Here is a 72,089-nt window from a genome sequence, read left to right as displayed (position 1 = left end):
AAAAAATATAGGGACTTAATTAAAAATTTGGTAAAACTATAGGGACCAATAGAGTAATTAAACCAATTAAAATTTGTAATTGAAAATATCAAAAAGAGAAACAATGAAATTAAAAGATACATAGAATCATAGAGAGTTATACCTTTTGATGAAAAGAAGATGACCACTAAAAAAAGAATAGAAAAAGAAGGTTGAAACTAAGGACTTGTTTCGGTAAACTTCTAAGAAAAGACTTTTTTTCGAATTATTTTTTTAAAAGATCTTATAGAAAAATAAAAGTAATTTTATATTTGGATATATCATTCCAAAATATCTTCTTATCTATCAATTATGTTTGGATATAACAATATAAAAGTACTTTTTTGTTTATTTAATAAATGAAAAACATCTTTTTTAATAAAAAAGGATCTTTTAAAAAAAAGATGTAAATTCCAACTTCTCAAAAAAGTTGTTTTTTTATTTTTCTAGTATTTTTACTTTTACTACTAGAAATTTGTCAAACACACTAAAAAATAAAAAAGATCTTTTTTCATTGAAAAAATATATTTTTTTATCAAGATAATGACGCTCAGACAAGTACTAAAATGAGAATTTAAGAGAATAAAAAAGTGATAACGAATAGAATTTAAAATGGGAGAAGACTAAATTTAATTAAGTTAATTAATAGTTAAAATGATAGAAAGATAAAATAAATTTAGAATTTTAAATAATTGAACTAAATTTATTTGTAATGATATCATTTAAAATTTAAAAAATAAAAACATATTTTATATATATATTAAAAAAAAATAAAATAAGAGTGGGGCAAGTGCCCCCTTCATTATACTACGTGAATCCGTCCCTGGGTTCAACTCTACAACAAAAATTATTTGGAATAACTAATATATAATAACTATTATATATCTTATTTAACTAATATTTTTATCATAATTATATTTTTATTGTTATTATTATATATTGTAATAATAATTATATATTTTTTACAATCATTAAAATTATTTTTACTAGCAACTATAGAACTGTCGTTAAAATTTTTAATGACAAAACATAAAATAATTAATATCCAATTATTGATAAAAATATTATAAATTATCATTAAAAGTAATTTTTTTAGAAGTGCAAGCAGTTATATATGCTAGCCGTCAGTAGTATACTAGTACATATACTTCTCAAAGTTTGGCTGGCTTGCCTTATTAGTTAGTTATTTAATTAACTAACTAGCGTACATGTTATATGTAAAAAAATGCCAAGTAAAAGAAACAATCAATATCTAAATTAGGTATGATCTATTTAAAAATATTTACATATATTGTTTTCTCAATTTTTTACAATAAAGTAATTAATTATATTAGAATAATCAAATGTTATATAACAGCTAATCAAAATTATTTAGAGCAATATAATTAATCAAACTTTAAACAGTAACAAAAAAATTACCACTATATTTTAATATCTTTATATGTTTAATCATATTTTGATTATGAAGGAAAACTTTAATTTGACTATAATTATGAAGTTAGTTATAAATGTAAAATTGAGTTTGATTAATATATTGTTTGTAAAGTTTGATTATAAATGTTAAAAATAAAGATAGATTATAAAATGTTATATAGGAGTATATGACATTTATATATATTTTAAGATGCAAAGAATTAAAACAATAAAAGTATAGAATCCTATAATTAATATATATATCTGCTATATAAATATAAATGATACTAATTTATCTAAATTGATTCTAATTATTCTTTAACATTTCCCCTCAAACTAAAGTGGGAGCTAAGGATACCATCTTGAGTTTAGATAATAGAGTTCGGAAACAAGTTGGATGATGAGTTTTCGTGAAGAAATTAGCAGTCTGATCTAGTATTCCAACAGCGATGAGATGAATAGCCTCAATAAGGATACGTTGCCGAACAAAGTGACAATCAATCTCAATGTGTTTAGTCCTTTCATGAAACACATCATTATGGACAGTCTGAATAGCATTGCAGTTGTGACAAGAAACATCAGTTGGAGATGATTGAGGAGCACCCAAATCTTTGAGAAGCCAACGAATCAAGACAACCTCAGCAGTAGTGTCAACAAGAGCACGGTATTCAACTTCTGTGCTTGATCGAGCAGTGAATGTTTGCTTCTTAGCTTGTCAGGACATGAGAGAGTTGCTAAGAAACAAACAATAACCAGTAGTGAAATGACGATTAGTGGGATCACCAGCCCAATCAGCATCTGAGTACACCTGAAGGGATAAAGATGAATGGGCATAAAAATAAAGGCCATGAAATAGGGTGCCTTTGATGTAGCGAAGAATGCGAAGAACTGCGACATAGTGAGTAGTACGAGGAGTTGACAAGAACTAACTAATAACATGAACCGGATAGGCGATGTCTGATCGGCTGACAGTTAAGTAGACGAGTCCTTCAACTATCTGTCAATAAAGAGTAGGATTATCCAAAACAGTACCATCCATAGGAGTAAACCAAATATTAGGCTCAAGAGGAGTAGACTCAGTGCGACTATCTTTAATTTTGGCCCGAGCAAGAATATCCAAAGCATATTTAGCTTGAGAGAGATAGATGCCATTATCGGTAGATATGACTTCTAGACCAAAAAAAGAGTTGAGAGAACCAAGATCTTTTATCTCAAAAATACGGTGAAGGGACGCCTTGAGATCAGAGATACCATCAACATTATCTCCAGTAATGATCATGTCATCAACATACAAAAGTAGAAGAACAACTCAACGTTTACTTTTACGAATGAATAGAGCATTCTCATGAGGGCTTCAAGTGAAACCAAAATTGCACATGGTAGTGCTGAACTTGTCAAACCATTCACGAGGGGTTTGCTTAAGGCCATAAAGTGCCTTGCAAAGGAGATAGACTTTGCTAGGAGGACAAGGATACCCCGGAGGTGGTTTTATATAGACTTTCTTTTTCAAATCTCCATTAAGAAATGCATTTTTCACATTCATCTGACTGAGAGACTATTTTTTGACCGCAGCAATAGCAAGGAGAGCTCGAACAGATGTGAGACGAGCAACAGGAGCAAAAGTCTCTTCATAATCAATACAACACTCTTGTGTACAATCTTGAGCAACCAATCGTGCCTTGTAGCATTCAATAGAACCATCAGAGCGAGTCTTGATGATCTTGTATACCCATCTACTACCCATAACTTTTTTATCAGAAGGAGGATCAACCAAGTTCCAAGTGTGTGCTTTTTCAAGTGCTTGAATTTCTTCCTGTATTGCTTGCTACCAATTTGGATCTGTGGAGGCTTCTCTAAAGGACTTAGATTTATATTGATGAAGAATAGTAGAAAAACAATGATAATCAAGAAGATGAGGAGATGAATTTCTTGCCCTAGAAGAACGAGTAGAAGAGGGAGGCATGACAGCAGGAGTAGGATCATCGTCTGGCCTGGAATCATCAGGAGATGGAGAAGGTAGAAAAGTAGGTGGATATAGAGGTTAACTCTAGATAGAACCTGTAGTATCATCACTTCAACATTGGAGTCAGTGAAAACTGGTGACTAAGCAGGAGGAATGGACTCAAATAAGGAGAACTTAGAAAACATGTGATGCTCCCAGAATACAACATGAAGAGATATACAAATACGTTTAGAGAGAGGATCCTAACAATGATAACGTTTGTGTTCAATGCCATAACCAAGGAAACAACACATGCGAGCCCAAGGTTCACGTTTACTATGTTCATGAGGCTAAAGAAGAACAAAACAGACACAACCAAAAATTCAAAGAGAACTGTAATCTGGAGAGATATGATAAAGACGCTCAAAAGGAGTAATGTTACCAGGGACAAAAGAAGGAAGTCTATTGATAACATAAACAACAGTAAAAATAGCTTCACCCTGACAAACCCCAACTCGACGGTTTGTTGTGTATTGAATTTAGAGTATTTTGATAACCTTTTGTCACATTTAGCCTATGAATTAGCATGGTTTTGTTATCTCTCCCATATTTGTGCTTAAGTGTAAAAACATGCTTTTCAATCCTTATTTTGATAAATTCTAACTTCTCTTTGATTCCATAAGATGCCTTGATGTGTTTGCTAGTAATTACAGGATTGAAATAGGCTAGGCATGGATCAAAGGAAGCAAGGAAGGAAGCATGCAAGTGGGGAGAAGCACAAAAAGCCAAAGAGTTGATCTAGGCCAAGCACGCGTACGCGCACAAGGCGCTCGCGCGCACATTGCGAAACAGGCCAAGGACGCGCACGCGTACCGTGCGCGCACGCGCCGATGATGGCACATGACCTCACTAAAGCAACACGTGCCTGGCGATTTTGGAAGGTTTCAGCAACCAACTTTGGCGCCAAAATGCATATAAGAGCCAAGGATTGAAGGGGATTGATATCAATTGACACACACTCACTAGGATTAGTTTAGTTTTAGTTTCTAGAGAGAGAAATTCTCACTTCTCTCTAGAATTAGAATTAGGATTAGGTTTAGGTTAATCTCTCTTCTTAGACCTAGGTTTAATTCATACTTTGATTCAATTTTCCTTTATCAATTCTCAATCTTCTCATCTCCCTCTTTCTAGTTATGTGTTTTGATAATTGTAATTCTTCATTTTGTTTTGGATAGATTGTTGTTCCTTAGTTTTCTTCCAATAATGCAATTTGAGGTAATTCATGATAGTTGTGATTTCCTTGCTTGTTGTTGTTAATTCTTTGCAATAATTGTTGTTAGATTCTATTCTCGTTATCAATTTACTATGCTTTTCTTTCATGCCTTCCAAGTGTTTGATGAAATGCTTGGTAGGATTTTAGTGTAGCTTTTGTTCCTCTTGGCTTTGGTTGAGTAATTAGTGACTCTTGAGTTATCTAATCCTTTTGTTGATTGATAATTAGAAGTTGCTAATTGATTTGAATACCTCTAAAGCTAGTCTTTCCTTTAGGAGTTGATTAGGACTTGAGGAATCAAATTGATTCATCCACTTGACTTTCCTCCATAGTTAGAGGTTAACTAAGTGGGAGTAATGGATAATTTGTTATCACAATTGAGGAGGATAACTAGGATAGGACTTCTAGTTCTCATATCTTGCCAAGAGCTTTATTAGTTGTTAGGTTATTTCCCTTGCCATTTATAATTCTTGTCTATAATCTCAAAAACCCCAAAATAACTCACAACCAATAACAAGACACTTTATTGCAAATCCTAGGGAGAACGACCCGAGGTCCAATACTTCGGTTTATAAATTCTAGGGTTTTGTACTAGTGACAAACAACTTTTTGTATGAAAGGATTATTGTTTGGTTTAGAAACTATACTTTACAACGAGATTTCATTAGTGAAATTCTAAACCGTCAAAAATCCGTTCGTCAAAATGGCGCCGTTGCCGGGGAGTTGCAATGGTGTTGTGTTATTGGTTATTGTACATATGTGAATATTGTGAATAGGTTTATCTTTTGTATGTTTCTTAATTTTTGTTTGTTTTATTTTGTTTTTCCATAATGAGTTCTCACTTTGGCTATGGTTTGGTTCTAATTGTGTTGTAGGGAATGTGAACTTCAATGCTAACATGTACCAAGGATGGAACACTCCAAGATGGGAGGAGCCTCAAGGAATTGATCACTCCTATTGGCAACAACCTCCGGATACTTATGGGTATAATTTCCATCCTAATGCATGTCAATTTAACGGCTATGATGAATCTTTTTGTGACACTCAACAACCACCATCATATGCCTATGAATCTCATCCTCAACATGAACCTCAACCACTCTCACACGCCTTTCCATACCAAGCACCTTCCTATGATCCATATCCATCATATGACCAATCATCCACACCATATTCTTATGACCATTATGAGCGAGAACCCTTAAAACCACCACAACCCTATCAAGATTACTCCCAAGAACCACCTCAATACACACAACCTCCACAATTTTATCAAGAGGAACCACCTTCCTACCATGAATCCTCTCTCCAAAATAATGAACCTTCCTACTCACGCCAAGCCCCAATAGGTGATTCTCTTACCCTGCTACTTCAAGGACAAGTGGATATGCAAAGGAACACCTTAGAGTTTGTGACTAACTTGACCAAGGTAGTGCATACTTTAGCCTACAAATGTTTGAACACTCAAGGTGCTTCCATAGCCACATATGGAGAATCAAGTGAAGAGCAAGGCATGAAGGAGAGATTGAAAACTCCGGTGGGGGATGAGGGATGCTATTTTGTGCTAGAACAATTGGAGAAGCCTATGATCATTGAAGAAAAGGGAGAAGTGGTTGAAGATTTAGGAGATATTGAAAGTCCATGGGAATATAGCATCATGGAGAATTCTTTCATGAAGCTTAATATTGATGTTGAAGAGGGTGCGCAACCTCCAAGACATGTCATAGTTGAAGACTTGGAAGAGGCCTATCAAAAGATGGATTCCATCATGGATGAATTTCTATCTACAATCGAATCCTCTCCCATTGGACGTGAAGTTGAAGTTATAGAAGCACGTGTACAACCTCCCACGGATAACGAAGATGGCATAGTGTATATTGAAATTGAAGAATACGAAGAGGTTGATCAAGAGATGAATTCATTCATCAATGAATTCCTATCTAAAGTTGAATCACCTCCCATTAAACAATATGTCAACACCATGCCATGTAACAAAAGGGAAAAGGTTGAAATTGAAGAAGCTTGTGAAGAGGTGGAAACAATCAACAAAGAGCACAAGGAAGTGGATCTTGCATTGTCCAAGTGTGGGGAAGCCTTCTTTCCCAAGTTACCATCCAATACAACATTCAAGTGGGTAAAATCTCTATCCCTAAGCTTTAATTTCTCACTTGAGTATGGTTTGATTGAAAATGATGGTCAACTTAGAACTCTTTGTGGAATTAAAAGTAAGAATGAGTTGTGTAGTGGTTGGAAAGTAGGTGTTAAGCTCATTAAGGTCAAGGCCTCAAGGTATAGGGATGATGTTGGGACAAGGATTACCTTGTATGGATCTAGAAGGAAGTATTGGTGGAGTAAAGAGAATTCTGTGCGTCCACCACATTTATGTCAACCACCCATCCGACAAAATCATGGAACTCAACTAACGGATGGATGCGAAAATAAGATATGGGATCCCGGTTCGCTATGTGAAGACCAAATATGGGAACTCGTATTTTGGGTAGAACTTTGCCCAAGCTTAATGAAAATGGTTGGAAATTCTGTCAACCAATTGAGGAGCAAAGATCCTTGGAGATTCAAGGATGAGTACAAACATAAGCCACCATGACAACAAGCCTCTCGAAGGTCCAACTTAAGGACTTAAACTAAAAGTGCTAGGTGGGAGACACCCCACCATGGTAAACTCTTTCCAATCTTTTACATTTACTTAATAAGTGATTTGAGTTACCATTGTAGGTAGATGTTTCATACAAATTGTTTGTACAACTTAATTGTAGCTTAGTCACATGCATGTTGCGTTTAGTAGTAGATGAATAATGTCAAAAATTGTATTTTTGTGAATTGTATGATAGTTGAGTGAATAAGAGTTGTGAACACTAAAGGGAGCATCTAGCAATTTGTTTTCTGATAAAAAGAAAAAAAATAAATAAATAAGAAAAAAAAAGTTGCCTTGGACCCAACACAATCCACGCGGACGCGCACAATGTGCGTGCGCGCCGTTTTTAAGGAAACGACTACTCACGCGAACGCGCACTTGCCGCGTCTGCGCCGATTTGCTGCTGCAATTGATTGAGCCAAACCCCAGAGAGTTGAGCCAATTCTGGGCTAGCTTTGAGCCCCAGGCCCAACTCGATCTGCGCGAGCGCGCACATCGCGCCGACGCGCCATTTCATAACTTAGCAATGTACGCGGACGCGCACTTGCCGCGCGCGCGTCCCGTGCGTGCTGCTACCAATCTAGGCCACGGACCCGAGAGTTGGGCGTGCCCCAAGCCTATCCTAAGCCTCAGGCCCAATCCAATGTACGCGTGCGCGCACTATACGCGCACGCGCCCATACCTATTCTGCCACCCACGCTGGAGCGCACTGCACGCCCACGCGTGGATCTCCAATTTCTCTCACTGCGCGCGGACGCGTACATGCCGCGTGCGCGCCGATCTGATTGCGCGACTTCCAGGCCATTCTCCAGAGAGTTAGGCCTGGGTTGGGCCAACTCTAAGCCCCTAGCCCAACTCCATGCACGCGTGCGCGCACTGTACGCGCACGCGTCCCTTCCTATCTTGCTCATCCACGCTCAGGCGCGTTGTACGCGCACGCGTAGGTCCCAAATTTCCTCAAAGGACGCGGACGCGCAGGTGGCGCGCGCGCGTCGATTCAAAATAGGGATAACCCTAGCACGCGTTACACACTGCGCAGTCGCGCAATCCCTCCCCCAACCTCCATCTTCGTCTTCTCCCTCAACCCCTGTGACCGCCGCGGCAGCTGCAACAACCACCACCGCCGGCCACCCTCCTTTCTTCTTCTCTTTCTCTCTTTCATCACCACTCACTCTCACCCTTCTCTCCCTCCGCCTCTAACTCTCCTTCTCTTCCCTCTCACCGCGGCCATTACCGCCGCCGTTCCACCATTACCACCGGCGACTCTCAACCAACCCACTCACCATCCTCTATCTGTAAGCCACTCCCTCTCTCTGTCTCTCAACCCTGACAGCTGTCCGGCGCAACCACCGTAGCAACCCACACCGCCGCTCCTTTTCTGCCACTCCCCGCCACCGTCCACGGCGGCGCAGCCCCTGCTTCTGTTGCCCCACTTCCCATTTCCCTTCCACGTTCAGTTTCTCTACTCCCAGGTTCCACTCAATTTTTTCAGTTTTTTCTTTTAATCTTTAATTTCTGTTAGTTAGTCTAATTGTATGTTAGTTAGTTCAAATTCAAATTTTGTATGCTAGGTTAGATAGAAATAATTGCGGTTAGGTAGCTAGGACTGGATAGAGGATTCTAGGCCTGATAAGTGCTCCGTTCGTGCATAATATGTTGTCTGCTATTTGGATGTTGTATGCTGATGTTTGGACTGATTTTGTGCATTTCATGTTGCCTGAATGCCATACCACTGTCACTTTGCCTATTTGATGTTGTTTTCTATGCCAACTGTGGTAATTTGCTATCCGGGACTGTCTAATTTTAAGCCGGAATGCTGCCCGATTTTCAAAGAAATTAATTTCATTTTGGTCTTCATTTTAATTTTGGGCAAATTTCTGTTTCCCTTTTGACTTCCCGGATTTGCACAACCATTGTGAACATGAACCATATTTTTTCTTTTCATTACGCATAAATATCATCATATCACTAATCCACTTTTCTAACTCACTAATTTCTTTAACCATCTAACTTCCGCTTACCTTTAACCTCCTTTAACAATTCTTTCAAATTATGATGATATTCTTTGATTTTAATGAAACTTGCTTTCTTGGTTTATTGGTTCATTTTTGCATATTCATTGCAACATCATGATTATCCTTTGATAATTGTATCCTGAACATGCTTTCTTTGTTAAATGCTAAATGTTCTATATATTCTATCATAATTTTCAGGATGTCGGATAAAGGCAAAGCCATAGCCACTACCTCCAAGAAGAGAAAACACTCCACCCCCTCCATTCCTTCCATCTAGAAGAATTATGCCAAGAATCCATTAAATGATGTAGACAAGGAGAATCAGCAGTTACCTTCTACCAACCCTGACAAATTCCCCAATCTTTACTGTGAGCTCCGGTTTTCTAAATATCGAAATACAAAGCTGAACATTGAGAAAAGGTTGCTCCTCCCTACTGATGTGAGACGGTCTATCACCGGTCAGATCCTTGAGTTGGGTATTCACTTTGTTGACCGAGATTTGGGGGATATCAATGTATCTTGGGTGAAGGAATTTTACTGCAACTTCTTCCGTCCGACATTGGATTCGGTCCAGGTGAGGGGTAGGGAGATTATGATTACTGAGACTGCTATTGAGGAGGCGTTACAGTGCCGGCATGTCCCTGATGAGTTGTGTGCCCACCAGCAGGCTGAGTTGGCCATACACAGCATGACCTTCGATTATGAGGCACTCAGGACTGTCATTGGGTTACCAGATGCTACTTGGGTTATGGATGCGAACAATACCAAGCCGAAAGGGATGCTCTTTACTCATTTGACTAGGGAGGCCAGGACTTGGCAGATGATATTCGCATGCTATGTCTTACCTACCACCCACTTTTCTGAGATCCCTATGGAGATGCTTCTACTGATTGGGTGTGTTATGGAGGGGAAGGAGGTCTCTTTCCCTAGACTTATCCGACAGTGTATGTGGCGGGCGCATATTCGTGGCCTACTCCCATTTCCTACATTGGTCACGAGTATGGCGGCCCTAGCTGAGGTTCCATGGTTGGATGACGATGTGCGACCACCACCCCCTGATGCTGATGACAGGGAGGTTACTATTCCCTGGGGTGGTTGGGTGCATGAGCGACCACCTGCCAGACGCCGCTCTCGGGGCAGAGCTGTCATGGGGACACCTTCACCATCAGCCCCTACAGCTGCCCCATCATCCTCTACAGCCGCAGCCCCTTCATTATCTACTGATCCACCAGCAGCCCCTGAACCTACTTATCTCCTGGTCCAGCGTCTTTTCCGGTTCTTAGAGCGTGAGAGACGCCATGTCAGGCGCCGTTTGGACCGGATGGACCAGGCACTGATTTCCTTGGGTGCTGAGCTGCCTCCGCTTCCCGATTCTCCAGCCTCCGATGAGCAGGATCATCAGGAGGAGGAGGCGGAGGCACCGATTCAGCAGGATGCCCCTGACACTACAGAGCTACCACAGACTCATGAGGAGCCGGTCCCACAGCCCGAGCCAGAGCCTATCGTTGTACCTCCCACTGATCCTCCGGTTTAGCATCGAGGACGATGCTTGGTTTTAAGTGTGGGGAGGGCACCGGTAGCATTATTTGGGAACCGGTGAACTTTTCAGCCTAGTTATCCTATTTTGCACATTTTTGTATATATTTTGATGCATTTCTAGTTTGCTTTGGATACTTTTATTGCTTATTTTGGATTTTAGATATTTTGATGCTTTTGGATATTTTTAGATGCTTTTGATGATAGATTTCGTACTTTTAGTTGGATTTTTCCTTATACATTTTTGTTTATCTTTACTTTTAGTTGTGGTTGTGATTAGAAATCATATTTTGGATTGCAAATATTTAGTCACCCTCTTTGCATAAGACATTGGTTTAAAGTGAAAAAGGAAAGGGTGAACTAAGAAAAAATTTTGAATTTTTCAATCACAACAATGCCTAGTCAAACATTGAAAGTTTCCAAGAAGTTTAAATATAGGGCATTGACCCAATTGATTGAAGAAAATTTTGGCAAACTTGCTTGAATTTCATACTTTGTGAAGCATGCATTGAACTAAGAACACAAGCTTGTGAGACTTGAGCCTATTGATGTGGTTGCATTTTATAGCCACTTATTTTCATTCTTGTGTGAAATTGTTCTCTTTCTATGATTGTAATCCTTGATTTGCTTGATTCTATATGTCCATCTATTTCTTGTATTTATGCATTTATATGATTGAGGCCATTACTTCATTAGCCACTTACCCAAATAGCCAACCTTTTATTCTCCATTGTTAGCCAATTTTGAGCCTATGCTTAACCAACTTGTTCTCAATATAGCACATTACAAGCCCAAGGCGAAAAACCAGTAAAAGTCCTTGTTTGGATCTTTGATTAGCCTAGGCTAGTGAGAGTGTTTATTATTCAAAGTTGGTGAGGCTTGGGAACATTGGATGGGATAAAAGGGGTAGTATACTTCCATGTTTAGGAATTGGGTACATACTCATGTATTGATCAAATAAATAGACCTTATGCATTGATGTTCTTGTATATAGTTCGACAAAAGAAAAAAAAAGAAATGAAAAGAAATAAAAGTGAAAATGAGAAAAATAAAAGAAAAAAAAGAAAAAAAAAGAAAAGAAAAAAAATTGTTTATGAAAAAAAAAAGAAAAGAAGAAAACAATAAAAAGGGGACAAAATACCCCAAAATGAAGTCAATAAAAAAGGAGTCAATGCATAGGTGTTATGGATCAAATGAGGATGCATGAATATGTAAGAAAAAGTGAAGAATGGGTAGTTAGAATAGTTTGAACTTGTATAGGTCATTGTATAGTTAGGTGGGGAAGTCTGTGCTAATCAAAGATTCAAATCTTAGTCCACTTAACCATAAATGATCCTACCTTGACCCTAACCCCATTACAACCTAAGTGAAAGACCTCATGATGAATGTATGCATGCATTGAATAAGTGTTGATTGATTAGAAGAAAATCAAATTTTGGAAAGCTTGATTAGAGGAGAATTGAGTGAATTGATCCTTAAACACTTGAGTGAATAGAGCGGATACACATATCCGGTGAGGGTTCAAAAGTTCAATCACATGTGTTCACCCATATTATCTATACTCTTGCAAGTTTAAATTCTTTTTGATAATTCAATACAATTGTGGTTTGGAATTAATTCCTATTAACTAGCCTTGTGCTTACACATGCTCTATTGGCAAATTGATATGTTTGAATTAAGCATTTACATTTGCTTTAGGTAGTTGCATTTAGCTAGGATTCATATAGTTTAGTTGCATTCAATAAATGTCATATCCCTTAGTTCCTTCTTATTTTAGCATGAGGACATGCTAAGGCTTAAGTGTGGGGAGGTTGACAAACCCCAACTCGACGGTTTGTTGTGTATTGAATTTAGAGTATTTTGATAACCTTTTGTCACATTTAGCCTATGAATTAGCATGGTTTTGTTATCTCTCCCATATTTGTGCTTAAGTGTAAAAACATGCTTTTCAATCCTTATTTTGATAAATTCTAACTTCTCTTTGATTCCATAAGATGCCTTGATGTGTTTGCTAGTAATTACAGGATTGAAATAGGCTAGGCATGGATCAAAGAAAGCAAGGAAGGAAGCATGCAAGTGGGGAGAAGCACAAAAAGCTAAAGAGTTGATCTAGGCCAAGCACGCGTACGCGCACAAGGCGCTCGCGCGCACATTGCGAAACAGGCCAAGGACGCGCACGCGTACCGTGCGCGCACGCGCCGATGATGGCACATGACCTCACTAAAGCAACACGTGCCTGGCGATTTTGGAAGGTTTCAGCAACCAACTTTGGCGCCAAAATGCATATAAGAGCCAAGGATTGAAGGGGATTGATATCAATTGACACACACTCACTAGGATTAGTTTAGTTTTAGTTTCTAGAGAGAGAAATTCTCACTTCTCTCTAGAATTAGAATTACGATTAGGTTTAGGTTAATATCTCTTCTTAGATCTAGGTTTAATTCATACTTTGATTCAATTTTCCTTTATCAATTCTCAATCTTCTCATCTCCCTCTTTCTAGTTATGTGTTTTGATAATTGTAATTCTTCATTTTGTTTTGGATAGATTGTTGTTCCTTAGTTTTCTTCCAATAATGCAATTTGAGGTAATTCATGATAGTTGTGATTTCCTTGCTTGTTGTTGTTAATTCTTTGCAATAATTGTTGTTAGATTCTATTCTCGTTATCAATTTACTATGCTTTTCTTTCATGCCTTCCAAGTGTTTGATGAAATTCTTGGTAGGATTTTAGTGTAGCTTTTGTTCCTCTTGGCTTTGGTTGAGTAATTAGTGACTCTTGAGTTATCTAATCCTTTTGTTGATTGATAATTAGAAGTTGCTAATTGATTTGAATACCTCTAAAGCTAGTCTTTCCTTTAGGAGTTGATTAGGACTTGAGGAATCAAATTGATTCATCCACTTGACTTTCCTCCATAGTTAGAGGTTAACTAAGTGGGAGTAATGGATAATTTGTTATCACAATTGAGGAGGATAACTAGGATAGGACTTCTAGTTCTCATATCTTGCCAAGAGCTTTATTAGTTGTTAGGTTATTTCCCTTGCCATTTATAATTCTTGTCTATAATCTCAAAACCCCAAAATAACTCACAACCAATAACAAGACACTTTATTGCAAATCCTAGGGAGAACGACCCGAGGTCCAATACTTCGGTTTATAAATTCTAGGGGTTTGTACTAATGACAAACAACTTTTTGTATGAAAGGATTATTGTTTGGTTTAGAAACTATACTTTACAACGAGATTTCATTAGTGAAATTCTAAACCGTCAAAAATCCGTTCGTCACACCCTAAGTACACTCAGGACACGAAGAAGAAATAAGCATTGCACAAATAGAGTCAAGAATGTGATGGTGTTTATGTTCAGCTCGTCCATTCTGTTGAGACGTACCGGGGCAAAAAAATTCAGACAAAGTACCCTGTTCTGCAAGAAAGGTTAGAAGCTTGGAGTCACGGTATTCCATAGCATTATTGCATGGTAAAATTTTAATGACTTTGGAAAACTGAGTTTTAATCATTGTGACAAAGTTAACATAAAATTGAGGTAATTCATGACGATTAGTCATCAAATAAACCTAAGTAAAGCATGAATAATCATTGATAAAAATGACAAAGTATCGAGCCCCTCCTATAGAAGCATTGGGAGCGGCGCCCCAAATATCAGAGTGGATAAGATCAAAAGAAGAGCAAGCAAGAGAGGAATTATTGTGAAAAGATAAAGCAGGTTGTTTGGCTGTTTGACAAAAAAAGCAATCAAAAGACTCATTATTAAATTGACCCAAAACACTCTAAAACATAAGAGGATGCAATTTTCCTAAGGAGCTGTGGCCAAGATAGTGATGCCATAAGTAAAAGGTAGATGGAGAAGAAACGACATAGATATTTGACATAGGAGAAATATGAAGATTTTCGAGTTCAAACAACCTTCTGACCTTATGTCCAGTCCCGATGATTTGTCTCGTTTGACGATCCTGTATACGACATCTAGAAATAGAAAAGGTGACATTAAAATCGAGATCAACAAGTTGACCAACAGAAATAAGATTAAAGTTCAATTTGTGAATATAATAAGTATCAGAGAGATTAATAATTGACTGAAAAATAGAACCCTTGTGTGTCGCACACAAGAGGGAACCATTAGCAGTATTAACAGAAGGTGCATTTGTAGTAGGAGACAAAGATGAGAAAATAAGACGCAAAGGAGACAAGTGATGAAAGCAACCAGAATTAGAGTACTATTTAGAATTACCTGGAGGAGTCGACAAAGCAATAGGAGTATTATCAGAAAGGGAGAGAAGATGCTGAAGAAGAGACGCAATATCAGATAGAAAGACGGGAGACGGGGTGAGAGGAGTGGAGTTGGTAGATTAGCAGTAGTAGCAACAGCAGAAGCAGACACAATCTTGGAGAAGTTGGAATGAGAATGATACTTGAGTTGATCAGGACGTGGTGAGCGAGTAGGACAGGTAGTAATCAAATGTTCTGAGAGCTTGCAATAATGATGCATGGAAACTTGTCTCTCAACAAATTTCCCTTCGGCAAGTATACCGAATTGTCGTCAAGTAATAACTCACAAAAGAGTGAGGTCGAATCCCACAGAGATTAACGGATTAAGCAATCAATGGTTAATTGATTATCCTAGTTAGACAAATCATATTGGAGTGATAAGTAACAAGGAAATGTAAATGGCATAAAAGTAAAGAAAGCAATAAAGTGCAGAAAAGTAAAATGGCAAGAAAAGTAAATGTAAGAGCTAAAAATAAAATGAACATTAGGATCAAGAGATATTGCAATCCTCCGGATCAAGTTCATTCTCATCTCTTCCTCAATCAATGCATTCATTGATCTCCTTGGCAATCTTAAGTGATTGGATCCCAATTCCTTGGCAATCCAATCTCTCTAAGCTTGAACAATTTTCCAATTCCTTGATTTAATTGCTCATGAGAAGAGATGAAGTTTGGTCATTGATTATACCACACACATTCATAGATCAAAGTATTGGTAGGATTACATGTCACAATATCCATCCAACCCCCAACCTAATCCAATGTGAGAGAGCATTTCTAGCATGATTTCCTCATTCCTCTTCCAAAGTTCAGAGGAAATTCAAGTATGAGCAATTTCTCTTCCAAGACAATTACCCAATTGGATGAAGTTCGAAAGCTCTCTAGTAAAATCAAGAGAAAAGAAAGAAGAAGAAGAATAAGAACTACAATTGATCCATTGAATCACAATAGAGCTCTCTAACCCAATGAAAAGAGTTAGTTGATCATTCCTCTACCAAAATAGAAAAGGAAGAAAGTGCAGAAAAATAAAGATAAAGATTAAACTGAAATTGAAACTTCAAAATTCATAAATGGAAGATACAAAGAAAATAAACTACTCCTAAGGAAGAAAAGAAGAGAAAAGGAAGAAGAGTGGTTGAGGGGAGGGGTCCGAAGACCCACTCCCCTTGGAGTGTGCCAATTCACAGAAATTCGAATTGGTCTTCACTCTCTCCCCCTTCCTTCCTTTCTCCCGTATCTAGAATGACTTGAATGTAAAAAACTAAGGCCTTTATATAGGCTCTCCTAAATTACAAAATGAAATTAAAAGCAAATTACACTTAAATGAAAATTCCTATTCTAGATGCTTCTTGTGGCCTTGATTGGTTGACAATTTTGGGCTTGCTTGCTTGAGCTTTGAAGTGGACTTGAGAGAGAAGTGAGTTAAATTGAGGTCCAGGTGCTAAAGTTAGTGCTAAAGTTAGCCACACTAACGCTACAAGTGTGGCGTTAGTGCTAAAGTTATTGTGGCTAACGTTGCACTTGCTGCCCAGTTGGTGTTTTTGGGGCTTAAAAGATGCCTCTTGTTTGTGCTCCAATTTCATGCCCACTATAGAGTATTATATATCGTTGGAAAGCTCTGAATGTCAGCTTTCTAATGCAACTGGAATCACCTCAATTGGATCTCTGTGACTCAAGTTATGCTCCTTTGAAGTGGACATGGTCGCTGGCATAGTCGCTAGCGTTAATGGAAAACGTGAGTGCCGATAACGCTAGCGACCAGGGGCTTTAATATTTCCAAGTTCTGGAGCTCAAAATCAATGTCCAACCCATACTATTATATATTGTTGGAAAGCCCTGGATGTCTACTTTCCAATGCCTTTGGAATCGCATCATTTGGAGCTCTACAACTCGAGTTACACTTATTGGAAGGTGAAGAGGTCAGCTGGCCTTACTATAGGTTGATACCATGTTCATCATTTCATTTTCGGGGCAGGTTTTCTCCCTGAAATTTAGTGTCAACCATTTAGTGCCATATATGCTTGGAAAGCTCTGGAATCCTACTTTCCAATGCCACTGGAATCATCTCATTTGGAGCTTTGTGGCTCAAGTTATACGTGTTTGAAAAAGGCATGGTCAGGCTGCCAGGTGGGACTTTTGCCCACGTTAACTACCATGTTAACTAAGTTAACGTGGCTCATAGTGGCTTGTGTGGGCTCATTCCAACGTTAGTGACAATGTTGGGTGTCACTAACGTTGGCGATCACCTCCCTTCTTCACGTTAGCTTCCACGTTAACTAGGTTAACGTGGGAGTTAACGTGGCTTATTGGGGCTTGTGTGGGTTCCTTCCAACGTTAGTGAAAATGTTTGGTGTCAGTAACGTTGTCGACCACCTTGTTTCTTCACGTTAGCTTCCACGTTAACTAGGTTAACGTGGCTTATTGTGACTTGGCCAACGTTAGTGATAAAGTTGAATGTCACTAACGTTGGCTTCCCCTAGTAACTAGTTTAGTATAAATAGAACTTTTTACTATTGTACTAGGGGTCCTTTTTCCCTATTTTCAAATTCATATGCCATTTAGGGAGGCTGGCCATTCGGCCATGCCTAGACCTTATTCTTATGTATTTTCAACGGTGGAGTTTCTACACACCATAGATTAAGGGTGTGGAGCTCTGCTGATCCTCGAGTATTAATGCAATTACTACTGTTTCCTATTCAATTCATGCTTATTCTTATTCTAAGATATTCATTTGCACTTTAACCTGATGAATATGATGATCCGTGACACTCATCACCATTCTCAACCTATGAACGCGTGCCTAACAACCACCTCCGTTCTACATTAGATTCAATGAGTATCTCTTGGATTCCTTAATCAGAGTCTTCGTGGTATAAGCTAGAATCCATTGGCAGCATTCTTGAGATCCAGAAAGTCTAAACCTTGTCTGTGGTATTCCGAGTAGGATCTGGGATGGGATGACTGTGACGAGCTTCAAACTCGCAAGTGTTGGGCATATTGACAAACGCAAAAGGATCAATGGATCCTATTCCGACATGATCGAGAACCAACAGATGATTAGTCGTGCTGTGACAGCGCACCTGGACCATTTTCACTGAGAGGACGGGAGGTAGCCATTGACAATGGTGAAACCCAACATACAGCTTGCCATAGAAAGGAGTAAGAATGATTGGATGAAAGCAGTAGGAAAGCAGAGATTCAGAAGGAACACAGTATCTTCGTGCGCTTATCTGAAATTCTCACCAATGAATTACATAAGTATCTCTATCTTTATTTTATGCTTTATTTATCTTTATATTCGAAAACCATTATAACCATTCTACATACCATAGATTAAGGGTGTGGAGCTCTGCTGTTCCTCGAGTATTAATGCAAAGTACTATTGTTCTTCTATTCAATTCATGCTTATTCTTATTCTAAGATATCCATTCGCACACAAGAACATGATGAATGTGATGATTATGTGACACTCATCACCGTTCTCACTTGTGAACACGTTATTGACAACCACTTCCATTCTACATGAAGACAAGCTTGAATATATATCTCTTGGGTTTCTAATAAACAATTCACATCGACTCCCATCTAACAATGGGGCATCTGAATCCGAAATTAGGATCTTCGTGGTATAAGCTAGAATCCATTGGCAGCATTCTTGAGATTCGAAAAGTCTAAACCTTGTCTGTGGTATTCCGAGTAGGATCTGGGATGGGATGACTATGACGAGCTTTAAACTCGCGAATGTAGGGTGTAGTGACAAATGCAAAAGGATAGTAAATCCTATTCCTACACGATCGAGAACCAACAGCTGATTAGCCATGCGGGGAACTGTAGAGGACCATTTTCACTGATAGGACGGGAAGTAGCCATTGACAACGGTGACACCCAACATACAACTTGCCATAGAAAGGAGTATGAAGGATTGGATGAAGGCAGTAGGAAAGCAGAGATTCAGAAGGAACAACGCATCTCCATACGCTTATCTGAAATTCACACCAATGAATTAAATAAGTATCTCTACCTTTATTTTATGTTTATTTATCTTTTAATTATCAAAACTCTATAACCATTTGAATCCGCCTGACTGAGATTTACAAGATGACCATAGCTTGCTTCAAGCCAACAATCTCCATGGGATCGACCCTTACTCACGTAAGGTTTATTACTTAGACGACCCAATGTAGTTGCTGGTTAGTTGTGCGAAGTTGTGAAGAAGAGTGATATTACAATTGTGCGTACCAAGTTGTTGGCGCCATTGAGATCACAATTTCATGCACCAGAGAGCAAACTGCAAATTCGGAGTAGAAAATGTGAAAACAGAGGGCAGAATTAGAAAGTGCTCACCAAAAAACCTTAAGAAAGGTCTCACTATTTTCTATGTCAACCTCCATGTCAACAGTTGCGTTAGCACATGGAGGACACATGGCAACATCTGAATGGAGGAAGAAACCACGTCAGTGTTGACACAGACACGCGGGTCAACCAATAGGTCGATTCAGGTCCAAGCGCGGGTCTGACGGGTTAGATTGGATATAGTTGCAGGTTGACCGTGAACCTGTGCGGGTGCGACACATGGTAGCATCTGGGCCATTGATCGAGGATCCAATCTGACGACATGAGATCAATTTGAAAATGAGAAGAACACTGATGGTGGCAGGTGCTTGCAGTGGCGCGTGACGGTCTGTCTGGAGGTTTCCAACGAGACGAAGACGATGGTAAGGGTGGTAACGATCCGAAGCGTCGAGAAATAAATGAAAATCAAGGACAAAGAACACTGCTGGAATAAAAAAACAAAAGGGCTATGGACTAATTTCCATTGAAAAAAAACCTATGCTCTTGATATCATGTTAGAAACAAGAAAATAGTCTGAAAGAAGTGTTTTGTATATTATTCAGCTGTGTGAAAAAGTACAATGCACAAGGGGTATATATAGGTGCTAGAAGAATTAAATCAATAAAAATATAGAATCCTACACTTAATATACATATATGCTATATAAATATAAATGATACTAATTGATCTAAATTGATTCTAATTATTCTCTAACAATAAATGTGAATACATTTATTTTACAGTCATGCTACACATCCATGTAATTTTGTATCCAAGTCCATCCAAGCTGGCCCAACACCAAAAAACCCAATACCATTAAATGAGCATGTATAACACGCGCCCTAAACCCCCCAAAACGTTAACATTCCTTCGCGCTTCATTATGAAAAATTGTTCCTTCTTATTCAACACGCACGAAACTGCTACTTCTCTTCGAATCTATCTCAAAATCACTCAAACTTCACACACGTTCTCTGTGAAAACCACTACTAGAGAAGAATCGCAAGAAGATTTCGCAAGGAAGAAGAAAAAATGAACGAAAATAGCAACAGAGGCTGCGAAAGGTATGAGAAAAATTATTGTTCATTTAAAATCTTGCAATCTCTTGTTTCTCCTAGTTGTATTTTAGGTTTACTGGATTGAGTTGCTTCGTTTAGTAGATCGACGTATTTTGATTCCATTTTTACAACGTAACTGGGGCTTGGAATGAAATGTGTTCTTATTTTCATTCAGTTCAGTGGAGTTGCTAATTTTGATTCACTTGATTGTTAGTCTGTTCAATTGACTTCTTTTGCATGGAGAAATACTATTCTTGATGATTGAATGTTTATAACGATTTATTCAGCACATGAATGGTGTTCTGTTCAGTTAGCTTGGTGATTTTCATTCACTTGATAGTTAGTGTGTTCAGGAATTTAAGTCAGGAAAGGAAAGATATAGTTGAAGAAATGGAATTTGGTGTGCTGGCACATGTCCCGGAAATGAACGTCTCTCATGCCCTCTTGAGAGGATTGATTGATTGCTATGATGACTACCATGGATGCCTGAAAACTCTCCATGGTAAAATATACATAACACCTGGCAAGATAGCAAATGCGCTGGGCATAAACAACGGTGGTAATACACTTTCCAAATTCTGCTTATTTTCGGTTCATTGCTTCCTTTGATTTTGGTTCATTAAGGAACAGAAAATTAAACTAAGCCTTTTTGGCTGATTTATTGCTATTAAAATATTGTAGGGAATCATTTTTCTGAAAAAGTTGAGTAAGGCAAACTGTAAGAGGCAAACAAGGCAATATTTGACAGCCTCAAATGTGTTATGTTGGCATCTTTGACAAAGCATGTCCTGGATATGAGTGTTGAAGGGAAGGAGAACCGACAAAAATTCCAGAAGGCTTTTGTTTTCTTCGTACAAAAGTTCTTCTTGCTGCTGACAATGGTAAGTGAAGAATCGGATTTCCTCTCGTGCGGTCTAGAACTTTCACAAATAAATTCCCGTTGTAAGTATAGCTCCTAGACCGAAAAGAATTCCTTTCTTACAAAAGTTTTTGGTTGTCACAAGTAACAAACCCCTTTGAAATTGATAACCGAAGTATTTAAACCTCGGGTCGTCTTCTCAAGAAATTGCAGGGAGGTGTTCTTATTATTGGTTATGCAAAGGTATATTTTTGGGGTTTTGAAAAGGTTTGAACAAGTAATTTAAATAGAAAGAAAAATAAATTAATAATTAATAAAATTCTTGGCAAGATATGAGAATTAGAATTCCTATCCTAGTTGTCTTTATCAGATGTGACGAGAATTGTTTATTGCTCCCACTTAGTTAACCCTTACTGAATAAGGGAAGGTCAAATGGACCAATTAATTTGATCTTCAAGTCCTAGACTAGCTTGGAGATATCCAAATTAATCAGCAACTCCCAATTTCAACCACTGCTTTATTTTAATAACTCAAGCGTTACTAATTACTTAACCAAAGCCAAGAAGAGAAAATATAATTTAAAACAACAATTGAGAATAATTAATAAAAAAAGTAATAAGTCTGAAATACTTCAATTTGAATTAATAAAAATATCAAATGTAACATGGAAAAGTTCAAAAACAAATAAAAGATAAAATAAATAAAAAGAACATTGAACCTGTGATTGAAGAAGATGAAATCCTAATTCTAATAAAAGTCCTAATCCTACTCCTAAGAGAGAGGGGAGAACCTCTCTCCCTAAAACTACATCTAAATCTAAAATTATGAGTAATGAGATCTGATAATGAATGAATGGATGGACTCCCCCACTTTATAGCCTCTAATCTGTGTTTTCTGGGCCGAAAACTATGTCAAAAACAGCCCAGAATTCGCTGGTTATGAAATCTGCCATGCTGATTTTCGCATATGCAACGCGTCTGCGTGGAGCGCGCGTTTGCATCATCTATCTGTATGGCCGCTATGTCAAATTATATATCAAATTGAAGCCCCAGATGTTAGCTTTCCAATGCAACTAAAACCGCATCATTTGGACTTTCGTAGCTCAAATTATGACTATTTGAATGCGAAGAGGTCAGGCTGGACAGCTTAGCAACTTCTTCAACTTCTTGTATTCCTTCCGCTTTTGCATGCTTCCTTTCCATCCTCTAAGCCATTCCTGCCCTGATATCTAAAATCACTTAACACACATATCATGGCATCAAATGGTAATAAGAGTGGATTAAACATAGGAAATTTAAGAGCACGAAACATGTTTTCAATCATAGCACGAAATCAAGAAGGAAAATGTAAAACCATGCAAATTATATAAATAAGTGGGTAAAGAGTTGATAAAAACCACTCAATTGAGCACAAGATAAACCTTAAAATAGTGGTTTATCAACCTCCCCACACTTAAACATTAGCATGTCCTCATGCTAAGCTCAAGAGAAGCTATAAAGGAGTGAAGAGGAATGATAGAGAGTATGCAATGCAACCTATCTTATGTGAATGCAACTACATGCAAAATATTTCTACTTAAACAAGTTCTCCAAGATAAATACAAAACTAATTCCACTAATTCAAATTATACAGTAAAAACAAGTAAACTTGTAAGAAGATAGCTCATGAAAGCAGGGAATACAGAATCAAGCACTAAACCCTCACTGGTAGTGTATATGTACTCTAATCACTCAAGTGTATAGGGTAATTCACTCTACTCTTCTCTAATCATGCTTTCTAAACCACAACTAGAAAATGGATTAATACAGACAGATTTACAGACAGATTTAGCCTTTATTACAGATGGATTTTTGGTTACCGACGAAATTACCGACGGATTTTGTTCCTCTGTAAAAGCCTCGTCGAAAATTATTTACTGACGGATTTTTTTCGTTAGAAAATTACAGACGAATTTTTACCAGTTACCGACGGTTTTTCCCTCTGTAAATTCTCCATCCATTTCCTGAAGACGACGAACTTTTCGACAGATTTTTCGTCTGTAATTACAGACGGATTTTCAGACGAATTTTCCGACTGTAATTATAGACGGATTTTCTGACAGATTTTTCATCTGTAATTTGAACTTTGGAAAATCATCTCACACTCTTATTATAGACAGAAAATCCGTCTATAAATCCGTCAGTAAGGTAAAATAGAATTTTTTTTATTTTTCCAATTACAAAATAAACTTGTTTTCATACAAAATAAATATAAATTTAATACAAATTTTTATCTAATTTGTATTCAAATATTTATAATATTTCAAAAAATAAACAAATTCAACGTATTATCAAACTAAAAAAAATGTACTATAAACAAGCAAGTCAATATAATTAAAAATATAAACAAAGTGTATTGATACATCAACTATAATAATAAGTAACAAACATATATCAACAAAGTCTATTGAGTAAATTAAAAGTTGTTAATGAGTATCCAAAGGGCTCTAAATGATTTCCTCATACTAGTAAATTAAAAAACCTATATTGCAAGCAACTCCTATTCAATTTCCTAACTTATTTGAACAATTTTTGCTGCTCTAATAATTAATAGATGAAGTTGGTGAAGGAGATCTGTGTTAATTCCACTTATCTCATCTGCAAAATTCACTTCACTTGCTCTTTCTGCTACTGCTTCTTCTTCTTTATCACTGCTTTCCTCACAAGAAAACTTTTCTTTTTTGTTCCTCAATAAAAATGCCCAGAGTGAGAACATAGACCCTATCATTAATAAACTCAGATAAGTGATCAACGAAATGAAAATTGATATCTTTAAATTAATAATATGCAAAATAACAAACCATATCAAGATTAGCTAGCTGAGCAAATAGCAATTAGCAGCGAAGAAATGAAGCTCAACCAAGAGATGCACTATCTTATACCAAGGAAAAATACAACTACACCCTAATACAATGGAGGCTACATCATGCTACATTAAAATGTACTCATTCTGAGATCACATTCATGTGGTGTAGACTAAAGTAAACAAAAAGCCAAAATCTAAGAAATATCATATCCAAAACTGAATGCCAACCTTGGCAAGGCATTGATGCGTGATTCTTTCAAGTAGATAGCACTACGGCCCAAAGCAGGGAAGCTTTCTCCAATTCTGATTTTAATCCCTACGTAAGTCAGCTGGGTTAACAAATAGAGGAATCATTCATCATAAAGAAAAATTGCATAGAATCCACTACATTCTCACAACCAACAATGATAATTTATAAACTCATGATTTGAAGTTTTAAATGAGCAAGACCAAAAGTGGAAGACACTAGAAAACCGAAACTCCACTGCCTACAAAAACTAAGGGGCTACCACTGTGACAAGAAAAATGTACGATCAACCCGTTAGAGAGTGCACTGTAAACAACTTAGTACCTTATTGGACCCAAAGGAAGATACTTTGTTCTTGGAACATAGCAAAACAATGAAACAAGGTCCAGCAGCCTTTCGTGGGTTTCATATAGTTTCTTCAATTTTTCATCAGTCCATTCTTTCTTATCATTGTCATGATTGTGTATTTTGCTATTCAAAACCACAGTTCAAAAGCATTATTAATCAGCATCAGTAAAATTGAAGCAAGCACAAAATTAAGATATGGTTCTCACTTGATCAAATCATCTTGTGCTTTGTACATCTCATCCAAAACTTTTATCATTGGACTTAATAAAACTCCAAGGCCTGTACCGCTAGCTCCTTGATCTTCTCCATTGCTGATATGTATGTCTGAGAACTGTGACTGCAGACCACCTTGTGCCAAAGTGTGCAGAAACTCATAAATCTGTAACCTGAAAGGTTCACCATATCTGATTGCCATTGTTGTAAGAGCTTAAGCAGCAATAATTCGAATCTGCACATCTATTTAACAAGAATATTTAAGTTACACAACAAAATGAATAATCATTTACTGAAGATTCATAGAATTGAATCAGAGTATCAGACTAATAATTTGGGAAGGCCAACCAACACTAAGTTATAAAAATAAAATATATCATTCTTTTTCATGATGTTAGTACAAATGTACAATACCATTTAGAAAATAATGTCAAATCCAAGGGGTAATAAACAAGTAACAAAAGGGAAACCACAGGAGATATATACCTCCCACCTGCCATTAAATACACACCTCTATAGCCTAGTCAAAGCACTAGCTAGAGTAGGATTACGAGAACTAGCAGTAGCAACCAAAACATTTGCATGAAATTCTTACAACCAACAAGAATGCCAATGAAGGCAAGTGGCATACCAGTATCACTAACCTCCAAATGCAAGTGTCATATAATCTTTTCAGTTTTCATAGCTTCAATATAGAATTTCTGAAAACAAAGTATAGAAATAAATCAAATGGATGAAAAATGTAAAATAGAGTCATATGTGAATTGATTAGCCTGAACATAAGATGGAAAATATCATAATTTAATCTTTAATTTTGTGAAATCAATTTAAAAAGAAAAATAAACCATTGGCAACATGGTCAACCAAATGTATGAAAAAAATTGCTAATTGCAAGCAAGTTCTCACCCCCACAGTGTTGCCATCACTTCCATCACTAGAACCCCCAATATCCGCACTGTTCATATCATCAAAAACTTAGTTATCCACAAGCATCTAATAGAATAACTAACTCATGGACTAGTCTTCTAAATAGAGGGATAAAATTTAAGTTTAATCCCATTAAAGAGTATCTGATTTCCCCTCTATGACCCCACAACGTAAGAATTCAAAAAAAAAAAAAGAATTTGCAGAAATTTATATAGAAAGAAAACAAACTAACAAACCTCTGTGATAGCTTGTTTTCAGTTCTAAGCTTTGTACTATCAGTATGGCCATTCCCAATTGACATTGCAAGCCCCTCAAACCCTTTCAGTTTCTTCATCAAACTCCGATCAGAATTTACAGATTTTGGTGGCATTTCCATACTTAGAGGTGTCCCAGTCTTCAGCAATGCATTAATAGAAATGAAACAAAAATTAATATCATTCTATGCTTAAATTAGGAACTGATATCAGAAAACATCATAGCTTACAGCAGGTGAAGATGGAACTCCTTGTCCGTGTGGATATGGCCCCTATGTTTTAGAAATATATAATTCACAAGAACATAAGACATAATTACAACCAATAAAGCCTAAATAATTACAACACCAAAAAAAAGCATATAAATTAAGCACTGAAAAGCTTTTATGATAATAAAATAAATAAATATAAATATTTGAATTATCTAGGTACACAAACAGGATCAAAAGAAACACATTTGACATTTCAGTATATTAGTTTCTCTTATCCTATTGTGAACTATTGATTGATATCATTATAGTAGAAGCCAAACATTCGTGGGCAATGAGCAAGACAAGCTCCAATTTTTCATAAACCATGAAATAAATTGCATGAAAGTAGCTAGACTTACAATAGGAATGGTAGGATGAGTATAAATCCCTTCAGGTGAATAAAGTGCTGCATAAGGTAGCATCATAGGCTGAAAGAAATAGAAAAAGTTGGCAAGTTAGATCTGGCAAGTTGTCAGCGAAACACCAATAAAACCAAACATTGAGTTCAATTTGAAGAAGGAAACTTGTGAAAAACTAACACAATTTAAGATCCAAGAACCTAAGACAGTTATTTAACATTGTAAGTACAAAAGTAATTGAATGGATTAAAGCTTGCTGATCTTAAAAATATAGTTGAAGACTTAAGTAGTAATGAGGGAGGCCAGCCATGTTGGAGGTACTTCAAAAATATAATTTCCTGTATGCTTAACAAGAAGACTAATATTTTTTAATATGATTCAGGCAAATAGATTTGTATGAATACAGTACAGGATCAACTATCTTCACTCTCTCCGTTGGTGACATTATGGAATATAAACAAAGATGAAATAAAATTAGCAACATTAGTTTTTTACATTGAAAAATGAAAATCGTTACATATTGACAATCAATAACCTACTTATTGCAATTAATAACAAGCTAACAACACAACTAACAACTTACTTAGGGAACAAATATAATATTAAGTAGAACATGCAGCCAAGAAAAGAAGCACATGTTCCTAACTTGATCCACTCATCTTCAGATCCAATCATACACAATAATACTTTATTTCAATATAAACAAAGAATAAAATTAAAGAAAGAAAAAAATGAAAGGACACACATACATTCTTGAATCATGCATGTATATACACTGAAAAATCAAAACACATAACATAATTAAGGATAGAGAATTAAGGCCACAAACTAAAAAAAAGAAGAGCATTAGTGTAGTTAAGTGATCTGAAAAATAATAAGGTAAATAGTGAAATCCAATCACTTTAAATCTTCTCCAAAATTCTCTCTCTTCTCTCCTTAATTCAGCACCTTCTAGCACCACAGAGAGAGATAATAAATTAACAACAACAACAATAATAATAATATAATATTGTATTATAACCGTGTAAGCTTATAACCATAGAGTATGCTATATAAAAGAAGAAGAAGAAGGGCTTTAATTAAGTAAGTAATTGTACTTGTACTTGTACTTGTTCCTAACTTGGAGAAGAGCAAAGAGACAGTTGTTGAATCTGCCAAATCTGCTGCAAATGTTGCCAAAGAAGCTGTTCACAACACTGGAGAAAAAGACTCTGATGCATAACTTTGATTAAAATTTTGGAATTATTTCTGCATTTAATTTTGAATTTAATCAAAATTATTATAGTCTTCTGAAGGCTGAAGCATACTTAATCATGATGGGTGCACAAAACTTGAAGTATTGCCACAAGAATTGAGAAATTTATTTCAATTTTAATTTTATATTTTATAGAAAATCTGACTTTCAATTTATTAAAAATAGAAGAAGTAGTATTTTAAGCATTGTTTTGATTAGGTGAATTCTCCTTTGAGTGCAGAAGCACTGTTTGAATTGCTACCCTTTCTCTTTCACTTCCCTATGTTATTGAATCAGCAATCCCATGGAAGAAATCTAGCTTGCTTTCTTGGTCCCTTGGAGGCCCAAATACCTATAAGAAGCATTCATGGATTGGTGATTGGTGGACGAAATTGTGATTCAATTGTTATTCCATTTTGCAAAATTCATTGCTTTTCATTCCCTGGTAATGGCGCCAAAAACATGATGCCAATACCATAGTTCACAACTCCGTTCAACTTAACCAGCAAGTGTACTAGATCATCCAAGTAATACCTTACGTGAGTAAGGGTCGATCCCACAGAGATTGTTGGTATGAAGCAAGCTATGGTCATCTTGTAAATCCCAGTCAGGAGGATAAAATTATGGAATTTAGAAAATCAAATATGATTAATAAAAATAAACAGAAAATAAAATGGATAGAGATACTTATGTAAATCAATAGTGGAAATTTCAGATAGGCGTATGGAGATGTTGTGCTCCTCTTGAATCTCTACTTTCTTATTACATTCATCCTATCCTTCTTACTCCTTTCCATGGCAAGCTGTATGTAGGGCATCACTGTTGTCAATGGCTACATCCCATCCTCTCAGTGAAAACGTTCCTATGCTCTGTCACAGCACGGCTAATCATCTGTCGGTTCTCAATCAGGTTGGAATAGAATCCCTTGATTCTTTTGCGCTTGTCATCACGCCCAGCCTTCAGGAGTTTGAAGCTCGTCATAGTCATTCAATCCCAGAATCCTACTCGGAATACCACAGACAAGGTTTAGACTTTCCGGATCCTCATGAATGCCGCCATCTATCTAGCTTATACCACGAAGATTCTGTTGGGGAATCTAAGAGATATGCGCCCGGCCTAAGGTAGAACGGAAGTGGTTGTCAGTCACGCGCGTTCATAGGTGAGAATGATGATGAGTGTCACGGATCATCACATTCATCAAAGTTAAGTGTAGCGTATATCTTGGAATAAGAATAGAAGAGAATTGAATAGAAAGTAATAATAATTGTATTGAAACTTGAGGTATAGCAGAGCTCCACACCCTTAATCTATGGTGTGCAGAAACTCCACTGTTGAAAATACATAAGTAAAAGGTTCAGGCATGGCCGAATGGCCAGCCCCCTTGAGTGATCAAGAGACCGAATAATCAGAGGCTAAACAGTCAAGAGATTAAACTGTCAAAAGATGTCTAATACAATAGTAACTTATCCTATTTATAATAAACTAGCTCCTGGGGTTTACATGAGTAAGTATTTGATGCATAAATCCACTTCCGGGGCCCACTTGGTGTATGCTTGGGCTGAGCTTGATCTATCCACGAGCTGAGGCTTTTCTTGGAGTTGAACTCCAAGTTATGACGTGTTTTGGGCGTTCAACTCCGAATCATGACGTTTTTCTGGCGTTTAACTCCAGACAGCAGCATGTACTTGGCGTTCAACGCCAAGTTACGTCGTCAATTTTCGAATGAAGTATGGACTATTATATATTGCTGGAAAGCTCTGGATGTCTACTTTCCAACGCCATTGAGAGCGCGCCAATTGGAATTCTGTAGCTCCAGAAAATCCATTTCGAGTGCAGGGAGGTCAGATTCCAACAGCATCAGCAGTCCTTTTGTCAGCCTTTTTCAGAGTTTTGCTCAAGTCCCTCAATTTCAGCCAGAATTTACCTGAAATCACAGAAAAACACACAAACTCATAGTAAAGTCCAGAAATGTGAATTTAACATAAAAACTAATGAAAACATCCCTAAAAGTAGCTTGAACTTACTAAAAACTACCTAAAAACAATGCCAAAAAGCGTATAAATTATCCGCTCATCACAACACCAAACTTAAATTGTTGCTTGTCCCCAAGCAACTGAAAATCAATTAGGATAAAAAGAAGAGAATATACTATAGATTTCGAATCATCAATGAATATTAATTATAATTAGATGAGCGGGACTTGTAGCTTTTTGCCTCTGAACAGTTTTGGCATCTCACTTTTTCCTTTGAAGTTCAGAGTGATTGGCGTGTCTGGGAACTTAGAATTTTGGATAGTGTTATTGACTTTCCTAGTTAAGCATGTTGATTCTTGAACACAGCTACTTATGAGTCTTGGCCGTGGCCCTAAGCACTTTGTTTTCCAGTATTACCACCGGATACATAAATGCCACAGACACATAACTGGGTGAACCTTTTCAGATTGTGACTTAGCTTTGCTAAAGTCCCCAGTTAGAGGTGTCCAGGGCTCTTAAGCACACTCTTTTGCTTTGGATCACGACTTTAACCACTCAGTCTCAAGCTTTTCACTTGGACCTTCATGACACAAGCACATGGTTAGGGACAACTTGATTTAGCCGCTTAGACCTGGATTTAATTTCCTTAGGCCCTCCTATCCATTGATGCTCAAAGCCTTGGACCCTTTTTACCCTTGCCTTTTGGTTTTAAGGGCTATTGGCTTTTTCTGCTTGCTTTTTCTTTTTCTTTCTATTTTTTTCGCCACATTTTTTTTTCACAAGCTTTTGCTTTTTCACTGCTTTTTCTTGCTTCAAGAATCAATTTCATGATTTTTCAGATCATCAATAACATTTCTCTTTGTTCATCATTCTTTCAAGAGCCAACAATTTTAACACTCATAAACAACAATATCAAAAGACATATGCACTGTTCAATCATTCATTCAGATAACAAAAAGTATTGTCACCACATCAATATAATTAAATTAAATTCAAGGATAAATTCGAAATTCATGTACTTCTTGTTCTTTTGAATTAAAACATTTTTTTCATTTAAGAGAGGTGAAGGATTAATGGATTTTATTCATAGCTTTAAGGCATGGTTACATACTAATGATCATGAAGTAGAGACACAAAACATAAATAAACACAACATTAAAAACCGAAAAGCAGAAAGAAATAAGAACAAGGAATGAGTCCACCTGGGTGAGGGTGGCACCTTCTTGAAGGTCCAATGGTGCTCTTTGAGCTCCTCTATGTCTCTTCCTTGCTTCTGTTGAATGATTCCCAGTAATTTTGGTGTTTCTACCCTTAGTTGCTTCCAATATTTGTGTGGAGGACAATTTATCCCCTGAGGTATCTCAGGGATCTCTTGATTTGCAGCCACATGTTCTACCACTGAGCTATGATGGCTTTATATGAGTCTTTCCATCTCCCAAGACTCAGAGGTGGAAGCTTTTGTCTTCCCTTTTTTTTTTGGATGTCTCTGGCCTTAGGTGCCATTAATGGTTATGGAAAAGCAAAAAGCTATGCTTTTACCACACCAAACTTAGAAATTGCTCGCCCTCGAGCAAGAGAAGAAAGAAGAGATGAAGAAGAAGAAGAAGATATGGAGGAGATGGAGGCACGTGTGTAGGCGGCTATATGGGTGGGTTTGGGTGGGAAAGAGTTTTGAATTTTGAGGGTGGGAGGGGTTTATGGGGAAGAGTGGATAGAGGTGAGTGGTGAATGAAAAACAGAAGGGATGACCATGAATGGAGTGAGAGAGGGCTAGGTAGGTGGGGATCCTGTGAGGTCCACAGATCCTGAGGTGTCAAGGAATTCCATCCCAGCACGAAATAGGCATGTAAAATGCCTTGGCATACCATTCTGGCGTTTAAACGCCCATTGGTGCACATTCTGGGCGTTCAACGCCCATGTAAAGCATGTTTCTGGCGTTGAACGCCAGTTTCATGCTTGTTACTGGCGTTCAGCGCCAGTTTTTCCTCTCTGGGCACATTCCTGGCGTTCAGTGCCAGGATGTTGCTTGTTTCTGGCGTTCAGCGCCAGAATGGTGCTCTGTTCTGGCGTTGAACGCCGGCCAGATGCATCTTACTGGCGTTGAACGCCAGCCTGTGCGTCCTCCAGGGTGTGATTTTTTTCTTCTGATGTTTTTGATTCTGTTTTTAATTTTTATGATTTTTCGTGACTCCTCATGATCATATACCTAATAAAACACAAAATAACAATAAAATAAAAATTAGATAAATAAAATTGGGTTGCCTCCCAACAAGCGCTTCTTTAATGTCAATAGCTTGACAGTGGCTCTCATGGAGCCACAAGGTGATCAGGTCAATGTTGTATAGTTCCCACACCAAACTTAGAGTTTGGATATGGGATCTTAACACCAAACTTAGAGTTTGGTCGTGGCCTCCCAACACCAAACTTAGAGTTTGACTGTGGGGGCTCTTTTTGACTCTGAACTGAGAGAAGCTCTTCATGCTTACTCTCTTTTGTCACAGAGGGATGGCCATGTGCCTTAAACACAAGGTAGTCCCCATTCAATTGAAGGACTAATTCACCTCTGTTGACATCTATCACAGCTTCTGCTGTGGCTAGGAAAGGTCTTCCAAGGATGATGCATTCATCATCTTCCTTCCTAGTGTCTAAGATTATGAAATCAGCAGGGATGTAAAGGCCTTCAACCTTTACTAGCACGTCCTCTACTAACCCATAAGCTTGTCTCAGTGACTTGTCTGCCAATTGCAATGATAACAAGGCAGGTTGTACCTCAATGATCCCCAGCTTCTCCATTACAGAAAGTGGCCTAAGATTTATCCCTGACCCCAGATCACACAGAGCTTTTTCAAAGATCATGGTGCCTATGGTACAAGGTATTAAGAACTTGCCAGGATCTTGTTTCTTTTGAGGCAGAATTTGCTGAACCCAGGTATCCAGTTCACTAATGAGTAAGGGAGGTTCACTTTCCCAAGTCTCATTACCAAACAACTTGGCATTCAGCTTCATGATAGCTCCTAAATATTGAGCAACTTGCTCTCCAGTTACATCTTCATCCTCTTCAGAGGAAGAATAGTCTTCAGAGCTCATGAATGGCAGAAGGAGATTTAATGGAATCTCTATGGTCTCTATATGAGTCTCAGATTCCTTTGGATCCTTAATAGGAAACTCCTTCTTGCTTGAAGGACGTCCCAGGAGGTCTTCCTCAGCAGGATTTTCGTCCTCCTCCTCCCTTGTGCATTCGGCCACATTGATCACATCAATGGCCTTGCACTCTCTTTTTGGATTCTCTTCTGTATTGCTTGGGAGAATACTGGGAGGAGTTTCAACAACTTTCTTACTCAGCTGGCCCACTTGTGCCTCCAAATTTCTGATGGAGGAACTTGTTTCATTCATGAAACTGAAAGTGGCCTTTGACAGATCAGAGACTATATTGGCTAAATTAGAAGTGTTTTGTTCAGAATTCTCTGTCTGTTGCTGAGAAGATGATGGATATGGCTTGCTATTGCCTAGCCTAGTGCGTCCACCATTGTTAAAGCCTTGTTGAGGCTTTTGTTGATCCTTCCCTGAGAAATTTGGATGATTTCTCCATGATGAGTTATAGGTGTTTCCATAAGGTTCACCCATGTAATTAACCTCTGCCATGGCAGGGTTCTCAGAATCATAAGCTTCTTCAGAAGCTACCTCTTTAGTACTGTTGGATGCATGTTGCCATCCATTCAGACTTTGAGAGATCATGTTGACCTGATGAGTCAACACTTTGTTCTGAGCCAATATGGCATTCAGAGCATCAATTTCAAGAACTCCTTTCTTCTGAGGTATCCCATTATTTACGGAATTCCTCTCAGAGGTATACATAAATTGGTTGTTTGCAACCATGTCAATGAGTTCTTGGGCCTCTTTAGGCATTTTCTTCAGGTGAATAGATCCACCTGCAGAATGGTCCAGTGACATTTTCGAAAATTCAGAGAGACCATAATAGAATATATCTAATATGGTCCATTCTGAAAACATGTCAGATGGACATCTTTTGGTCAGCTGCTTGTATCTTTCCCAAGCTTCATAGAGGGATTCACCATCTTTTTGTTTGAAGGTTTGAACATCCACTCTCAGCTTGCTCAGCTTTTGAGGAGGAAAGAATTTATCCAAGAAGGCAGTGACCAGCTTATCCCAGGAGTCCAGGCTATCCTTAGGTTGTGAATCCAACCATATTCTAGCTCTGTCTCTTACAGCAAAAGGGAAAAGCATGAGTCTGTAGACTTCAGGATCAACTCCATTTGTCTTTACAGTCTCACAGATCTGCAAGAACTCAGTTAAAAACTGATAAGGATCTTCAGATGGAAGCCCATAAAACTTGCAATTTTGTTGCATTAAGGCAACTAGCTGAGGTTTCAGCTCAAAGTTATTGGCTCCAATGGCAGGAATGGAGATGCTTCTTCCATCAAACTTGGACGTTGGCTTTGTGAAGTCACCAAGCATTCTCCTTGCATTATTATTATTATTTTCGGCTGCCATCTCCTTCTCTTGTTCGAAAATTTCTGAAAGGTTATTTCTGGATTGTTGTAATTTAGCTTCTCTTAATTTTCTCTTCAGATTCCTTTCAGGTTCTGGATCAATTTCAACAAGAGTGCCTTTTTCCCTGTTCCTGCTCATATGAAAGAAAAGAAAACAAGAAAAGAAAGAGGAATCCTCTATGTCACAGTATAGAGATTCTTTTCTGTTAGTAGACAGAGAAAGGGGGGAAGAATCCAAATACAAGGGATATAAGAAGTTTGGATTCTTAGATGAAGAGAGGTGAAGAGAAGTGTTAGTAATTAATTAATTAAATAGAATAAGAGAAGAGAAGAGAAATTTCGAAAATAATTTTTGAAAAAGAGGTTAGTAATTTTCGAAAAATTAGAGATAAGATAAGATTAAAATTAAAATTTAAAACAATTAAAAAGAATTTTTGAAAAAGAGAGAAGTATTTTTGAAAATTAGAGATGGATAGGAAGTTAGTTGGTTTTGAAAAAGATAAGAAACAAACAAAAAGTTAGTTAGTTGATTGAAAAAGATTTTGAAATTAAAATTTAAAAAGATAAGAAGATAGGAGGTTAGATAAGATATTTTGAAATCAAATTTTGAAAAAGATAAAATAAGATAAGATTTTTAAGAAAAAGATATTTTGAAAAAGGTTTAATTTTTAAAATTACTTAACTAACAAGAAACTACAAGATAAGATTCTAGAACTTAAAGATTGAACCTTTCTTAACAAGAAAGTAACAAACTTCAAATTTTTGAATCAATCACATTACTTGTTAGCTAATTTTCGAAAATTTGATATAAAGATAAGAAAAAGATTTTGAAAATATTTTGAAAAAGATTTTTGAAATTTTCGAAAATAGAAAAAATGAAAAGATATGATTTTTGAAAAAGATTTTGAAAAGATAAGATTTTTAAAATTTGAAATTTTGACTTGACTTGTAAGAAACAACTAATTTTGAAAATTTTTTGACCAAGTCAACCCAAAGTTTCGAAAATTTGGAGGGAAATAAGGAAAAGATATATTTTTGATTTTTGAAATTTTTTTTTTAGAGAAAAACACAAAAATGACCCAAAACATGAAAATTTTGGATCAAGACACAAGATGCATGCAAGAATGCTATGAATGTCAAGATGAACACCAAGAACACTTTGAAGATCATGATGAACATCAAGAACATAATTTTGAAAAATTTTTGATGCAAAGAAAACATGCAAGACACCAAACTTAGAAATTTTTAATGCTTGGAAAATATGAATGCAAAGATGCACATGAAAAACAACAACCAACACAAAACAAGAAAACATCAAGATCAAACAAGAGGACTTATCAAGAACAACTTGAAGATCATGAAGAACACTATGAATGCATGAGATTTTCGAAAAAATGCAAGAAAAATTTTAAAAGCATGCAATTGACACCAAACTTAAAAATTAACACAAGACTCAAACAAGAAACACAAAATATTTTTGATTTTTATGATTTTCTAATTTTTTTGTATTTTTATTCTAATTTTTTTTCGAAAAAACATGGTTAGAAAAACGAAAAAGAAAAGAAAAATTTTGAAAAAGATTTTTGAAAAGAAAATTACCTAATCTGAGCAACAAGATGAACCGTCAGTTGTCCATACTCGAACAATCCCCGGCAACGGCGCCAAAAACTTGGTGGACGAAATTGTGATTCAATTGTTATTCCATTTTGCAAAATTCATTGCTTTTCATTCCCTGGTAATGGCGCCAAAAACATGATGCCAATACCATAGTTCACAACTCCGTTCAACTTAACCAGCAAGTGTACGGGGTCATCCAAGTAATACCTTACGTGAGTAAGGGTCGATCCCACAGAGATTGTTGGTATAAAGCAAGCTATGGTCATCTTGTAAATCCCAGTCAGGAGGATAAAATTATGGAATTTAGAAAATCAAATATGATTAATAAAAATAAACAGAAAATAAAATGGATAGAGATACTTATGTAAATCAATAGTGGAAATTTCAGATAGGCGTATGGAGATGTTGTGCTCCTCTTGAATCTCTACTTTCTTATTACATTCATCCTATCCTTCTTACTCCTTTCCATGGCAAGCTGTATGTAGGGCATCACCGTTGTCAATGGCTACATCCCATCCTCTCAGTGAAAACGTTCCTATGCTCTGTCACAGCACGGCTAATCATCTGTCGGTTCTCAATCAGGTTGGAATAGAATCCCTTGATTCTTTTGCGCTTGTCATCACGCCCAGCCTTCAGGAGTTTGAAGCTCGTCATAGTCATTCAATCCCAGAATACTACTCGGAATACCACAGACAAGGTTTAGACTTTCCGGATCCTCATGAATGCCGCCATCTATCTAGCTTATACCACGAAGATTCTGTTGGGGAATCTAAAAGATATGCGCCCGGCCTAAGGTAGAACGGAAGTGGTTGTCAGTCACGCGCGTTCATAGGTGAGAATGATGATGAGTGTCACGGATCATCACATACATCAAAGTTAAGTGTAGCGTATATCTTGGAATAAGAATAGAAGAGAATTGAATAGAAAGTAATAATAATTGTATTGAAACTTGAGGTATAGCAGAGCTCCACACCCTTAATCTATGGTGTGCAGAAACTCCACTGTTGAAAATACATAAGTAAAAGGTTCAGGCATGGCCGAATGGCTAGCCCCCTTGAGTGATCAAGAGACCGAATAATCAGAGGCTAAACAGTCAAGAGATTAAACTGTCAAAAGATGTCTAATACAATAGTAACTTATCCTATTTATAATAAACTAGCTCCTAGGGTTTACATGAGTAAGTATTTGATGCATAAATCCACTTCCGAGGCCCACTTGGTGTATGCTTGGGCTGAGCTTGATCTATCCACGAGCTGAGGCTTTTCTTGGAGTTGAACTCCAAGTTATGACGTGTTTTGGGCGTTCAACTCCGGATCATGACGTTTTTCTGGCGTTTAACTCCAGACAGCAGCATGTACTTGGCGTTCAACGCCAAGTTACGTCGTCAATTTCCGAATGAAGTATGGACTATTATATATTTCTGGAAAGCTTTGGATGTCTACTTTCCAACGCCGTTGAGAGCGCGCTAATTGGAGTTCTGTAGCTCCAGAAAATCCATTTCGAGTGCAGGGAGGTCAGATTCCAACAGCATCAGCAGTCCTTTTGTCAGCCTTTTTCAGAGTTTTGCTCAAGTCCCTCAATTTCAGCCAGAATTTACCTGAAATCACAAAAAAACACACAAACTCATAGTAAAGTCCAAAAATGTGAATTTAACATAAAAACTAATGAAAACATCCCTAAAAGTAGCTTGAACTTACTAAAAACTACCTAAAAACAATGCCAAAAAGCGTATAAATTATCCGCTCATCAGTGATCAAGTCAAGTTTAGTAACATGAAAGTGGTTAACACAAGCACACTCACAAGATGCTTGAAGCACTGCCTTCCATGAAGACCATCTGCATCAATGAAGCCTTTTTCGGCAAGGATTAGTCTATCGTTCAACGCTCGCTTCCTTATATCTACTATATCATCTGCAGTTTCTTACAATCTCAGTTGTTGCAATTCAGAACAAACATGAGTATAAATTGGAATAAGAAGAAAAAAAAAGGATTCTAGCACTAAAAAATACATTATTTGCAAGCATTGTTTGGTTTACCTTTGATTCATCATCAACTTGCTTGGCAGCAGAAGCAAATTCTTGAATTGACATGGTTAATGGATGTAGAGAAACTTGCTGATATAACAAGTTGCTCAACTTGTTCTTGTAAAATTGCAAAAGTAACATCAGTGTTAGTCTTCTTTTCTTCCATATTAAATAGAAACAATCGATTTGTTAAAGAGATAGTAGCTATCAAGAATTTTAATAAACTACTAGGTGATTATGAATGCATACCAATAATTGATTAGCATAGGAAATGTAATTGAAGGGAAGAATGGAATCGTCAGCCAGGTGAAGGACTAGGAGTCCCCAAATTCCAGTAACTAATACAACAAAGAACAGAAGATACATCTTGAGATTACCAATTGAAATTAACAATATTTTACCAATAAGAAAATCACTTAAAATCGCCAGGAATTAGATGAGAAATCTAACCGGCAACATGTCGCTGAAAAAATGGATCTCCATACTCTGTCATCCAGTTATACGAGTTGTAAGCCGTGTGATAGACAGGAAAATCTGGGGGAAGTGGTGTAGGATTAGTACAATACATTTTATAGAACATGACATATTTAGGCATATTGTGTTAGAAACAATTAATTTTGTATTACAAAAATTAAAGAATCTAGGGAGTGGTCTTATATATTTGGAACCTGGTTGATTTAAATTAGCCTCTAGTTATCAATGTCCAAAGAGATACAATAACAGATGGTATAACCATAGTAAATGGCTCCATAAGTTTAAAAAGAAGTACCTCTTCCATAATAAACATTAATAGATGGAACCCCTGCATGTTGCACAAATGGAGCAAAATCAGAATCAACTGCACTGAGCCTTTGAATCTGCAATCCACGGAGGAAGGAGCAACGTTTGAAGGCTTACGAGAGAGTGAGCACGACGGAGGCTTTGAGACGGAGGGAGCGTCGATAGAGGGAGCGGCGAAGCAGGGGTTGGAAGCGCGACGAAGTTCTGGGATTAGGGTTGGAGGCGCGACGAAGCTCTAGGGTTAGGGTTGGATGCGGCGGTGGAGGGAGCCCGTGCGACGTAAGGTACGACGGAGAGAGATATGTGACGCCAGCGGCAGCGGCGACATCGGCAGAAGAAGCTGGTGCGATGGAGAGAAGAAGCAACTCGGAAGAACAAGCTCATTTGATATGGGTGGAGTGTAAATGGATCGAGTGAATAGAGATAAGATTAGGATTATCTCAATATTTACCGACGGCAAATTTAAATTACAGACAGATTTTCCATCTGTAATAATTTAATAAAACACACTATTTTCGTCTATTTAATTACAAATGGATTTTCCGTCTGTAACCATTTCTCACGGAAAAAAATTAATTTTTCCGACGAAATTATCGACGGATTTTTTTCCGTCTGTAATTTATGCTAATCCATTTTTTTGGTTTTCCGACAAAAAATCCCTCTGAAATTCCCTCTGTATTTCCATGGGATAAAATCTGTCGAAAATATCCGTCTGTAATAACTAGTTTTCTAGTAGTGTAACGTTGTTCTTCATCTAACCAATCAACAAATATTTAATGTACCAATGCAAACAAAGGTAATGGGGCCGAGGTAAAGGTAAGGATGTATATATAAGGCTAAGTGAGCTAACAAAGTGAATCCTTGATTAGTCTAAGATCTCACTTAACATACATACTTTATATAATTTCAAAGTTCGTTACCTAGCTACCCAAATTTTCTCACTTTTGTATTACATGCTCATGCAACAAATTTATTTCTGAATTTTGTCCCATGTGCATTGGTTCTTTTTATTTTGCATTTGGGGTAATATTTTTTTTGTATCCCCTTATTTAATTACTTAATAATTTTTTTTTCAATGCACATGGTAATTTAATTATTTTGATTTCACATGAGCATGCTTCCCAAATTTTGAAATAACTTATTCAATTTAATTCCCTTTTTTTTCTATCATCCTATGTTCCCATAAAATTTTCCATACTTAAATTATACACAATATCTATCTTAAGCTAACCAAGGATTCAACTTGGGATTTTTAATTTGTTTTTCTGCTTAAGGCTAGTAATGTGGTTATAAAATAGAAGAAGGGGTAAAAAGGCTCAAAGTGGCTAACAAAGGTGACATAAAAGGGTAGGCTTATTTGGGATAAGTGAGTGAAAATAAGTAATGGCCTCAATCATATGCAAGCGTGTAAATACACTAAATAATGGACATATAGAATGGAACAAAGTAAAGTTTGCAATTATAGAGAAGAAAACACACAAGAATAGAATATTATGGTTAAATAATGTAACCATATAAATAAGCTCAAAATCTCACGGGTTGTATGTTCTTTGGCTCAAAGACCATGTTCCAAATACAACTTCAAACAAGTTTAACACAAAAAATTTTGTTTTTAAATTAGTGAAATGTTTCAAAAATAGAGTCTTTAGAAGAAACTTATTATTTTTCAACCAAGTAGAATATGCATAAAATCAAACAATTATGCAATCAAACATGCAAATGCAACAATGAATTAACAAAGAAAATAAAACATTGGTGTTGGAAAGGAAATAACTAACCCATGGAGATCGGTATCGACCTTGCCACACTTAAAGATTGCACCGTCCTCGGTGCATGCTAAGATGTGTAGGTGGATGGGGGTTGTGGTTCCTCAACTAGTGCTCTTTTTTGTTCCTTTCCTTGCTGATGGTTTGGAAGTAGCTTTCTCATTTCCTTTCTTGGTGGCCATCCTAAAAAGGAAAAAAAAATGTAACTTTTTAAATTGAAGGGTTAGAGCAAGGGAGGAGACGATATAGGTGATAATCAATGCACAATAAAGAAGGATGTCATTAAGACATGGTCTAGACTACATGTGAAAAGTCCATCAATAGAAATATAGCAAGCGCATGTAATGACAATTAAATGCAAGATGTTTATTGGTATGCTGGCAAAGGCATGAGTAGCATAGATCAAGCACTAAATGTCCAGGTTAGATTATCATTTCTTTCAAACTAACAATCTGTTTGTATTGACAATTATATTTTAATTAATAAAATATAAAAGGGGTTTTGTGAAAAACAGGCAGTAGAGTAGTAGAATAATTTAAAATAATGCACATTGCCATACGAGATTTTTCACAAACACATAGCATGCATGGTAAATAAGTTATTGAAAGTGTTAAACTGAACATGCAAGCAACTCTATAAAAAGTAATATATAACTGTCAAAATAATTCCTTAATAATTCACAAGCAAAATATGGAAAATAATGACCCAAATAAATTTCTAACACCAATGAAAAGAAAAAGAAAGAAAAAAAGAAAGGAAGGAAGAAAGAAATAAGAAAGGAAAGAAAAGATTTAGATTTGGGGAAGAAAAGATAAGATATTTGGCTGTTTTGGATAAGCTGTGCGGCACAAGCGACGCAAGCGCGTGGGGCACACGGTCGCGTGGATAGCGCTTCGATGAAGTGACGCGAACGCGTGGGTCACGCGTTCGCGTGAAGTGATTCGTGCCTTCAGCGCGAGTGCAGCCTCGCGGTCGCGCAACTCTCTGGTGAAAAACTTATTTTACCAAAACTTTGGGTGACGCGATCACGTGGTGGATGCGATCGCGTGGTTGGCCTTGTTTCAAAGAATGGCGCGGATGCATGGGGCACGCGTTCGCGTGGTAGGGCTTGTGCTACTAGCACGAGTCCAGCCCAATTCCAGCTCAACTTTTGGCCATACACCCTTTTTACGTCGATTTTGAGGCACGCGTTCGCATGGGTGATGTGGACGCGTCAGTGACGCGGTCGCGTGGATCAATTTGTGCCAGAGGCATGCCTCCAGCCACGCTGTCACATGACTTTCTGTTCAATTTTCTTTTCTTCCGAATGCACTTGTGACGCGGACGCATCAGCGACGCTTATGCGTCGCGTGTGTGATTTTTTTTTAGAATGTAGTATGCAGAATGCAATGCTTAATATGAATGCTATGCATGATTCCATGTTCAATCAAAAATCCAAAAACAAATAAAATAGACTAGAATTAAAACTGAAATAAAAAGGGACGATCATACCATGGTGGGTTGTCTCCCACCTAGCACTTTTAGTTAAAGTCCTTAAGTTGGACATTTGGTGAGCCCTTGTTATGGTGGCTTGTGCTTGTATTCATCCAAAAATCTCCACCAATATTTAGAATTCCAGTAGCCTCCGAAATCCCAAACTAGGCACAGAAAGCCTTCAAGTAAGTTAAAGCAAGTGACAAGGCCCCAAGAGTGTTGATTGCCAGAATGAATTCTGGGGTCCCAAACCATGCTTTTGCACCCGTCTTCTTGTTGAGCAATATTGTTTCATCCGGGTGGCAAGCAGTCTGAATTCTCACTGAAGCAGCCAAACAACTTTCTAGACCCATTCAGTTGAGCTCTACACCAACCTTTGCGTTTAAACTCAAAGCTTCCAACCATAATGAACCTTGCAGGACAATTCTTACCACTGACCATCTTCCTCTTACTCTTAATGCCACAAAGAACTCTAAGTTGACCATCCATCTCCAGTAGCCCATTTTCAAGTGGAATTAGAAAGATAAGGGATATGAATTTCACCTACTTGAATGTTGTGAAGGATGATGGCAACTTAGGGGGAGGGGTTTCTAATGAACTTGCAAGCTCCACTCCTTTGTGTTCTTCTTTGACAACTACCACCTCTTTGCAAGCTTCTTCAATATCAACCTCTTCCTCTTGGTAGCTTTCTTCCAATTCAATTTTTTCTTCATTGTTCACCAAAGGCATGGGAGGTTGTACTTTTTTTTTTCTATAATCTCCATGTCAAGTCCAATGGAAGAGGATTCAAATGTAGATAAGAATGCATTAATGATTGAATCCATCTCTTGATCATCCCCTTCAAAGTCTTCAACCATGATATGCTTTGGAGGTTGTACACCCTCCTCAACATCAATTGCAAACATCTTAGAAGGAGGCTCTACGACTTGAGTTTCCCATGGAGGTTCTACATCTCCTAAGTCTTCAACCACTTCTTCCTCTTCAATGGCAGGCGTAGCTTCTTCCAATTGTTCCAATACAAAGTTGTGTTGCTCACTGTCCACTGGAGTTTCCAACTTCTCCTTCACGTCATGTTCTTCAGTAGATTCTCCACATGAAGCCATGGAGGTTCCTTGAATGTCCGAACGTCGAGAAGGTAATCGAATTATCGCTTGATCCAGTTGGCAAAGGGTTGCATGAAGTTTTTCCACTGTTTCCTTGAGACGATCCCTTGATTCTTGTTGCACTCGGCTATCATAAGTAGGATCATAGTGCTCTTGGATTGATGGATATGGAGATGGTGAATATTGAGGTGGTGTTTCTTGGGAGTAATTGGGTTGGAATTGGGTGGTTTTATATATGGTTCATATGGCTCATAAGGTGGTTGGTATAGTGGTTGAGGGTTAAGATTATATGAGGTTGTTTGGTAGTAAGGGGCTTGTGAGTATAGTGGTCCAAAGTCATGTTGAGGAGGGGATTCATAGGCATATGGTGGTGGTTGTTGATAATCAAAAGAGTGCTCACCATAGCCATTGCCTTTATATGCATCACAGAATGGTTGTTGATAGTCCATTGGAGATGGTTGTTGCCATGAGGGTTGATCAAATCCTTGTGGCTCCTTCCATCATTGATTCTTCCAACCTTGATGCCCATTCTCATTATAGTTTTCATTCCTAACAACAACATTGGAATCAAACTTAAAGCCAGAGGGATGAGAGTTCATAGTAGTAGGAGAAAATAAAAACAAAAACTAATAAAAAGAAAATATTTTGAAAAAGATATGATTTTTAGAAAAAAAGATAAAATAAAATTTTGAAAAAGATAAGATAAGCTTTTGAAAAAGATATGATTTTTGAAAAAAGATAAGATAAGATTTTGAAAAAAGATATGATAAGATTTTGAAAAAGATATGATTTTTGAAAAAAAAAGATTTGATTTTTGAAAAATAAGATAAGATAAGATGAAAATTTAAAATTTGAATTTTTTTGAAAAATATTTACAATAGCCAAGAATAAGGCACACATTTGCAATTCCTCGGCAACGACGCCATTTTGAAGAATCGGATTTCCTCTCGTGTGGTCTAGAACTTTCACAAACAAATTCCCGTTGTAAGTATAGCTCCTAGACCGAGAAGAATTCCTTTTTTACAAAATTTTTTGGTTGTCACAAGTAACAAACCCCTTTAAAATTGATAACCGAAGTATTTAAACCTCGGGTCGTCTTCTCAAGGAATTGCAGGGAGGTGTTCTTATTATTGGTTATGCAAATGTATATTTTTGGGTTTTGAAAAGGTTTGAACAAGTAATTTAAATAGCAAGAAAAATAAATTAATAATTAATAAAATTCTTGGCAAGATATGAGAATTAGAATTCATATCCTAGTTGTCTTTATCAGATGTGATGAGAATTGTTTATTGCTCCCTGATGAGCGGATAATTTGTACGCTTTTTGGCATTATTTTTAGTATGTTTTTAGTATGATCTAGTTAGTTTTTAGTATATTTTTATTAGTTTTTAGTTAAAATTCACTTTTCTAGACTTTACTATGAGTTTGTGTGTTTTTCTGTGATTTCAGGTATTTTCTGGCAGAAATTGAGGGACTTGAGCAAAAATCTGATTCAGAGACCAAAAAGGACTGCAGATGCTGTTGGATTCTGACCTCCCTGCACTCGAAGTGGATTTTCTGAAGCTACAGAAGCCCAATTGGCACGCTCTTAACGGCGTTGGAAAGTAGACATCCTGGGCTTTCCAGCAATATATGATAGTCCATACTTTGCCCAAGATTTGATGGCCCAAACCGGCGTTCAAAGTCACCCTCAGAAATCCCAGCGTTAAACGCCGGAACTGGCACCAAAATGGGAGTTAAACGCCCAAACTGGCATAAAAGCTGGCGTTTAACTCCAAGAAGAGTCTCTACACGAAAATGCTTCAATGCTCAGCCCAAGCACACACCAAGTGGGCCCGGAAGTGGATTTTTATGTCATTTACTCATCTCTATACACCCTAGGCTACTAGTTTTCTATAAGTAGGACATTATACTATTGTATTTTCATCTTGGTTCTTCTGGTTCCCTATTTGGGACCGAAGCCAATGATCACTCTTGTTCTTATGTATTTTCAACGGTGGAGTTACTACACACCATAGATTAAGGTGTGGAGCTCTGCTTTACCTCGAGTATTAATGCAATTACTATTGTTCTTCTATTCAATTCCGCTTGTTCTTGTTCTAAGATATCACTTGTTCTTCAACTTGATGAATGTGATGATCCGTGACACTCATCATCATTCTCACCTATGAACGTGTGACTGACAACCACCTCCGTTCTACCATAGATTGGGTGAATATCTCTTGGATTCCTGATACACGATGCATGGTTGATCGCCTGACAAACGAGCGCTCGCCTGACAAACGAGCCAGCCATTCCGTGAGATCAGAGTCTTCGTGGTATAGGCTAGAACTGATGGCGGCATTCAAGAGAATCCGGAAGGTCTAACCTTATCTGTGGTATTCTGAGTAGGATTCAATGATTGAATGACTGTGACGTGCTTCAAACTCCTGAGGGCGGGGCGTTAGTGACAGACGCAAAAGAATCACTGGATTCTACTCCGGCCTGATCGAGAACCGACAGATGGATAGCCATGCCGTGACAGGGTGCGTTGAACATTTTCACTGAGAGGATGGGAGGTAGCCACTGACAACGGTGAAACCCTTGCTTGAGCTTGCCATGGAAAGGAGTAAGAAGGATTGGATGAAGACAGTAGGAAAGCAGAGAGACGGAAGGGAAGGCATCTTCATACGCTTATCTGAAATTCCTACCAATGAATTACATAAGTATCTCTATCTTTATCTTTATGTTTTATTCGTATATCACCCATATCCATTTGAGTTTGCCTGACTAAGATTTACAAGGTGACCATAGCTTGCTTCATACCAACAATCTCTGTGGGATCGACCCTTACTCGCGTAAGGTTTATTACTTGGACGACCCAGTACACTTGCTGGTTAGTTGTGCGAAGTTGTGTTTATGCCATGGTATTGAACACCAAGTTTTTGGTTTCATTACCGGGGATTATTTGATTTGTGAAAAGTATTGATCCCAATTTCGTGCACCAAGTTTTTGGCGCCGTTGCCGGGGATTGTTCGAGTATGGACAACTGACGGTTCATCTTGTTGCTTAGATTAGATATTTTTTTTTCAGAATTCTTGAAGATGAATTCTAGAGTTTCATGATGATTTGTTGAAGTCTGGCTGGCTATGAAGCCATGTCTAATTTCATTGGACCGAGGTTTCAACTTATCATCACAAGAGCTTGTTGATTTTTATCAATCTTGCTGTTGGAGCAGTGATCTGCTAAGGCTTGGCTGGCCATTGGCCATGTCTAGTGTTTTGGACCGAAGCTTTCCTTGAAAGCTTGGCTGGCTGTGAAGCCATGTCTTATTCCTGGACCGGAGTCTTAGACTAAACATTGCATGATTCCTGGAATTCTCATTAAGAATTTTGATACCTTTTTCCACTTAATTTTCGAAAATCCAAAAAATTTTACAAAATTATAAAAACAAAAAAATATTGCATGTTTGAGTCTAGTGTCTCATTTTAAGTTTGGTGTCAATTGCATGCATTCATGTGTCTTAGGGATCTTCAAGTTGTTCTTGATGATTTCATTGCTCTGACCTTTGAATTCTCTTGACTTGAGTGTTTATATGTCTCATATGCATTCTCATTAGTGTCAGTAGTATACAAACTGCTAAGTTTGGTGTCTTGCATGCATTGTTATTTGATTTTAGTTGCATTTTGATTATTCCTTATTATTAAAAATCCAAAAATATTTTTAATTTGTGTCTTCTCAAGTCAATAATACATAGAATTGAAGATTCAGAACATACAGCAGAGGAATTACACAGAAAAAGCTGGGCGTTCAAAACGCCCAGTGAAGAAGGATAGACTGGCGTTTAAATGCCAGCCAGGGTACCTGGTTGGGCGTTTAACGCCCAAAAGGGTATAGTTTTGGGCATTAAACGCCAGAATGTGCACCATTCTGGGCGTTTAACGCCAGGATGGCACAAGAGGGAAGATTTTGTTTTTAATGCAGATTTTTTTTTTCAGTTTTCAAACTTTTTCAAAATCAAATCTTTTTCAAATCATATCTTTTCAATCATATGTTTTCAAAATCAATTTCTTTCTATTTTCAAAGATACTTGCTATCAATTAATGATTTGATTCAACATTTCAAGTATGTTGCCTTTTCTGTTGAGAAAGGTTTAATGTTTGAATCATATCTTTTCTTGTTAGCCAAGTTTTTAATTTTCAAAATCAAATCTTTTTAAAATGTTTTTCAAATCATATCTTCTCAATCACATCTTTTTAAAACTAATCATATCTTCTTAACCACATCTTTTTCAAAATAGTTTTCAATCAAATCTTTTTGATTTCTAATTTCAAAATCTTTTTCAAAAATCACTTGATTTCTTTTCCACTTTCATTTTCGAAAATCAATTAGTGTTTTTCAAAAATATTTTCAAAATCTTTTACTTAATTTTCGAAAATTACTTCCCTTCTTCTCACATCCTTCTGTTTATGGACTAACACTATTTCTTTGATAAGTGATATCCCTCTATGAAGCTTGGGAAAGATACAAACAATTAATCAGAAAGTGTCCCTCTGACATGCTTTCTGAATGGAGCATCATAGGTATTTTCTATGATGGTCTCTCTGAACTGTCCAAGATGTCTTTGGATAGCTCTGCTGGAGGATCTCTTCATCTGAAGAAGACGCCTACAGAAGCTCAAGAGCTGATCGAAATGGTTGCAAATAACCAATTCATGTACACTTCTGAAAGGAACCCCGTGAACAATGGGACTAGTCAGAAGAAAGGAGTTCTTGAGATTGACACTCTGAATGCCATATTGGCTCAGAACAAAATATTGACTCAACAAGTCAATATGATTTCTCAAAGTCTGTCTGGAATGCAAAATGCACCAAGCAGTACTAAGGAAGCTTCATCTGAGGAAGAAGCTTATGATCCTGAGAACCCTTCAATGGAAGAGGTGAATTACATGGGAGAACCCTATGGAAACACCTATAATCCTTCATGGAGAAATCATCCAAATTTCTCATGGAAGGATCAACAGAGACCTCAACAAGGTTTCAACAATAATAATGGTGGAAGAAACAGGGTTAGCAATAGCAAGCCTTTTCCATCATCTTCTCAGCAACAGACAGAGAGTTCTAAGCAGAATACCTCTGACTTAGCAACCATGGTCTCTGATCTAATCAAAACCACTCAAAGTTTCATGACTGAAACAAGGTCCTCCATTAGAAACTTGGAGGCACAAGTGGGTCAGCTGAGCAAGAAAATTACTGAACTCCCTCCTAGTACTTTCCCAAGCAATACAGAAAAAAATCCAAAAGGAGAGTGCAAGGCCATCAACATGGCCGAATTTGGAGGAAGGAGAGGCAGTGAACGCCACTGAGGAAGACCTCAATGGACGTCCACTGGCCTCCAGTGAGTTCCCCAATGAGGAACCATGGGAATCTGAGGCTCAAGATGAGACCATAGAGATTCCATTGAACTTACTTCTGCCATTCATGAGCTCTGATGAGTATTCTTCCTCTGAAGAGGATGAGTATGTCACTGAAGAGCAAGTTGCTAAATACCTTGGAGCAATCATGAAGCTAAATAACAAGTTGTTTGGAAATGAGACTTGGGAGGATGAACCCCCTTTGCTCACCAAAGAACTGGATGACTTGTCTAGGCAGAAATTGCCTCAAAAGAGACAGGATCCTGGGAAGTTTTCAATACCTTGTACCATAGGCACCATGACCTTCAAGAAGGCCTTGTGTGACTTAGGGTCAAGTGTAAACCTCATGCCGCTCTCTGTAATGGAGAAGTTAGAGATCTCTGAGGTGCAAGCTGCAAAAATCTCACTAGAGATGGCAGACAATTCAAGAAAACAAGCCTATGGACTTGTAGAGGATGTTCTGGTAAAAGTTGAAGACCATTACATCCCTGCTGATTTCATAGTCCTAGAGACTTGGAAGTGCCTGGATGAATCCATCATCCTTGGCAGACCCTTCCTAGCCACAGCAAGGGCTGTGATTGATGTTGATAGAGGAGAATTGATCATTCAAGTGAATGAAGAATCCTTTGTGTTTGAGGCTCAAGGATATCCCTCTGTCACCATGGAGAGGAAGCATGAAGAGCTTCTCTCAAAACAGAGCCAAACAGAGCCCCCACAGTCAAACTCTAAGTTTGGTGTTGAAACCCCACATTCAAACTCTAAGTTTGGTATTGGGAGGTTCCAACATTGCTCTGAGTATTTCTGAGGCTCCATGAGAGCCCACTGTCAAGCTACTGACATTAAAGAAGCGCTTGTTGGGAGGCAACCCAATGTTATATTTTGACTATTTTCCTTTGTTATTTTATGTTTTTTGTAGGTTGATGATCATGAGAAGTCACAAAATCAATGAAAAAAGCAAAAACAGAATGAAAAACAGGAAGAAAAATAGCACACCCTGGAGGAAGAACTTACTGGCGTTTAAACGCCAGTAAGGCTAGCTGTTGGGCGTTTAACGCCCAGTCTGGCACCATTCTGGGCGTTTAACGCCAGAAAGGGGCACCAGACTGGCGTTAAACGCCAGAAATGGACACCAGCCCGGCGTTTAACGCCAGAAATGGCTAAAAACGCATTTTTGCATGCCATTTGGTGCAAGGATGACTTTTTCTTGACACCTCAGGATCTGTGGACCCCACAGGATCCCTACCTACCCCACCACTCTCTCTCTTCTTCACCCATTCACCAATCACCTCAACAACTCTTCCCCAAAAACCCTTCACCTATCCAATCCCATCTTTCTCTTCACCACTCACATCCATCCTTCACAAAACCCACCTACCTCACCATTCAAATTCAAACCACTTTCCCTCCCAAACCCACCCTCAATTAACCGAACCCTACCCTTTCCCCACTCCTATATAAACCCTCCTTCACTCCTTCATTTTCACACAACCTAAACACCACTTCTCCCCCTTTGGCCGAACACAAAGCCATTCCCTTCTTCCTCATTTCTTCTTCTTCTACTCTCTTTTTTCTTCTTTTGCTCGAGGACGAGCAACCATTTTAAGTTTGGTGTGGTAAAAGCATTGCTTTTTGTTTTTCCATAACCATTTATGGCATCCAAGGCCGGAGAAACCTCTAGAAAGAGGAAAGGGAAGGCAAAAGCTTCCACCTCCGAGTCATGGGAGATGGAGAGATTCATCTAAAGGGTGCATTAAGACCACTTCTATGATGTTGTGGCCTTGAAGAAGGTGATCCCCGAGGTCCCTTTTTCACTCAAAAAGAGTGAATATCCGGAGATCCGACATGAGATCCGAAGAAGAGGTTGGGAAGTTCTTACCAACCCCATTCAACAAGTCAGAATCTTAATGGTTCAAGAGTTCTATGCCAATGCATGGATCACCAAGAACCATGATCAAAGTGTGAACCCGGATCCAAAGAATTATCTTACTATGGTTCGGGGGAAACACTTGGATTTTAGTCCGGAAAGTGTAAGGTTGGCATTCAATTTGCCCATGATGCAAGGAGATGAACATCCTTACACTAGAAGGGTCAACTTTGATCAAAGGTTGGACCAAGTCCTCACAATCATATGTGAAGAGGGCGCCCAATGGAAGAGAGATTCAAGAGGGAAGCCGGTTCAATTGAGAAGGCATGACCTCAAACCCGTGGCTAGAGGATGGTTGGAGTTTATCCAACGCTCAATCATTCCCACTAGCAACCGGTCCGAAGTTACCATAGATCGGGCTATCATGATTCATAGCATCATGATTGGAGAAGAAATAGAAGTTCATGAGGTTATATCTCAAGAACTTTATAAGGTGGCAGACAAGTCTTCTACCTTGGCAAGGTTAGCCTTCCCTCATCTCATTTGTCACCTCTGTTATTCGGTTGGAGTTGACATAGAGGGAGACATCCCTATTGATGAGGACAAGCTCATCACTAAGAAGAGGATGGAGCACACAAGAGACCCCACTCATCATGAGATCCCTGAGATGCCTCAAGGGATGCACTTTCCTCCACAAAACTATTGGGAGCAACTAAACACCTCCCTAGGAGAATTGAGTTCCAACATGGGACAACTAAGGGTGGAGCATCAAGAACACTCCATCATCCTCCATGAAATTAGAGAAGATCAAAGAATCATGAGAGAGGAGCAACAAAGACAAGGAAGAGACATTGAGGAGCTCAAGCACTCCATAGGATCTTCAAGAGGAAAAAAGAGCCGCCATCACTAAGGTGGACCCGTTCCTTAATTTCCTTGTTCTTTATTTTCCTGTTTTTCGAATTTTAGTGCTTATGTTTGTCTATGTTTGTGTCTTGTGATCATTAGTGTCTTAGTGTCTATGCCTTAAAGTTATGAATGTTCTATGAATCCATCACCTCTCTTAAATAAAAAATGTTTTTAATTGAAAAAGAGTAGAATTGCATGAATTCTGAATTTTATAACAGTTTAATTATTTTGATGTGGTGGCAATACTTTTGTTTTCTGAATGTATGCTTAAACAGTGCATATGTATCTTGAATTTGTGGTTCATGAATGTTGGCTCTTGAAAGAATGATGAAAAAGGAGACATGTTACTGAGGATCTGAAAAATCATAGAAATGATTCTTGAAGCAAGAAAAAGCAATGAAAAAAAAAAGAAAATTTCGAAAAAAAAAAATTTCGAAAAAAGAAGAAGAAAAAGAAAGAAAGAAAAGGAAAAGAAATAAGGTTGTGATCCAAGGCAAAAAGAGTGTGCTTAAGAACCCTGGACACCTCTAATTGCGGACTCTAGCAAAGCTGAGTCACAATCTGAAAAGGTTCACCCAATTATGTGTCTGTGGCATGTATGTATCCGGTGGTAATACTAGAAGACAGAGTGCTTTGGGCCACGACCAAGACTCAATAAGTAGCTGTGTTCAAGAATCATCATACTTAACTAGGAGAATCAATAACACTATCTGGATTCTGAGTTCCTAAAGAAGCCAATCATTCTGAATTTCAAAGGATAGAGTGAGATGCCAAAACTGTTCAGAGGCAAAAAGCTAAAAGCCCCGCTCATCTAATTAATACTGATCTTCATAGATGTTTTTGGAATTCATTGCATACTCTCTTCTTTTTATCTTATTTGATTTTCAGTTGCTTGGGGACAAGCAACAATTTAAGTTTGGTGTTGTGATGAGCGGATAATTTGTACGCTTTTTGGCATTGTTTTTAGTATGTTTTTAGTATGATCTAGTTAGTTTTTAGTATATTTTTATTAGTTTTTAGTTAAAATCCACTTTTCTGGACTTTACTATGAGTTTGTGTGTTTTTCTGTGATTTCAGGTATTTTCTGGCTGAAATTGAGGGACCTGAGCAAAAATCTGATTCAGAGACCAAAAATGACTGCAGATGCTGTTGGATTCTGACCTCCCTGCACTCAAAGTGGATTTTCTGGAGTTACAGAAGCCCAATTGGCGCGCTCTCAACGGCGTTGGAAAGTAGACATCCTGGGCTTTCCAGCAATATATGATAGTCCATACTTTGCCCAAGATTTGATGGCCCAAACCGGCGTTCAAAGTCACCCTCAGAAATCCCAGCGTTAAACGCCGGAACTGGCACCAAAATGGGAGTTAAACGCCCAAACTGGCATAAAAGCTGGCGTTTAACTCCAAGAAGAGTCTCTACACGAAAATGCTTCAATGCTCAGCCCAAGCACACACCAAGTGGGCCCGGAAGTGAATTTTTATGTCATTTACTCATCTCTGTACACCCTAGGCTACTAGTTTTCTATAAGTAGGACATTATACTATTGTATTTTCATCTTGGTTCTTCTGGTTCCCTATTTGGGACCGAAGCCAATGATCACTCTTGTTCTTATGTATTTTCAACGGTGGAGTTTCTACACACCATAGATTAAGGTGTGGAGCTCTGCTGTACCTCGAGTATTAATGCAATTACTATTGTTCTTCTATTCAATTCCGCTTGTTCTTGTTCTAAGATATCACTTGTTCTTCAACTTGATGAATGTGATGATCCGTGACACTCATCATCATTCTCACCTATGAACGTGTGACTGACAACCACCTCCGTTCTACCATAGATTGGGTGAATATCTCTTGGATTCCTGATACACGATGCATGGTTGATCGCCTGACAAACGAGCACTCGCCTGACAAACGAGCCAGCCATTCCGTGAGATCAGAGTCTTCGTGGTATAGGCTAGAACTGATGGCGGCATTCAAGAGAATCCGGAAGGTCTAACCTTGTCTGTGGTATTCTGAGTAGGATTCAATGATTGAATGACTGTGACGTGCTTCAAACTCCTGAGGGCGGGGCGTTAGTGACAGACGCAAAAGAATCACTGGATTCTACTCCGGCCTGATCGAGAACCGACAGATGGATAGCCGTGCCGTGACAGGGTGCGTTGAACATTTCCACTGAGAGGATGGGAGGTAGCCACTGACAACGGTGAAACCCTTGCTTGAGCTTGCCATGGAAAGGAGTAAGAAGGATTGGATGAAGACAGTAGGAAATCAGAGAGACGGAAGGGAAGGCATCTTCATACACTTATCTGAAATTCCTACCAATGAATTACATAAGTATCTCTATCTTTATCTTTATGTTTTATGCGTTTATCACCATACCCATTTGAGTTTGCCTGACTAAGATTTACAAGGTGACCATAGCTTGCTTCATACCAACAATCTCTGTGGGATCGACCCTTACTCGTGTAAGGTTTATTACTTGGACGACCCAGTACACTTGCTGGTTAGTTGTGCGAAGTTGTGTTTATGCCATGGTATTGAACACCAAGTTTTTGGTTTCATTACCGGGGATTATTTGATTTGTGAAAAGTATTGATCACAATTTCGTGCACCACTCCCACTTAGTTAACCTTTAATGAATAAGGAAATGTCAAATGGACTAATTAATTTGATCTTCAAGTCCTAGACTAGCTTGGAGATATCCAAATTAATCAGCAACTCCCAATTTCAACCACTGCTTTATTTTAACAACTCAAGCGTTACTAATTACTCAACCAAAGTCAAGAAGAGAAAATATAATTTAAAACATCAACTGAGAATAATTAATAAAAGAAGTAATAAGTCTGAAATACCTCAATGTGAATTAATAAAAATATCAAATGTAACATGGAAAAGTTCATAAAAAATAAAAGAGAAAATAAATAAAAAGAACATTGAACCTGTACTTGAAGAAGATGAAATCCTAATTCTAATAAAAATCATAATCCTACTCCTAAGAGAGAGGGGAGAACTCTCTACCTAAAACTACATCTAAATCTAAAATTATGAGTAATGAGATATGATAATGAATGAATGGATGGACTCCCCCCACTTTATAGCCTCTAATCTGTGTTTTCTGGGCCGAAAACTGGGTCAAAAATAGCCCATAATTTGCTGGTTATGAAATCTGCCACGCTGATTTTTGCAGATGCGATGTGTCCTTGTAGAGCGCGCGTTTATGTCACCTATATGTACGGTCACTATGTGAAATTATATATCAAATCGAATCCCCGAACGTTAGCTTTCCAACGCAACTAGAACCGCATCATTTGGACCTCCGTAGCTCAAGTTATGACCGTTTGAATGCGAAGAGGTCAGGCTGGACAGCTTAGCAACTTCTTCAATTTCTTGTATTCCTTCCGCTTTTGCATGCTTCCTTTCCATCCTCTAAGCCATTCCTGCCCTATAATCTCTGAAATCACTTAACGCACATATCATGGCATCGAATGGTAATAAGAAAGGATTAAACATAGGAAATTTAAGAGCACGAAACATGTTTTCAATCATAGCACAAAATCAAGAAGGAAAATGTAAAACCATGCAAATCATATGAATAAGTGGGTAAAGAGTTGATAAAAACCACTCAATTGAGCATAATATAAACCATAAAATAGTGGTTTATCAGTAAGCATGGCCTCCCCGATCCATAAGCCGCCTGCTTTTCGTGTGGACAACATCCGACAATGGCATTAGGCAAATCATGTGCTCGACTTCTTGAGGAAGGGAATCAAAAACAAGAGAAAGGGAAAGAAACATTTCGTTGATGGCTGTGTTTTTGTTTTGATAATGATTTATTTCCATGAAACCAAGTTACCTAGCTTTGATGCTCTCCACCACCGTTGGTGGCCCATTGGACAAAGAAGATGATGCTTGACTGGATTTCTCAGGAAGTAACGGACACAATGGTAAATTAAATAGAATTTTCCCCTAAAATTTCGTTTCAGATGCTTCTAAAATACTCTGCTAACTAAATAAGCTTGTGTTTTAGGTTATAATTAATTTATTTCTTCTAGCTGCATTTTAAGTTTATTGAATTGAGTTGCTTCATTTAGTAGATCGACTTATTCTGATTCCATTTTTGTGCATAACTAGGCTTAGAATGAAATGTGTTCTTATTTTCTTTCTATTCAGTGGAGTTTCTACTTTTGATTCACTTGATTGTTAGTGTATTCATTTGAATTCTTATGCGTGCAGAAATGTTTTTCTTGGTGATTAAATGTTTATGACATTTTATTTAGCACATGAATGTTGTTCGATTAAGTGGAATTTGTAATTTTGATTCACCTGATTGTTAGTGTGTTTAGTTGAGTCCTTGTGCATGAAGAAATATTTTTCTTGATGATTGAATGTTTATCACATATTATTCAGCATATGAATGGTGTTCGGTTCAGTATTTTTGCTCATTTTGATTCACCTCATTGTTAGTGTATTTGCTCATTTCAGATGCTTCTAAAATACTCTGCTAACTAAATAAGTTTGTGTTTTTAGGGACTTCTATAGAGAAAGAAAATAAAGGAGGAAAATACAAAAAGAAAGAAGGTGGAGAAGAAACCAACTTTTTTGAAGGGGAAAGGGAAAGCAAAAGGGAAGAAACAAGAAAAGAAAATTGTTGATTTGGATTCTTCTTCGGAAGAAGACACTTTTTTCCAAATCTGAATCTGACAAAACACTGCCAGCAAAGAGAACAGGGCTATAGAGGCTAGTTAAAAAACAAAACATTGTTGTGATGGATTCAGAAACAACAAAAGAAATTGAAAGTAGTCCCATGGATTTAGAAAGCAGAAGTGAATCTGAAAACCAGTAAGTTTGATGTTTCTATTGGTTTCATTTTACTTGAATTTGGTTAAAATTGTTCTTATTCGCTTGTTCTTATGTATTGCAGAGAAGAAGAAGAAATTGAAAAAACAGCGACAAAGAAAAGAAAATAACCACAGAAGGTGGTTAGAAAAGAAAGCAAAAAAGGAAGCTTGTGCCGACGGATTCAGAGAGCACAAGCCAATCTGAAAGCCAGTAAGTATTGGATGATGTTCATTTATGTGATTGTATGATGTCCATCTGGTTTAGTTTTGCTTTTCTTTGCTGAAAATTGTTTATGTATGCTTGTTAAGTAAATTACAAATGTGATATTGTTCAGTGGAGTTGGTCAAGTTGATTCATTTGATTATGAAGTGATCCGTTGAGTCCTTTTGCATGCAGAAATGTTTTTCTTGATGATTAAATGTGTATCATGTTTTATTCAGCACATGAGTTACGTTCAGTTCAGTGGACTTGGTCATTTTCGTTCACTTGATTGTTAGTGTCTTCACTTGTCCTTTTGCATGCAGAAATGTTTCTCTTGATGATTGAATGTGTATCACGTTTTATTCAACACATGAATTGCGTTCGGTTCAATGGAGTTGGTCATTTTCATTCACTTGATTATTAGTGTCGTCAGTTAGTCCTTTGGCATTAGAAATGTTTTTCTTGCTGATATTTGTCTTGGGCATAAATTTGATGTGTTTGTCTGTGTTGCAGAGAAAAAAAATCGAAAAACACCCATAGTGAAAATAAAACAACCAGAGAGTGTGGCCAAAAAAAAAAACAAATCAGAAAGCTTGTTCTGACAGATTCAGAGAGCAAAACTGAATCTGACAAGGAGTAAGTTTCTGGAATCATATTTTTTGTTATTGATGCTTTTGTTTTAGGTTCATTGATACTTATTTTATGAATTTTCAGGACTGAACAAGAAAAGGAAACTTTGCGGAAAGAAGAAGACAGGCGTTGCAGATGTTAAGAGAAAAGAGATCAAAGAGAAGAAATGATGGATCTCAGACAGCAAACATTGCTCCAGATAGGTTTGATTCAACAGAGGAGCGAAATGATTTCTCCGAGACGTAAGATTCAGTTTCTTATATCGAGTTCTTTTTGTTTGTTTGCTAACTTTTGCTAGAACCTCTTCTAATTCCTCTGGATTCACTGAGTAATATTTATTTATCTTACTTAGACTGCTGACTGTAAATCTGGGTAGCAAACCTCTCTTACAGACTTAGGCGAGCTCCACACCATCTGTAAATGCCCTGGATAATACCAGGTAAATTCATTCATTACGGGCTTTAATTTCGGTTCAGTTGGTTCTAGAAATGAATTTCATGTGTTTCTAGACCTCTGCTTTAATCTTAGTTGCTGATTTTAAGTTGGCATCTTATTTATTAGAAAAAATACCCCAAAAATTCTGGTAAAAGTTTTTAGAGGAAAGAAAATCCATCAAAAGCAGAGTTTTAAAACTCCACCAGTGGAAGTTAAAAATATTTATGTTGCTCTTTAGATTTAAGTAATAAATTTTATTTAATTAATCACACGGAAATCATGTTTAAATGTCAGTAGCACTACACCTAATTTTGACCTACAAATCATTGAGGTTCGAGAAGAAACTCATTCTCAACCTTTGAAAATGTGTTTTTTTCAAGGTGCAAATTTTGGTTTCTCAGAACCTATTCTAATTATTCAACACTAACTTCTTCTTATTTACATTCCTTAGAGATCCTATTGCGGTGTCTCTTCCGAGTTTTCTTAAGAAAGAGTTACTGAAAGATGACTATATCTATGTCCCTTCTGATAATGAGTAAGTTGCACATAAAATTATTTTTGTTAATTTTAATGGTATAGGATAATAATTTGGGGTCATTATTGAACTGTTTTTTGTTTAATGCAGCAACCCTCTGTAAACGTAATAGCAGCCCTGTAAAGAAGCACTGACACAACAATCGGAACAAGAAGCACCTGTTGATGTATAAGTTTTACTTCTTGTATAAATCTTGATAATTTCGTTTCACTACATGGTTTAATTGTGGTTTAGTTGAATCCAAAAATGAATTCAATGTGTTCTTATTTTTTGACCCTTTTCTGTTTCTCACAACTACCCTCCAGAACCCAAAAAGCAGGCCGCAGAGGAATCTTCTCCGAGGAAGACGGAGCCAGAACCTACATTGAATGTGTAAGTTTTAATTAACATCTATTTTTATAATCTTATGTCTTATATATTGCTTTTTAATTGTTCTTTTAAGTTGTAATTGGAATTCTTTTTATTAGTTTTAATGGTACAGGATAATAATTCTGGGTCGTTATTGAACTCTTTTCTATTTAATGCAGCAGCCCTCCCGAAGAACAACAGAAACCATGCTAAGAAGCTTCGGCAGGACGACAATTAGAAGAAGAAGCACAGCCTGATTTGTAAGTTTTCTTCTTGTCCAAATCTGGATAATTTCGGTTTACTATGTGGTTTAATTTCGGTTCACTACATTGTTTAATCCAGAAATCAATTACTCTCTTCTGTCTGTTACAGCTGTCATCCGGAACCCAAAAAGTAGGCCGGCGAGGGATCTTCCTGGAGGAAGACAGAGCCAGAACCTCCTTTGAATGCATAAGTTTTAATTAATATCATTTTTGTTAAATTTTATCTTATATGGTACTGCTTTTTCCTTATTGCTTTCCTCTGTCGTCTTGCAATGCTGCTCATCCTAGGCAATGGGAAGATGATGTGCCTTCCTTTAGTCTTGGGATAAGTCTCCCAGTATCTCAACCAACTCCCCTGTCTCAAGTGACAGTGACTCAACCAAGTCAACCCTCTCAGCCGACGGTCTCAATGCTTGAAGTCCTGGCAGATGCGGTGGTAGATGCTGGGGTGACAGCGGCATTGAAGTTTGTTGAAGCAAGAAGTGCTAAGCTGAGCTTTACAACTGCTGAAGTTTACAAAACTCCGGAGAAAGAAAAAGAAACCACAGAGGAGTTGAAGGAAAAGTGTTATCATTTGATAACACATTGGTGCACGAAATTGTGATCATCAATGGCGCCATCAACATGGTACGCTCAATTGCAATCTCAACTCTTTATCACAACTTCGCACAACTAACCAGCAAGTGCACTGGGTCGTCCAAGTAATAAACCTTACGCGAGTAAGGGTCGATCCCACGGAGATTGTTGGTATGAAGCAAGCTATGGTCATCTTGTAAATCTCAATCAAGCGGATTCAAATGGTTATGGAGGATTGATAATTAAAAGATGAATAAAACATAAAATAAACATAGAGATACTTATGTAATTCATTGGTGAGAATTTCAGATAAGCGTATGGAGATGCTTTGTCCATTCCGTCTCTCTGCTTTCCTACTGTCTTCATCCAATCCTTCTTACTCCTCTCCATGGCAAACTGTACGTTGGGCATCACCGTTGTCAATGGCTACAGTCCCGTCCTCTCAGTGAAAATGTTCAACGCGCTCTGTCACAGCACGACTATTCATCTGTCGGTTCTCGATCATGTCGGAATAGAATCCAGTGATTCTTTTGCATCTGTCACTAACACCCCACAATCGCGAGTTTGAAACTCGTCACAGTCATTCAATCCCTGAATCCTACTCAGAATACCACAGACAAGGTTTAGACCTTTCGGATTCTCAAGAATGGCTGCCAATGGATTCTAGCTTATACCACGAAGATTCTGATTAAGGAATCCAAGAGATATCCACTCAATCTAAGGTAGAACGGAGGTGGTTGTCAGGCACACGTTCATAGGTGAGAATGATGATGAGTGTCACGGATCATCACATTCATCAAGTTGAGGAACAAGTGCTATCTTAGGATAAGAATAAGCTGAATTGAATAGAAGAACAATAGTAATTGCATTAATACTCGAGGTACAGCAGAGCTCCACACCTTAATCTATGGTTTGTAGAAACTCCACCGTTGAAAATACATAAGAACAAGGTCTAGGCATGGCCGTGAGGCCAGCCCCATGATCTAAGATGGCATAAGACTACTCGAAGATAGCTACCCAGATGAAAATACAATAGTAAAAAGTCCTATTTATAGAGAACTAGTAGCCTAGGGTTTACAGAAATGAGTAAATGACGTATAAATCCACTTTCGGGCCCAATTGGTGTGTGCTTGGGCTGAGCATTGAAGCATTTTCGTGTAGAGACTTTTCTTGGAGTTAAACGCCAGCTTTTGTGCCAGTTTGGGCGTTTAACTCCCACTTCTGTGCCAGTTCCGGCGTTAAACGCCGGGCAGTCTTGAGCTGGTTTGGGCCATCAAATCTCGGGCAAAGTATAAACTATTATATATTTTTGGAAAGCCCAGGATGTCTACTTTCCAACGCAATTGAGAGCGTGCCAATTGGGCTACTGTAGCTCCAGAAAATCCACTTCGAATGCAGGGAGGTCAGAATCCAACAGCATCTGCAGTCCTCTTTCAGCCTCTAGATCAGATTTTTGCTCAGGTCCCTCAATTTCAGCCAGAAAATACCTGAAATCACAGAAAAATACACAAACTCATAGTAAAGTCTAGAAAAGTGAATTTTAAATAAAAACTAATAAATATATAATAAAAACTAACTAAAACATACTAAAAACATACTAAAAACATTGCCAAAAAGCGTATAAATTATCCGCTCATCACAACACCAAACTTAAATTGTTGCTTGTCCCCAAGCAACTGAAAATCAAATAGGATAAAAAGAAAAGAATATACAATGAATTCCAAAAACATCTATGAAGATCAGTATTAATTCGATGAGCGGGGCTTTTAGCTTTTTGCCTCTGAACAGTTTTGACATCTCACTTTATCCTTTGAAGTTCTGAATGATTGGCTTCTATAGGAACTCAGAATCCGGATAGTGTTATTGATTCTCCTAGTTAAGTATGATGATTCTTGAACACGGCTACTTTATGAGTCTTGGCCGTGGCCCAAAGCACTCTGTTTTCCAGTATTACCACCGGATACATCCATGCCACAGACACATAACTGGGTGAACCTTTTCAGATTGTGACTCAGCTTTGCTAGAGTCCCCAATTAGAGGTGTCTAGGGTTCTTAAGCACACTCTTTTTGCTTCAGATCACGACTTTAACTGCTCAGTCTCAAGTTTTCACTTGACACCTTCACGCCACAAGCACATGGTTAGGGACAGCTTGGTTTAGCCGCTTAGGCCAAGATATTATTCCTGTGGGCCCTCCTATCCATTGATGCTCAAAGTCTTGGATCCTTTTTATTTTTACCCTTGCCTTTTGGTTTAAAGGGCTATTGGCTTTTTCTGCTTGCTCTTTTTTTTTTTGAATTCACTGCTTTTTCTTGCTTCAAGAATCATTTTTATGATTTTTCAGATCCTCAGTAACATTTCTCCTATTTCATCATTCTTTCAAGAGCCAACAATTTTAACATTCATGAACAACAAATCCAAAAGACGTATGCACTATTCAAGCATACATTCAGAAATCAAAAGTATTGCCACCACATCAAAATAATTAATCTGTTATAAAATTCAAAATTCATACAATTCTTCTCTTTTTCAATTAAGAACATTTTTCATTTAAGAAAGGTGATGGATTCATAGGACATTCATAACTTTAAGGCATAGAAACTAAGACACTAATGATCATAAGACACAAACATAAATAAAACATAAAGCATAATTTTTGAAAAATAGAAAAATAAAGAACAAGGAGATTAAAGAACGGGTCCACCTTAGTGATGGCGACTTGTTCTTCCTCTTGAAGATCTTATGGAGTGCTTGAGCTCCTCAATGTCTCTTCCTTGCCTTTGTTGCTCCTCTCTCATGATTCTTTGATCTTCTCTAATTTCATGGAGGAGGATGGAATGTTCTTGGTGCTCCACCCTTAGTTGTCCCATGTTGGAACTCAATTCTCCTAGGGAGGTGTTGATTTGCTCCGAATAGTTTTGTGGAGGAAAGTGCATCCCCTGAGGCATCTCAGGGATTTCATGATGAGGAATTTTCTCATGCTCATGTCCATGAGTGGGATCTCTTATTTGCTCCATCCTCTTCTTAGTGATGGGCTTGTCCTCATCAATGAGGATGTCTCCCTCTATGTTAATTCCAACTGAATTACATAGGTGACAAATGAGATGAGGGAAGGCTAACCTTGCCAAGGTAGAGGACTTGTCCGCCACCTTATAAAGTTCTTGGGATATAACCTCATGAACTTCTACTTCCTCTCCAATCATGATGCTATGAATCATGATAGCCCGGTCTATAGTAACTTCGGACCGGTTGCTAGTGGGAATGATTGAGCGTTGGATAAACTCCAACCATCCCCTAGCCACGGGCTTGAGGTCATGCCTTCTCAGTTGAACCGGCTTCCCTCTTGAATCTCTCTTCCATTGAGCGCCCTCTCCACAAATGTCTATGAGGACTTGGTCCAACCTTTGATCAAAGTTGACCCTTTTAGTATAGGGGTGTTCATCTCCTTGCATCATGGGCAAGCTAAATGCCAACCTTACATTTTCCGGGCTAAAATCTAAGCTTTTCCCCCGAACCATTGTAAGCCAATTCTTTGGGTCTGGGTTTACACTTTGATCATGGTTCTTGGTGATCCATGCATTGGCATAGAACTCTTGAACCATTAAGATTCTGACTTGTTGAATGGGGTTGGTAAGAACTTCCCAACCTCTTCTTTGGATCTCATGTCGGATCTCTGGATATTCACTCTTTTTGAGTTTGAAAGGGACCTCGAGGATCACCTTCTTCATGGCCACAACTTCATAGAAGTGATCTTGATGCACCATTGAGATGAATCTCTCCATCTCCCATGACTCGGAGGTAGAAGCTTTTGCCTTCCCTTTCCTCTTTCTAGAGGTTTCTCCGGCCTTAGATGCCATAAATGGTTATGGAAAAACAAAAAGCAACGCTTTTACCACACCAAACTTAGAAGGTTTGCTCGTCCTCGAGCAAAAGAAGAAAGAAGAGAGTAGTAGAAGAAGAAAGATAGGAGATGGAGGGGGGCTTTGTGTTTCGGCCAAGGGGGAGAAGTAGTGTTTAGGTTGTGTGAAAATGAAGGAGTGAAGATGGGTTTATATAGGGGTGGAGAGAGGGGTAGGGTTTGGCCATTATGGGCGGGTTTGGGAGGGAAAGTGGTTTGAATTTGGATGGTGAGGTAGGTGGAGTTTTATGAAGGATGGATGTGAGTGGTGAAAAAAATGGTGGGATTTCATAGGTGAGGGGTTTTTGGAGAAGAGGTATTGAGGTTGATTGGTGAATGGGTGAAGAAGAGAGAGAGTGGTGGGGTAGGTGGGGATCCTGTGGGGTCCACAGATCCTGAGGTGTCAAGGATAGCTCATCCCTGCACCAAGTGGCGTGTAACACGCCCTTTCTGCCAATCCTGGTGTTAAACGCCGGGCTGCTGCCCTTTTCTGGCGTTAAACTCCAGTCTGGTGCCCCTTTCTGGCGTTAAACGCCAGTATGGTGCCCCTTTCTGGCGTTAAACGCCCAGAATGGTGCCAGACTGGGCGTTAAACACCCATTTGCTGCCCTTACTGGCGTTTAAACGCCAGCAAGCTTTTCCTCCAAGGTGTGCTATTTTTCTTTCTGTTTTTCATTCTGTTTTTGCTTTTTTAATTGTTTTTATGACTTCACATGATCATCAACCTATAGAAAACATAAAATAACAAAGGAGAATAGATAAATATAATATTGGGTTGCCTCCCAACAAGCGCTTCTTTAATGTCAGTAGCTTGACAGTGGGCTCTCATGGAGCCTCACAGATGTTCAGAGCAATGTTGGAACCTCCCAAAACCAAACTTAGAGTTTGAATGTGGGGGTTCAACACCAAACTTAGAATTTGGTTGTGGCCTCCCAACACCAAACTTAGAGTTTGACTGTGGGGGCTCTGTTTGACTCTGTTTTGAGAGAAGCTCTTCATGCTTCCTCTCTATGGTTACAGAGGGATATCCTTGAGCCTTAAACACAAGGGATTCTTCATTCACTTGAATGATCAATTCTCCTCTGTCAACATCAATCATAGCCTTTGCTGTGGCTAGGAAGGGTCTGCCAAGGATGATGGATTCATCCATGCACTTCCCAGTCTCTAGGACTATGAAATCAGCAGGGATGTAATGGTCTTCAATATTTACCAGAACATCCTCTACAAGTCCATAAGCTTGCTTTCTTGAATTGTCCGCCATCTCTAGTGAGATTCTTGCAGCTTGTACCTCAAAGATCCCTAGCTTCTCTATTACAGAGAGAGGCATGAGGTTTATGCTTGACCCTAGGTCACACAAAGCCTTCTCAAAGGTCATGGTGCCTAATGTACAAGGTACTGAGAACTTCCCAGGGTCCTGTCTCTTTTGAGGTAATCTTTGCCTAGTCAAGTCATCCAGTTCTTTGGTGAGCAAAGGGGGTTCATCCTCCCAAGTCTCATTACCAAATAACTTGTCATTTAACTTCATGATTGCTCCAAGGTACTTAACAACTTGCTCTTCAGTGACATCTTCGTCCTCTTCAGAGGAAGAATACTCATCAGAGCTCATGAATGGCAGAAGTAAATTCAATGGAATCTCTATGGTCTCAGTGTGAGCCTCAGATTCCCATGGTTCCTCATTAGGGAACTCATTGGAGGCCAGTGGACGTCCATTGAGGTCTTCCTCAGTGGCGATCACTGCCTCTTCCTCCTCTCCAATTTTGGCCATGTTGATGGCCTTACACTCTCCTTTTGGATTCTCTTCTGTATTGCTTGGAAGAGTACTAGGAGGGAGTTCAGCAACTTTCTTACTCAGCTGACCCACTTGTGCCTCCAAGTTTCTAATGGAGGACCTTGTTTCAGTCATGAAACTTTGAGTGGTTTTGATTAGATCAGAGACCATGGTTGCTAAGTCAGAGTGGCTCTGCTTAGAATTCTCTGTCTGTTGCTGAGAAGATGATGGAAAAGGCTTGCCATTGCTAAACCTGTTTCTTCCACCATTATTGTTGTTAAAATCTTGTTGAGGTCTCTGTTGATCCTTCCATGAGAGATTTGGATGATTTATCCATGAAGAATTATAGGTGTTTCCATAGGGTTCTCCCATGTAATTCACCTCTTCCATTGATGGGTTCTCAAGATCATAAGCTTCTTCTTCAGATGAAGCGTCCTTAGTACTGCCTGGTGCAGCTTGCATTCCAGACAGACTTTGAGAAATCATATTGACTTGCTGAGTCAATATTTTGTTCTGAGCCAATATGGCATTCAGAGTATCAATCTCAAGAACTCCTTTCTTCTGATTCATCCCATTGTTCACATGATTCCTTTCAGAAGTGTACATGAATTGGTTATTTGCAACCATTTCAATGAGTTCTTGAGCTTCTGTAGGAGTCTTCTTCAGATGAAGAGATCCTCTAGCAGAGCTGTCCAATGACATCTTGGACAGTTCAGACAGACCATCATAGAAGATAACTATGATGCTCCATTCAGAAAGCATGTCAGAAGGACACTTTCTGATCAATTGTTTGTATCTTTCCCAAGCTTCATAGAGGGACTCACCTTCCTTCTGTCTGAAGGTTTGGACTTCCACTCTAAGCTTACTCAATTTTTGAGGTGGAAAGAACTTTGCCAAGAAGGCATTGACTAGCTTTTCCCAAGAGTTCAGGCTTTCTTTAGGTTGTAAGTCCAACCATATCCTAGCTCTGTCTCTTACAGCAAAAGGGAATAGCATAAGTCTGTAGACCTCAGGGTCAACCCTATTGGTCTTGACAGTATCATAGATTTGCAAGAATTCAGCTAAAAACTGATGAGGATCTTCCAATGGAAGTCCATAGAACTTGCAAGTCTGTTGCATTAGAGAAACTAATTGAGGCTAAAGCTCAAAGTTGTTTGCTCCAATGGCAGGGATAGAGATGCTTCTCTCATAGAAGTCGGGAGTAGGTGCAGTAAAGTCACCCAGCACCTTCCTTGCATTGTTGGCATTGTTGTTGTTTTTGGCTGCCATGTCTTCTTTTTGTTTGAAGATTTCTGTTAGGTCATCTACAAAGAGTAGTGCTTTAGCTTTTCTTAGCTTTCGCTTCAAGGTCCTTTCAGGTTCAGGGTCAGCCTCAACAAGAATGCTTTTGTCTTTGCTCCTACTCATATGAAAGAGAAGAGAACAAGAAAACATAGAATCCTCTATGTCACAGTATAGAGATTCCTTGAGATGTCAGAGAAAAAGAAGAATAGAAGGAGGAGGTAGAAGAAGAAGAATTTTTCGAAAATAAACTAAAAGATTTTGAAGAAATTTTGAAAAATTGAAGAATGATTTTCGAAAATTAAAATTGGGAAAGAAATAAAGTGATTTTTGAAACAGATTTTAAAATTAGAAATAAAAAAGATATGATTGAAAACTATTTTGAAAAAGATGTGATTAAAAAGATATGATTGAAAAATAATTTAAAAAGATTTGATTTTTAAAATTAATGACTTGGCTATCAAGAAATTTAAAAGATATGATTTAGACATTAAACCTTTCTCAACAGAAAAGGCAACATACTTGAAATGTTGAATCAAATCATTAATTGTTAGCAAGTATTTTTGAAAAATGGAAAGAAATTGATTTTGAAAATATATGATTGAAAATATATGATTTGAAAAAGATTTGATTTTGAAAAATTATGAAAACTTGAAAAAAAATTTGAATTAAAAACAAAATCTTCCCTCTTGTGCCATCCTGGCATTAAACGCCCAGAATGGTATCCATTCTGGCGTTTAACGCCCAAAATGCTACCCTTTTGGGCGTTAAACGCCCAGCCAGGTGCCCTGGCTGGCATTTAAACGCTAGTTTTCCTTCCTCACTGGGCATTTTGAACGCCCGGCTTTTTTTGTGTAATTCCTATGCTGTATATTCTGAATCTTCAATTCTCTGTATTATTAACTTGAAAAGACACAATTTAAATTTTTTTTTTATTTTTAATGATGAGGAATAATCAAAATGCAACTAAGATCAAATAAACAATGCATCCAAGACACCAAACTTAGAAGTTTGTATACTATTGACACTAACAAATTGAGAATGCATATGAGAATCAACAAAACATTTCAAGACAAGAGAATTTAAAGATCAGAGCAAGGAAATCATCAAGAACAACTTGAAGATCAATGAAGAACATAATGCATTTAATTTTCAAAAATTATAAGAATAAGGAGATGCAATTGACACCAAACTTAAAATAAGACACTAGACTCAAACAAGAAACATAAAAATATTTTTGATTTTATGATTTTATAAATTTTTTTGTGCTTTTTCGAAAATTATATGGAGAAGTAAAATAAAGGATTCAAAATTCTTAATGAGAATTCCAGGAATCATGCAATGTTAGTCTAAAGCTGCAGTCTAAAAAGATTAGACATGGCTAGCCAAGCTTCAGCAGGACATTACATTCAAGAGCTAAATTAATGAGAATCAATCAGCTTTTGTGATGATAAGAACATCACCTTGAAACTCTAGAATTCATTCTTAAGAACTCTGAAGAAAAATACCTAATCTAAGCAACAAGATGAACCGTCAGTTGTCCAAACTCGAACAATCCCCGGCAACGGCGCCAAAAACTTGGTGCACGAAATTGTGATCATCAATGGCGCCATCAACATGGTACGCTCAATTGCAATCTCAACTCTTTATCACAACTTCTCACAACTAACCAGCAAGTGCACTGGGTCGTCCAAGTAATAAACCTTACGTGAGTAAGGGTCGATCCCACGGAGATTGTTGGTATGAAGCAAGCTATGGTCATCTTGTAAATCTCAGTCAGGCGGATTCAAATGGTTATGGAGGATTGATATTAAAAGATGAATAAAACATAAAATAAAGATAGAGATACTTATGTAATTCATTGGTGAGAATTTTAGATAAGCGTATGGAGATGCTTTGTCCCTTCCGTCTCTCTGCTTTCCTACTGTCTTCATCCAATCCTTCTTACTCCTCTCCATGGCAAGCTGTATGTTGGGCATCACCGTTGTCAATGGCTACAGTCTCATTCTCTCAGTGAAAATGTTCAACGCGCTCTGTCACATCATGGCTATTCATCTGTCGGTTCTCGATCATGTCGGAATAGAATCCAGTGATTCTTTTGCGTCTGTCACTAACGCCCCACAATCGCGAGTTTAAAGCTTGTCACAGTCATTCAATCCCTGAATCCTACTCAGAATACCACAGACAAGGTTTAGACCTTCCGGATTCTCAAGAATGGCCGCCAATGGATTCTAGCTTATACCACGAAGATTCTGATTAAGGAATCCAAGAGATATCGACTCAATCTAAGGTAGAACGGAGGTGGTTGTCAGGCACACGTTCATAGGTGAGAATGATGATGAGTGTCACGGATCATCACATTCATCAAGTTGAGGAACAAGTGCTATCTTAGAATAAGAATAAGCTGAATTGAATAGAAGAACAATAGTAATTGCATTAATACTCGAGGTACAGCAGAGCTCCACACCTTAATTTATGGTTTGTAGAAACTCCACCGTTGAAAATACATAAGAACAAGGTCTAGGCATGGCCATGAGGCCAGCCCCATGATCTAAGATAGCATAAGACTACTCAAAGATAGCTACCCAGATGAAAATACAATAGTAAAAGGTCCTATTTATAGAGAACTAGTAGCCTAGGGTTTACAGAAATGAGTAAATGACGTATAAATCCACTTCCGGGCCCACTCGGTGTGTGCTTGGGCTGTGCATTGAAGCATTTTCGTGTAGAGACTTTTCTTAGAGTTAAACGCCAACTTTTGTGCCAGTTTGGGCGTTTAACTCCCACTTCTGTGCCAGTTCCGGCGTTAAACGTCGGGCAGTCTTGAGCTGATTTGGAACACTGGTTTGGGCCATCAAATCTCGGGCAAAGTATAAACTATTATATATTTTTGGAAAGCCCAGGATGTCTACTTTCCAACGCATTTGAGAGCGTGCCAATTGGGCTACTGTAGCTCCAGAAAATCCACTTCGAATGCAGGGAGGTCAGAATCCAACAGCATCTGCAGTCCTCTTTCAGCCTCTAGATCAGATTTTTGCTCAGGTCCCTCAGTTTCAGCCAGAAAATACCTGAAATCACAGAAAAATACACAAACTCATAGTAAAGTCTAGAAAAGTGAATTTTAAATAAAAACTAATAAAAATATAATAAAAACTAACTAAGACATACTAAAAACATACTAAAAACAATGCCAAAAAGCGTATAAATTATCCGCTCATCACACATGTCAAAGAAACCAAAGATAGTTCCGATTAATATGATCCCTTTTTCAACTTGAACCATCAAGCGAATTTCGAAGGGCTTAGACACCACTTCATGTCTCTAATGCCCGGATAACATGTGAAAAGTACGGTAAATTCTTTGCCTATTGCGTTAAAATTCATGATTTTTCTAAAGACTATAATACTGCATGTCTTGTAAATTTTCTTCCTGTACGTGGTCAACACACATTGCATGATTCTCAACAACATGAAATGTCCCCGATTTGAGAAAGATATATACTGTGTGCCGACGAATATTGTGGTAAGCCAAATTTTTTATTCCCTGCTGTTTGAATGTGTATCACGTTTTATTCAGTACATGAATTGTGTTCGGTTCAGTGGTGTTGGTCATTTTCGTTCACTTGATTGTTTGTGTCTTATGTTATGTCCTTTTGCATGCAAAAAATATTTTTCTTGATGATTAAATGTGTATCACATTTTATTCAGTACATGAATTGTGTTCGGTTCAGTGGTGTTTGTCATTTTCGTTCACTTGATTGTTACTGTCTTCAGTTATGTCCTTTTATTTAGCACATAAATGGTCTTTTACTGGTTCTTTTGTGATTTAAATGAGGTTTGTTTTTCATATGTTTATGTTGGGAAACCATGGTGAGGATTACATTGATCCAGAGACCAAGAAGGCCTACCAGTTCGATGTCGATTGATATGCACACCAATACCAGTTTCTTGACAAAGGAAAACTCGCATCGCATCAACTTGTAAGTCATGATTTCTAAACCTTCTTTGATAATTCTCTCATTTGCTATTGTTTGGACTAAGATATTCTATCATTTTGCCAAACTTCAGCTGTTTGTGCCGATTTGCAATGGAGGGCACTGGTGGTTGTGGATTGCCGATGTCCGAAAAAAGGAATTTTATGTGCTTGACCATATGAACAAGAAGAAGAATGAAATACCTGATTTGAGGATTAAACGGAACACATTTGTTGTAAGTTGTTTAAATGTTTCCCTTGTTGATTCAATATTTATGACGTTCTATTCAAGTCATGATTGGTATTCGGTTCAGTGAAGTTTCTGATTTTGATTCACCTAATTTTAAGTCACTGTTTTTATCACTTTCAGGGATTAATAATATCCCAAATGAGATGGAGGACGGAGATGGAGAAGAAGCAGAATATATCAGGCTGAATGGTCAATGTACAAGGTAAAAATCTTTCTCTTCTATAGTGCTATTTTTAATGTGTTTTATCTTGTATACTTTTAATCATATTTTACTTAAATTCTTACTTAGTTATGATTGTGTGATATACGTCATGAAATGGCTTGAAACAATTGATCATCAAAAGATGAAAACGGGGAAGAGGTATCATTATAAAGCTTGAACACAAGTAAATAGTTTCTAAATTAATAAAATTCTTTCATTTCTTATGTAACTAATTCCTTTCAATTGAAATGTAAGAAGAGATTGATGCTTTCAGGCTTGAATATGGTCCAAATATGCTATTGCACAAACTGAACAAAATAAGAGACCAAGTGATTCGGGCATGTGAAGCAATAAGACTCCCAAAGCCATCTGCTGCCCTCTCCAGTCCTTTTTGTAAATTCACGTCTGAGGATATATATAGTAGTAAATAGGATATACTTTGTTTGACTAGTTGTAATTAACACTATTTTGTTTAAAAAAGCACACACTGCTTCTTTCAATATCTATATCTGAATATTAATGTAAATCTTAATGTATATATCTAATGTTAATGTTAATGTATTTATCTAATGTTAATATTTATATCTGATTCAAGATGTATATATCTGTTGGAACTGTCTGGCTGTTGTTTTATTCTAGGTTCACATTAAATGGAATCAGGGTCTTTATCAAACATTAGGAGTCCCAAATAAACAAATGAACCGAAACTAATACACAAAGCGAACTGAAAAAGTGCATATATCAATATAGCAGAGAGATCATTTGAAAAAATGTATATATCAGTATTAAGTTTCAGAAACACCTGAAATCTCTGACATAGTACAATAAATTGACTATTCAATAAACAAAAAAAGTGACTATTGAATAAAGAATTTCACAAAAGCTAATATAAAAAACAAAAAAAAGTGACTATTCAATAAAGACTAACAATAGTCAGAAATTAACCCTTCTATAACTTTAGTGAACCGAAATATGCTCATAGATGAAAAGAAATTTATGTTAATAAAAACTAAAACTCGTTTAATTCTCTCTGGGATAATTCATATTCAGTGAATTGTAAAAGCTCGAACTTGGCTGAATCGTTGGTCCGTCTAAAAGATTCAACAGCAAAAAGAGAAAATAAATCGTATATTAGCAAAATGCACAAATGAATGTTTGCCTAATCAAAAGCAAATCAATTTTACCTCGCTTGGAGCTAGCTTTTTCTTTTTCTTCGTGGTGTTTAAGATCTTTTTTTCCAGGTTTGATCCAAGTCTATTCTTGGGTCGGCCTCTTGTTCTGACACGTGGTGGGCTTTGAAGGTCGTTCATGTCACTTAACGTCGCTTCTTCGTGGGATAACGAACTTTTTCTTTGCTTCTCTCTTGATATTCTGTATCTCGGCCATGACATTGTCAAATGCCCAGTGTAGAATTCCAGTCAGCTCC

At 37.7% G+C, this 72,089-nt stretch overlaps 1 protein-coding gene and 1 pseudogene across 1 annotated transcript in view; both read right to left on the bottom strand.

The window, feature by feature from the left end:
* Window positions 1–25,248: 25,248 nt before the first annotated feature.
* Window positions 25,249–56,782, bottom strand: LOC112795042 (probable glutamate carboxypeptidase AMP1; annotated as a pseudogene).
* A 15,192-nt stretch (window positions 56,783–71,974) lies between these two features.
* Window positions 71,975–72,089, bottom strand: part of LOC112795041 (protein FAR1-RELATED SEQUENCE 6-like) — an 11,018-nt gene continuing 10,903 nt past the window's right edge. Inside the window, exon 4 of the mRNA XM_025836996.1 lies at window positions 71,975–72,089. This exon is cut by the window's right edge and continues 523 nt beyond it. Within this exon, the coding sequence (XP_025692781.1) occupies window positions 71,975–72,089 (115 nt within the window).

Source organism: Arachis hypogaea, chromosome 4 (genome assembly GCF_003086295.3).
Source record: "Arachis hypogaea cultivar Tifrunner chromosome 4, arahy.Tifrunner.gnm2.J5K5, whole genome shotgun sequence".
Classification (NCBI taxonomy): Eukaryota; Viridiplantae; Streptophyta; class Magnoliopsida; order Fabales; family Fabaceae; genus Arachis; species Arachis hypogaea.
Note: the sequence above shows the minus strand (reverse complement) of the source record. Positions and strands in the feature narration are given on the sequence as shown.